Source organism: Chrysemys picta, chromosome 2 (genome assembly GCF_011386835.1).
Source record: "Chrysemys picta bellii isolate R12L10 chromosome 2, ASM1138683v2, whole genome shotgun sequence".
Classification (NCBI taxonomy): domain Eukaryota; kingdom Metazoa; phylum Chordata; order Testudines; family Emydidae; genus Chrysemys; species Chrysemys picta.
In genome coordinates this window covers 203,155,766-203,220,369 of record NC_088792.1, presented here as the reverse complement: position 1 = coordinate 203,220,369, position 64,604 = coordinate 203,155,766, and the positions used below count along the sequence as shown (strand labels likewise).

Genomic DNA, 64,604 nt, shown 5'->3' with positions numbered 1-64,604 from the left:
AAGGGAATCCACATCTTCCTGTACCTCAACAATTGGTTGCTGAAAGGTGGCTCCGGAGGGAAGGTTCTCATCCATGTTGACACAATTTTGCCTTTGCTCGACTGTCTGGGACTCATTTTAAACACCGTAAAGTCAACCTTGGCTCCCACTCAACAAATCAAGTTCATTGGGACCCTGTTAGATTCCATGAGGTTGAGGGCGTTTCTGCTGACGGACTACTTCCAGGCAATTCAACAGCTCTGCCTCGGTCTGCAGTCTCAGCCAACTACAACAACAATTTGCGAGTGTCGGAGCCTGTTGGGCCACAGGTCTGCTTGCACGCAGTTGGCCCAGTTTGCCAGGTGGCTTAGGATGGTTTACCTCCCTGCTCTGCATTCCCTGGACAGGTTGGTTCATCTTTCTCCACCAGTCCTGGATTCCCTGTGCTGGTGGGAGTCCCCACACAATGTGTGCCAAGGAATCCCTGTCACTCAACTCTCTCTGACCAAGTCAGTGGTTATCGATTCTTCCCTTCTGAGTTGGTGGGTGCATCTGGACTCCTTATGGGTGAAGGGCCTGTGGTTGGAACAGGAAACCTCACTCCATATCAACATGTTGGAACTTTAGGCCATCCACAATGCATGTTGTGTCTTCTGGGATCGCGTTAGACATTCAGTGGTTCACATACTCACCGATAATACAACCACTATGTATTATGTGAACAAGCATTCCAGGTTACTCTTTCTGGGCAATCAACCTGTGGCAATTTTGCATTGAAGAAGACATCACTCTGGTAGCAGTCCATTTTCTGGCAGTGCAAAATCATCTCGCGGACCATCTCAGCAGGGTTTTCTCCTTGAGCCACAACTGAAGGAGAGCATTCTCTGGGTCGTCTTCACAATATGGGGCATCCCTGTGATTGATCTGTTTGTGATGAGGGAAAACAAAGTATTGCCTATTCTGCTCTGGGGGGGCGAGAGACTCAGTCCAGGCTCCTTCTCCAACACCTTCCACTACAGCTGGCCATCAGCTCTTCTGTATGCTTTTCCCCCCATTTCGATCATTCTGCTGGTCATTCTCAACCTTAATGTGGATCAGGCCAAGATCATCCTTACTGAACCAGCATGACCAAGACAGTTTCTCAGACCTCCTTGCTCTGTTGGCTCAGCCTTCCATACTGCTTCCTCTCCATCCTAACCTGCTCACTCGGGACCATAGCCGCACCCTCCATCCTGCAGTCCGTTTCCTGCACCTTATGGTGTGGCTGTTACATGGCTGAATGAAGGGGAGGAACAGTGCTTGGCAGCTGTCCAACAAGTCTTACTCAGCAGTAGGAAGTCCCCAACTAGGACGGCCTACTTAATGAAGTGGAAGAGATTCTCTGTGTGGTCCTTGGCCCGCGGAACTCAGCCAACAGGTACTTCCATCCAGAACATCTTGGAGTACCTGTTATGTCTTCAGAAATCGGCCCTTGTGCTCAGTTTGTGAGAGTGCATTTGGCAGTGATATCAGTGTTCCATCTCCCAATTGAAGGGAAGTCAGTTTTTTCCAGTGCCACGGTGATGAGATTTCTGAAGGGGCTTCTTTGCTTACATCCTCCAGTCTCAGAACTGGTTCCCTTGTGCGACCTTAACACAGTTCTAGCGGCGCTGATGGGCTTTCCATTCAAGGCCCTTGCATCCTGTCTGCTGCCTCTCTTGTCTCAGAAAACCATCTTCCTGATAGCCATTACTTTGGCAAGAAGGGTGTGAGTTGCAGGCCTCATGGCTGAGCTGCCTTACACTCAGTTCTCCAAGGACAAGGTAACGCTGCGACCACACCCAAAGTTTTTATCCAAGGTGTTCTCTGTTTCATCTGAATCAGGCAGTGTATTTACCCGCATTTTTCCCTAAGCCGCACTCTTCCCCAGAAGAACAGCGCCTCCATACTCTGAATGTCAGGTGATGTCTAGCCTTTTATCTTGATAGGACTAAACCATTTTGTATTTCACCTCGCTGTTTGTGTTGTAGGCAGACTGCATGAAGGGGCAAGCAGTCTCTGCGCAGACTATTTCTAGATGGATAACATCCTGTATCAAGCGACAAAGAGTCCCGTGGCACCTTATAGACTAACAGACGTATTGGAGCATAAGCTTTCGTGGGTGAATACCCACTTTGTCAGATGCATGTAGTGGAAATTTCCAGAGGCAGGTATAAATATGCAGGCAAGAATCAGTCTAGAAATAATGAGGTTAGTTCAATCAGGGAGGATGAGGCCCTCTATTAGCAGTTGAGGTGTGAACACCAAGGGAAGAGAAACTGCTTTTGTAGTTGGCTAGCCTGTATCAAGGCTGTGTATGAGATAGCTTTGGCTACGCCTTCTCAGTGGATATGTGCCCACTCCATGAGAGTGCAAACAAAGTTGATAGAGTTCCTCAGTGACATTTCCATACTGGACATTTGCAGGGCGGCCACGTGGTCGTCCATATATACATTTACAGACCACTATGCTATTACAACATCTTTCGGAGCAGATGAAGGCCTCAGAAGGGCAATCCTGCGATCCCTATTGCACACAAAAGACTCCGAGCCCTGCCTCTGGATTGGGGTGCTACTCACAAGTCACCTAAGTGGAATGCACATCTCCATCTACTCAAAGAAGAAGAAACGGATAGTTACTGTAACTGTGGTTCCTTTGAGATGTGATGCAGGCGGTTATTCCATGACTCACCTTCTGTCCCCCCTGCATTGGCATCTCCTCCCAGGGGCTTTCAGTGCGAAGGAACTGAGGGGTTTGGAGTGACCCCACCTCATATAGCCAAGGGAGAGGCCACAGCCACGAGTGCTGCCCTTCTACGTAGGGATTTCCCTACCCCCTCCCGAATGCCTCCATCCCCCTCTAGTGGTCAACTAGTTACTGCAGTGTTGCCAATTTAATCGTTTCCCAACCTCCACTGTAAATTCAAACACCCTCTCTAATTTCAATTCCTGGGGAAGACAGCCTCTATGGGTACTGCTAGGCAAAAATCTCTGGCTCCAGCTTGCTGGGCACACACCTAACTGGAATACATGTCTGCATCACCTCTCGAAGAACCAGTTACAGTAAGTAACTGTTTCCTTCTTTTCTCCACTTACCTCCTTGGGAAAGTTCAACCAATATACTTCCTGAGGGTTGAAGCAGCCAGTAAAGTGTGGTTGCCTAATCCCTCAATATATGGATAGGTGCCAGAAATGTCTCTCCTGTCCCTTTCCATTAGAGCTGGTGTATGTACTTGGCTGAGGTGTTGATCTGTTGCACTCCTGTGGTTCAGTTCAGCAAGAGTCTGTATCCTCTGTTGGGGGAAGGAGACTAAACTAAAGCTGGGAATAACTGGGTTTAGCAAATCCAGTCACGGACAGGCCCTGTAAACAAAAAGAATCCCAGAAAACTAGGATGTACGGTCACCCAACTCGCATGACTATAGCTGCTTAACCTCAGGCTTTTGGTCTGACATTCGACCCCTTGGCACTGCCTCCAAATTCTCAACCCTTTCTGCTGTACCATAAACTGTGGCCCTTATGCCCTTCTCCCGGTGCGCCAGCTTCACTTCAAGATTATTTTCCTGATTAAAATGATTTTTCTCCTCAACCTGTGGAACTCCAAGGAAACCAGGTTCATTTAACTTGGAATTACATTGGAAAAGAGTGTCAATTTGTTAAAATTTCCCTAATTGTTTTATATCAAAAGCACCAGAATGAAAGGCTGGCCCTCTCTCAAATGTCTTTTCACAACTTGGAACGTAGTCGTTTCCATGCAGTTAAGCTGGAACCATCCACTGCCATAAGGAAGAAATGTTGCAACGCCAGGAAATATCAACCTAGGTACAGTCCCACTTGCTCCCCTCCCCCCTGACTGCTCCATCTCAGTGCTTCACAAATATTAGTGAATTTATACTCTTCACACCTCTATAAGGTGAGCGAAGGGGTGGTATCCTTGTGACAAAGATAGGGAAACAAAAGCACCGAGAGACTGACTTCTGCTAGGTCACACAATAATTTGTGGCAGAGCCAGGAACAGAATAGTGTGTCTGGGTCCCAGCCAGTGCCTTGACCATAGGATCAACCTTTCTTCTCTAAACGATTTTATAGCTATAAAGCTGTCTCATATACTGTTTGTATGTCTGTGCGTACATGTATGTTTACATACCACAAATGTGGCTGTGATTGTGGAGCCATGTGATAAATAGAGGAGCTGTGAGTACCGCACTGTTCTGAATTTTACCACACACATCTGACTGCTTCAATTTTCCTCTGTCCATCTTCCCCCCAGAGCTGCTGACATTTCAAACTTCTGAGCAACTTCAAGGTCACTAATTTTTTTTGGGAGCAATCTGCCGGAGAAATGGTTCCTCCTTTCTCACCAAAAGTGGAATTGTCTTTCCTGAAATATCTCCTCCCTAAGATTCTCTTCAGTTGTGGAAAGGTTTCAGGTCCAGTATGATCCTGCAGGGATAGAAACAGGAGCTGTAGGCCTCTGGAAAAGGAAGATTCCTAGCATTCCAATGTGGGACACAGCATCTGCTTTTACCTATGTACGATGCTGAGAGAGCAGACCTTAAAGTCAAGGTAGTTTAGGTACAGAAAACCTAATCAGATGATATTTGTAGCTCCCTCTGAGCCATATGTGTTTGGCAATTAAGGCACCTGGATTTATAGTCAGAATGAGGCAACAAAATGGTCCTAATAATTTTTTTCTTAAGTAATTGTAAAATAGTTTTTCTGTAACATGGTATATGCAGAATATATGATGGTCTGATGTAAAAATATTGGCATTGACTTGGTGTATTGTGGTATTGAGTGGTACTCATTTGGGATCACTCGCATAACTTGTGGCTTCAGCATTCATGAGTAAAGTGAGCATTCCTAATTTATGCTGATAAAACCTTTATACTATGCCATGGCGCATGTGTGTGTACATATACCTTTTTAAAGTTATCCATTTTATGACTTTTAAAAACCCATAGAAATGACTGATAAATTGTCTGCATGGACTGTCAGCTTAAGTGTTTCAGTACTTTGGAGAGGGAGCTGGAGAAGGGATTTCTTTTAGGTATTTTATAGAAGTTTGATTTAAGTGACCTGCCTAGCTTCACATAGGAACTTTGTGGTAGAGGCAGGGACAGAATCCAGTTCTCCAGGGCAGAATTCAACTGCCTTAACCACGAGACCATCCTTTCCCTTCTTAAAGTCCCCAGCCTCATTCACTACACATCTTTTAGTTTCTGCAAGAAATGAATCGGGGTCCTACAGGTCCTTCACTATAAAATCCTGATTCATTCCCAGAGCATGCTCCATCATGTGCACTGAATGAAGCAGGGGTCCTGTGGGGGAAAAATAGTTTGTGATTGTATAATTAAAGACTGTATCATAATGCACGCACACAAAGGCTCCGAATTAAGGATACACGAGCTTTTCACATAATTCATGGATCATCTTTAAATCTATAGCTAGATATTTAGCACCTATTTAATTATTTTTAAAAATAAATGTTTGTTATTCTCTTCATATTAAGCAATGAGCTCTGGTGTTTCTCTGTGTAGCATGGAGGAATGTTGGGGGGGAGGGGCTCACGGTCGGGCCTAGCCAGACCCCATGAGGGGGCAGGGAGGGAGCACCATCCAGCTTTACTTTGGCCCACCCCAGCTGCATCTGTGGCCCTTGTTCCGCTCCCGGCCCAGGCTGTGGTCCTTGCTCTTGGCCACTGGCCCCCAACCCCCGCTCTCAGCCGCTGGCACCCGATTTCCAGCCACAGCCCCCAGCCCGGCTGCAACTCTGTTCCTGGCCAGGGGGTGGGGCCCGCAGACACATTTTATTACTGGTGGTGGAGGAGGGGACACAAGAAGAAAAGTTAGGGGACCACTGGTGTAGTGTGTGGTGGTAGGACTTCATTAGAGAATTAACATAAGGCAAGATGTTACCACTAGATGGCAATATTTTCTTATGCCTAGCCACTATTTTCTTTGCGAGAGCTTAATTTCTTTCAGTGAGTTCTAAATTACCTAATGAACTCCTTAAAGATACTGGTATGAAGACATTACAAGATCAATTGATTAAATCTTTAAGATAACTTTAAAGTCGCAATACATGTGATAAAACTTTGGGGTCTGTATTTGATTTTTGAAGCAAAATAGTTGGTATGTGGAGTTTCATGGAACAGAGGTATCATGGTGGCTTATTAACACATTTACTTACTGGAAAATATGACTGACTCTAGTAATATATATTACTATGCAGTTAATCAAATGAAACTAATGCAAATTTACTGTTTTATTGCTTGCCTCCTATAGTCTCCAAAATATTAGTGCTTGTGGCTGAGAGGGAAAAAAAAATCTATTTGGGAATATGTTTAGGATTTTGAGAAATAAGTGAAATGTCTAGAGACATTTAATATATCCATTTTATTCTCTTTCTGGAATTTGTCTAACCTGTGATACATATGGCCTGATGCCATACCTCTTAGACAAATCTATTGAATTCCAGTCAGTTTGCTTATATAGAGCATCTCAAAGTGTAAATTTGTGCTGCCATTACTTAGCAAACCCTTCAAGATGAAAGCCTTTAATTTATTTAATGAAGAAAATATTCTCCTGTGCAGTTTTCGCTCTCATTTTCCAGTAGAAATTCTTTTAAATTGCAAAGACTTAACTAGAGCTGGGCAAAGTTTTTTCCACACTAATTTATTTTTGGGGGGTGGAGGAGATGCAGATTCAGTGACACCACAATGTTTCAGAAATTGGTCTTGCTTTTGCTCACTTGTTTCAACCGGAAAAAAATTCTGAAAAAAGCTTAATGTTTTGTTTCAGTGTTTGTGAAACATTTCATTTTTTTTGTTTGAAAGGACTTTTCGTTTCATTTTTGTTTTAACTTTATACAAAAAAAAAAAATTAAAAACATTAAAAAGTTGTCAAAATTGAAACAACACATTTTGTTTGATCCAAAATGAATTTCTACTTTTTAATTTGCCAAAATAATTTGAGCTCATAAATAGAGTTCATTTATGAAAATATTTTGTTTCTATTGAAACCACACACCCTTTGTACTGACACAGCTGTTCTGACTGGATGACTGTACAATCCTCTGAGGCCAACAGTATCATTCCTTGTTGTGTGCTTCCAGCATATATTTCAGTCCATTTTATCAAAAGAATCCAAAGAGTTTTAGTTTGAAACTTAAATAATGATACCTGTGTTCATCAGAACTCTTTCTAACCTCAGCTGAAGCAAAAATACTATTTACTAGATAATAAAATTGGTTTTTCTGCAGCTAAGTTATTAGATAAAGGGTTTCAGTCTAGCTTGGGTGTAATTTACCAAGAGACTTTTTATTCTTTACCGGTAGAAAGGAGACAAAACACAGCCATTACAGATAAGATACTGAGGAATTCTTAGTTCTTTTATTTCAATCAGTATTTTAACAAGTGCTCAAAAGTTCCCTGGCAGTTTAATCTGGAACACTAAATTGGGAAGAAAAATATTTTCTATAACTTTACAAAAATAAAATTATATTTTTTTAAAATCCTGGGCTTTAAGCTAATACACTCCAACATTGGCAAGGATGACGTTACATCTCAAAATATGGACTCCTGTCATGTTCTGACCTACAACAGCAGGCACAATGTGTAAACTGTAGTGAAACATACAAGGAGTCTTACTTCTGATCACTTTTTTTCCTTTGTTCCCTTTTGTGCTTTGAGAGAAGTTAGTTTTTAAAAATGATTTGCACAACAGCTTCTTTCTCTTGCTGGTTATATTCTGGGTTTTTTATTTCGGGTGCAATAACTTCTGGGCCGGAATGTAACAATGTTGCTACAGAACTCCAGTGTCAAGTTGCACGGTTGCGGAAAACCCCCCTGCTTTATCCTTTCACTTCTTAAAAACATTTGAACCTATATGATATAAATTACTCCATTCACAGGTCCTCCATTGCTGAGTCTTAACACCTTAGGCTGACAGGCTATGGAGCCATGTCACACAAACTATAGATTGAAATATATTTGTATTGTGCCATAGGTGTACGTGGTGCTATCCAACTTAAATGAGTTTGATGAAATTAAAGGATCAATAACTTGTGCAATTCTCAGCTAATGCATTTGCATATGTGACCTAACTGCATACATCTTGTAGAGAATAAAGACTGCATATTTTACTCGTAATTTTGAAGATTTGTTCCTATCTCAGCCATGTAATACTGAAGACAAGCAAACATTGAGCCTGAAACTCAACGTGACCCTGTGTAGGGGCTTCTGTACTGAAAGGAAGGGTGGGAGTGCTCTGTATTTGTGAAACCCCATTCCCTCTGATGAAATTTGCTCCATCTTTTCAAATTTTCTGCTGTTTCTCTGCTCTCTAAGTTGAAAGGAGGAAGACCTGATTTGACCCATGGATGATGTGTGTGCTGCTAGAATCCCTTCTTTACTTCGTACCTACTGCCACTTTACAATTCTTACTCTTCTTTAGCAGAGGGTTTTTTTTTTTTTTTTAAATGATTTGTGTTATGGCCCCAGCCCCTTCATTATTTTGTCCACTCCTAATAAAATGAAATTCAAGGCAGGAACATTGCACAGAGAGGGTATAAGGGGTAGTGAGTACAACAACATGGAGCAATCCACTAATACTTCTGCAACTTACATATACTGTGCATAGGGTTACCATATTTTAGTTTTAAAAAAGGAGGACACTCCACGGGGCCCCGGCCCCGCCCCAACTCCGCCCCTTCCCCAATGTCCCCACCCCAACTGTGCCCCCTCCCCTGAACGCTCCGCCCCCTCTCCTGCTTCCCGTGAATCAAATGTTTGCGGGAAGCCTGAAACAGGGAGGCAGCAGATAAGCTGGGGCTGGGGCGGGGTGCAGCGCGGCCCAGTCTGGCCCCCCTGGCCGAGCGGCTCCCTCCGGCGGCCGGCCGGCCCAGGCCAAGAGGCTCTGGCCCCGGCGTCTCCCGCTCAGCTCGGCTTGGGCCCTGGCCCCCAGCTGAGCGTCCCCATCCCCGGCCAGCACCCCCGGCCGAGCACCGCCGTCCCTGTCCCGGCCGAGCACCCCCATCCCCATCCCCAACCCGTCCCCGGCCAAGCACCGCCGGTGCCGTCCCCGTCCCGTCCTCGTCCCTGGCCCCGGCCCCCGGCCGAGCACCGCCGGCCCCGGCCCTTGGCCGAGCACCTCCAGCCCCCGGCCGAGCACCGCCGGCCCCGGCCCCGCACCGCCGGGCCCTCCCTCCCTATTTTCCCGGACATGTCCGACTTTTTGGGATTTCCTCCCGGACGGGGACTTGAGGCCCAAAAAGCCGGACATGTCCGGGAAAATCCGGACGTATGGTAACCCTAACTGTGCATACAAATGTTTTCTCTATCTGATTTTAAAGGGAGGGGGAAGGGGGTTATTGTAACTAGTTAGTAGATACAACGGGAGGCCTGAAGCAATTGCATACCTAATGTAACTGAATGAGAAAAATACTTACATCCCACTAAACCTTTGGTTGTTTTTACAAGTTAATTATATGTAAAAATAGCTTAAATTACTTTGAATGTTACTTAATTAGAGATAATTTTCCATTTAGCTTCTGACAGGAGGATAGTTTGTATATTTTTTTTCTTTTGTGTAAAACCTGTAAGATTGTATTTAGATAGATCCTTGTGGGGTTTCTTTATATGTACATATCTACAGCAGAGTCCTAAAGAATAAGACAAAAGCCATTATCACAGTATTAACACAATACTATACAGAGTGATTCCTGACAGTTAAATTCTGATGAGAAACTAAGTGCTAGGGGGGAAATGAACCACAACAGCAACATGGCAGAGCCAACTGAAGCAGGATCTTTAGGTTTACCCTAGTAGTTAAAAAAAGCCAAGTAAGTCTGCAGTCGTAAAGTGCAATTACGGTTGTGCAGTCACGTCAGGCCAGGGATCAGACTGGACGAAGTTCAAAGCAAAAACATCAAACGAGTGCCGTTGATGATTCAAGGAGGGGAAAAAAATAAGGAAAAGAACAACAGTTCTCAGGCATTCCAGTGCATCAAGAAAATAAATGTCCTTTTCTTTCTGAAAAGAAAAACTCTCAGTCATATGGAATCCTGGTTTTGTAGTCATGAAAAATAGTTTTTTCCTTTCAACTGAGAATGTTCCAATGTGACATAGTACAAATAAACAGCATCAGGGTAAGGACAAATACATTGGAGTCCTTTTCTGGTGCCCTGCTGCTATAGCGGCCTATTTTGTTCTCCTCTGGTGACTCTTCAGGTCTCGGTGCTGATGAAGCACACTGAACTAATGGCATCTGATAAGAAGTGGCTCTCTTCTCTGGTCTGTCTGGACTGGACCCATCACTAGGCCTCTGGCCGTTATACAGTAAGTAGCTACCTCTGGCATCCTGCTCCATTTTGAAGATTTCATACTCTGTGTGTGGTAGGCGAATCCCCAAAGCAACACAGCCATTAGTGTGAGTAACATCCTGTTGTACTCCAACTTGCCACGATCCCTCTGCTCCGCACTCATTCCCATTAAAGACATTCAGTAGAGAGGCTGTAGCTATATCCATGGGGGTGACTTTCATGTGATTTACTGCAAAGGAAGAAGAGAAAGCTAAATATCTCTGAGGGACAAAGCAAAAGTGAAGGCGACAGTCGTCTTATTAGCCCTGAATTCAGAGTTGCAACAAAGGGCTTGATTCTCCTCAGTTGGTTGGTTTCGATATAAAGATAGAGGAAGGAGGATATAATAAAACTTTACTCAGATTTTAATTAATATTAGTTCCACGGGCAAAATGAGAATTTTTAATATAGTCCACAAAGATAATGAGCTAACAAATTCCAAATACAAATCTCAAAGCTCAGAAAATGTAACAGTTTCACCTTCTCTCATAGACTATCCATACCATCATATGAATTACATCTTTAGGTCTGAATTATAGAGAGACCCTATCCCATGTCTTAAAAAATAACCGCAGTTTATAATTTCAAACATAAGTCTTACAACTTTCTTCAATTCTAACTATACTGACCAGATTTCAATGGAGTTTGTCACGTGAGTGTTGATTTTCATCAGCTCAATTGCAACAGACCTGAAGAAAAGCTGGGGTCGGAATGGGGTTAGGGGAACTTAAATGGCATTTGCACTAGGGATGAATTTGGCCCAGTATGTTACATAAAAAGAGAATTGAGGTTTTCAGTGGATTAGCATGACAAACTTTACCAAAAATAAAACAAAACCCTTCACAATCCTCCAGAAATGTAAATTCTGCAGCAGGACATTAGCAACGTATATGTGATTCAAGATATTTTTTAAAGCAAGATTTCTCAGAATTTTCACGTTGAGATTTTATAGCCGTTTATGTGTTTGGGTGGTCTCACGAGCCATATTATTTCCCAGGTGTTACACAAAAGAAAACTAACAGTTCATCCTCTTGCTTTTCTAGCGCTGGATTCTCATAGGTTCAGCAGCAGGTTGAACCAGACATTATAAATAAGCAACATGGGTGAAATGCTGGCCTTACTGAAGTTTTCACCCCAAGTAATTACTTCCAGGTAACCAACCATGGCTCTGTGTTGCTATTGTGAGCAGAGCCTCTGACAGACTGGAGCAACCCTTAGGCTCCTTTGGAAATTCTGTTCCAATCGGTTAGTTCCTCCAGTCAGGCTCTTTCCTAAATTGGAGACATAGGAGAATCTAAAAGGGCATTATGAGGCTTCTCAAATGTCATTTCAAGTTAGACCACATCTGGCTGTGAATCTTGCCAGATCTCAAGCTAAGCAGGACTGGTATAGTCAGTGCTTGGTGATGATTCCATAGGTGACATTGTCAATGCTGAACCAGTTTCCCAGAGGGATGCCAAGGGGGGGCGGGAATGTCTTTTGTCTTAAGATGCTAAAGCTACTGACCTCTTGTGGTGAAAGATTCTACAGTATTCTTTATAAGAGGAGAGTGCTTTCACCACATTTTTCTGACCAGTTGGATAACTGAATTCTGCCCATATGCTCCTGTAGTTTCAATTAGATATTCTTCACTTAGTGACTGAAGCTGTTTTGTAGTTTTGGTGTGCATTTAAAAGTTACTACATTTTGCCTCAGAAGTTGCTGCATTTCAGTGTGTATGTGAGAGATGTGACCCCTCTGCGTAGTTTGCATATCAGTTCGGGAAGTTCTTGACACTATACAAGTTTTGAATCATTATCACTGGCAACTTTCACCCAGCTATGAACAACCTATCTTCTTACTCAGTAACGGAACAAAACTGCGCAATGTAGCGGTCGTACCTTTGAACACAAACTCTGTTCCTCCCATCACTTTGGAAGAGTGCACTCCCCTGCTGTAGCGCCCCTTGGCATAGATGGTAAAGGTGGGGTGCTTACAGATGGGGTCAGAGTAGTGATAATAGTGACCTTCCCAGGTGTTGTTGTTATCGTGGAAGATGAAGTGCCTGGTGAGAAAGAGGACTTCAGGACGCACCTCACAGCGCTGGCTCACCCATTCTCCATGCAATCCAATAGTCAAATCGGCCTTTGGAGGTAAGATTGGAGGATGGTGCTCATCTGACCGGTAAATGATTCTACATGCTATACAGGTATGATCGTGATTCTGAAACAAAGTGGAGAAAAACCCTGTTAGACAATGAATTCTCCTCAATGAAGACCATGATGTGTGTGTCATGCTGAGGTGAAATCAACCTCACATCTAAGGATTTCAAGTGTTTGCCTCATTTTACTGCAGATTCTGTATGTCAGAGTGATATACCTGGAATATGGTGCACATAGTATATTGTGCAGCAGTGAGAGGGTTAAGATATTAATTTCTTCTCCTGGGTTTACTTTGAACAAATATTTTACTTCAGGTATGTATTGTTTCCTTCATTTGGAAGGGGAAAAAAACTTTGAATCTATAATGCTGGCAGAATGGCTAACTCAGATAAGTAGGTGCCTTAAAAACCCGCTCTTAATTTCATTAAAAAGAACACATTTGTTCAGCTCTGACTTTGTATTAATTACCTATTTTTAATGATTAACTTTGGATGCTGTGGATAAGTACATACATCCTCCTAACTTTAATTTGGCTAGCAGTCTGGAAAATTAATATCCTGCTATTTAAACTTTTGAAGATATTAGACTTTAGTGTAAAATATCAACGCAAAAATATTTCATTTCCAGTGGTGTCTGAAGGGACTCTGTCAATTTTCCTCTCAATGACATGCACGCAACTCCACTCACTTAAATGGAGTTGCACAGGTGTGTGTAAGCAAAGTTTGGCCCTAAACTTAAAAACAGAACATCAAATTTCTCCTGTGTGCTACTAATAAAACACCATCGATAATTAAACTGAGAGAATGTAATTTTCACAATTGATTTACTTCTTGCTTTTCACTCATTTTGGACAATCAGTCCCTATGGATAGAAGTTCCATGCTTGAATAGTAAGAGTATAGCTGCAGAAATATGCTACCAACCATGTGACCAGGATGGTGATTGTGATGGTGAAACGGAAAACACAATAATAATGGGGGATTTCAATTATCCCCGTATTGACTGGGTACATGTCACTTCAGGATGGGATGTAGAGAGAAAATGTTTAGACTCCATTAATGACTGTTTCTTGGAGCAGGTAGTCCTGGAACACTCAAGGGGAGAAGCAATTCTTGATTTAGTTCTAAGCAGAGCACAGGATCTGGTCCAAGAGCTGAATATAGCTGAACCATTTGCTAAGAGCAATCATAATGTAATTAAACTTAACATTCTTTTAGGGTAGGGTTACCATACGTCCGGATTTTCCCGGACATGTCTGGCTTTTTGGTTCTCAAATCCCTGTCCGGGGGGAATTGCCAAAAAGTCAGACATGTCCGGGAAAATAGGGAGGGGAGGGGTCATTGGGCTTAGGTCCGGGCTGGAGCCGCTAGGGCCAGAGCCGGAGCCGCTGGGGCCAGCGGCGCCGCTCGCTCTGCCAGGGCCGGGACTGGGCCGGAGCTGCTCGGCCGGAACCGCTCGGCCGGAACCGGGGCCCGAGCCGAGCCGGCCGGAGCCGCTGGGACCGGGGCTGCTCGGCCGCCGGCCGGCGCCGCTCACCCAGGGCCGGAGCCGGGGCCGGCGCCCCAGGACCCGAGCTGAGCCGGGCTGGAGACGCTGGGGCCAGAGCATCTTGGCCGGGGCCGGCTGCCGGAGGAAGCCGCTCGGCTCGGGGGGCCGGACTGGGCTGCACCTCCTCGCGCCCCCCTCCACCGCCCCAGCCCCAGCTTACCTGCTGCCTGTCTGCTTCAGAGGCGGGGAAGGAGCGGGGGGGGGGGGGGGGGGGCGAAGCATTTAGGGGAGGGGGCAGAGTTGGGGCGGGGACTTTGGGGAAGGGGCGGAGTTGGGGCGGGGGCAGGGCCCCGTGGAGTGTCCTCTTTTTGGACACTTAAAATATGGTAACCCTATTTTAGGGGGAAAAATACCAAAGAAACACACCACAGTAGCATTTAAGTACAAAAAGGGGAACTACACAAAAAAGAGGACACTAGTTACATGAAATTCAAAGGTAGAGCGACAAAAATGAAATGCCTGCAAGCTGCCTGGAAACTATTTAAAAACACCATAATAGAAGCTCAAATGATATAGATACCCCCAATACAAAACACTGTAAGAAGACCCAAAAACTGCTACCAGAGCTTAACAGCAGAATAAAAGAGGCAAAAAGGTATCCTTTAAAAATTGGAAATCAAATTCTGCTCATTCACTCTGGAGCATCTGGCACTGGCCACTGTCAGAGGACAGGATACTCCTACATGGACCATTGGTCTGTCCCAATATGGCCATTCTTATGATCTTATGGCCTACTATGCAGCGTTGTTGTGTTGGTCCCACACTATTAGAGAGACAAGGTGGGTGAGGTGATATCTATTATTGGACCACCTTCTACTGGTGAGAGAGACAGGCTTTTGAGCTAACACAGAGCTCTTCTTCAGACGTTGGGCCAATAAAAGATATTACCTCACCCATTTTGTCTCACTTACGGCCTAGTGTCGCTTTCTGGTTCTCGTATACTAGACAATGCTGCAGTCTTTGGGTTGACATGTTTACACTGAAACTATGTGTCTTCATTGTAATAAAAAAAAAAAAATCAAGAAAACATTTCTAATGGATATTTTAACTCCTACATTCTGGGCCAAGACTATCTGACATGTTATCATTTTTATAATACAAGCATGTAGTTCAGTATTGGCTATGTTTTAGTGCCATTAAAATCAGTGAGAGGTATACAATTGATTTCAATGGGAACACGCTTTGGCTTGTTTATCTGGCACAGTTTCACAGTCTAAATGGGCCTGACTTTGCAAGGTGTGAAGCATCTCCATTGACTCCCACTGAAGATGAGGGCACTCAGCAAGATTCAGCCCTGTATGGACATGTGGGTTGTGATTCTGAGCTGTGGCCCCACCAGGAGCAGCACCGAACTCAGCCCAGGATGTAGGGAGAGGGCTAGGGTGACCTTAAGCCATTGGTGCCCTCCCAATCCTGGCCTGCTCCGCTCCAGGACTCCCAGTGTAATTTAGACAGGGGGCCAGTGTCAGTTATGGCAGCTGCTCCAGCTGCCTAGCAGTTGCAGCTATCCCCAGAATCTCCATTGTGCTGTGACCTTAAGGCTGTCTTCCTCATGGAGAATTCCCACCCCACCCCTTAAGCCAGCTCCCAGGGTTTGAGAGCTTTTTTTGCACTTCTCTGGCCCTTTTACCTGACATGAAGGGGGGCTAGAGCTGGGTGTGGTTTAGCATTATAAATATGCTGTTGGAGGCCTTCCACAGAAAGTAAAATGAGTGTGTGTGTATATGTGGGGGGGAGGGGGAGTCTCAGTTCTCTTTCTAATGGAGAAGTGTTGACACAATGACCAAACCATTACACATCAGGTGCATTTTGGTATGGGATGCAGTTTGTTGGGTGTGCAGTAACTAAACGAACATGCAGAATGAACCTTCTCTTGATGTCAGACTTCAATTTCCAAGGCTCCCAGTCCTCTAACATTGGAAATGAAAACTATAAAGACTTTTATGTAGTTTCTAGCACTAATTGTTTGTGACTTCGCAAAGTTTTAGGGTTTGGGGTTTTTTTTTGGCAAGAGAGGGCAGTTTAGTTTGCTTTCAAAGTGCAGATTACTCAGCTGCAAGAGAAACTGTTTCTCCTTTGCTAAGCAAACTTTGAACCACAGTTTATTGAAGTATTAGGAAACATTCTTTTAGTTAACATGAATTATGTCTATAAATAATTAAATTATGCAGAATAACTAGAGCGCTGTTAGATAAAAGCAAAATTTTCTGCTCTAGCACCTGTTGTGTATTTGCTGCATTCTGTTTGTTTACATAGATCATCTTCGGATCTGATGGCAATATTTCTATAAAGGGCTGCTGAAGTACAGAATGTTGTGGTAGGTACTTTACACTAGATTGAAAAAGCTTCTGTAGTTAGAAGGAAAGGTACAGAACACACAGTCTTGTGCCTTTCTCCCCTTTCATGGAATATGCCCGTATAAATACAGAAAAATGCCACTGCGTAATTTCACTGATCCAGTGGCGCTAATAGAGATTTGCATGACTGTAACTGAGAACCGAACTTGGTCCTGAATATTTAGCTTACATGAACATTAAAAAAGCACCAATAATATATGAGGATTGTGAAAGTGTGGCTTTTTCTGAGGCTTGAGAGTTCCATCTGGAGTTTGTTGGTCCAATGGTTTGGTGGCTAGCCTAGGACGCTGGAGACCAGAGGTCAATTCCTGGCTATGCCACAGGCTGCCTGTATGACCTTGAGCCAAAACAAAAAAAAACAACCAGACTCCTGTTTCCCTATCTACAAAATGTGCATTCTCTGCCAAGCACTGATGTAGTCAGAGTAAATACATTGAAGACTGAGCACTGCCCAGATACTATGGTAATAGAGGCAATGGAAGGCCTATCTAAGAAAGACTGGAAGTTAACTGGCTTTGTGAGCCAGTCTAAGTTAAAAGAAATAGAAGGGCAGTGAGCAGCTCTCCACCTCTCATTTGACAACCTTGCTAGTAGTTTCAGCAGAGGAACTCGGGATTGAAGGGAGATGAAGACTGAACTGCACTCTTCCCCATTCATGGCCGAGGCATATCGGCAAGGGAGAATGGAGTAAACTGCAGTGCAGCTACTTGAGATGTGCAGTGAGTTTCTAAGTTGTCAGTCCAACACCTTTCACAAGTACTGATTCGTTTATTTAAAAAAATTATTAGCCCATGAGCAAATCTGAACCATAAATCTTCAGCAGAAAACTTTCTGATTTACTTGAAGACGACAGATGAGTTTCATAAATCCCAAGCAAGCCTGCAGATAAGACCTGGTAAGTTTTTTATGGTACAACAGAGGGAGGAGGAAACAAAAGTTTCATCAGATTTTGTTTTAGGGTTTGTTCATGAGCAGGGCTATAATATAAAGTTTCTAATCTTTCTTTTTACTTATGCTGGCAGCCTTCTAGTGGGAGCTCTGCTGAAGCCAGTGCTCCTTTGTGATCCAGACTATTCCTTCCAATCCCCTATAAACCCCTTTCAGCTTCATTATCGCTTTGACTGAAAATTGTTTTAAGAGAGCTATGAACTTTTTAATAGCAAGTGTATGCTTAGACATTGTTCCAAAATCCCTGAAAATGTAGCTTTTGTCCAATTAATGGAAGAAAGATATTTAGTTTTTGTTCTAAAGTGAATGGATCTGATTAGGGAGTGATTTATTTTTGAGGGTGGCTTTTTCTTTTTCAATGTTGCTTTCATGCGTGAGACCTTTCTTTTCTAGGCCAACTACTTTTGGCTTTAAATCACACTGCTTAAGGCCTTGTAAAATCATTCCCTTTCCATATGTCTTTAGCAAGGGCAATAGGATCTAGTTTCTAAACCCAGACATTTAAAGAAAACCTTAAACAGAGGCAAAAAGCATTTGACGGCTGCTATTCTCCAAGCACAACTAAAATTATTTCTAATAAAAAAACTCACTTGAGCATAAAATAAGCTCAAGTGCTTTAAAATGAAGTGTGGATAAGATGGATAGAGCCTTACTTTTTTGTAAAGCAAGAGCTATGTGTGAACAAGTATTTCAAACAATGGGATCTATCTAGAAGAAACAGCCTCTACAGTAGCTGCTGCCAAATGAAAACTCTACAAGCGTCCCAAGCTATGGAGCTATAGGGGCTTTTTCTTATTCTGCAGAGGGCTTTTCTTGTGTTAATAGCTGCATAATGCTGACTCCATGGTTGCCCAAATCTTCTCCGTTCCTGGTGACTCTTCTGAGTTTGACTGTAAACTCAGCCAGTCAGGCCATGTAGACTAAGGCTGGTTCCCTAGCTGACAGCTCTGTTCAGGAGTTCAGGGTAGGATGACCAGACAGCAAATGTGAAAAATCAGGATGGGGTTGGGGTGGGGGGGTAATAGGAGCCTGTATAAGAAAAAGACCCAAAAATCAGGACTGTCCCTATAAAATCAGGACATCTGGTCACCCTAGATCAGAGACAAAAGAGGATCCCAGTGATTTGAAGATCACCACCACCACTTTTCATTATTCTCTGCTGTTGCTTCCGCTGAAAGGGTGATCGGGTCAGGGAGCCCTTGTCTTCACCTGGGGGAAGCCCCATTAAAACAGCAGTAGGAGTGCGGTTCTTTAGCCTTTTTCAAGTCCCCTTGTGATTGGGAATTCAGAAATACAATCCTTCCCAATACATTTTATTTTTCTTACAAATCCTTTAGCTGCCAGGGGCTTGTTGTTCTCAGAGCTGGTCACAATGGTTACACGAGGGTTAGAGACACTCCATCAGGGAGATGGCTGTTTTCTGCACACCTGAGTGATGGTAAAATGTGTCAAAAATAAAGCCTAATGTTATCTCCTTGGAGGGTATTTGCCTGGTCTGAACTGAACACCTTCATACTTCACTCCTACTTTACAAAATTAAAAGCCCTTTAAGCCCTTTTCAGAAAAGCAGCATTACATTTCTTTAAAGGAGAGAGGCAGCTGGAATTCAAGTGGAATCCAACAGTCCGGTCCTACTTTTTAAATCAATGAGCTACATTGTGCAGATGGTAAGCACGTTATTACTGATGATGTTTATTACAGTAGTGTCTAGTGACCAGCCAAGAACAATGACTTGATCCTGAGAACTACATCTCAGACAATGGTGATGGGGGTGCCATAAAAAAAGTAGTTATTTTTAGGTGATCAACCAATGCGCTCTCTATTGTATTGATCAAAATGAGCCTAATCATGAGATAGCATAGGGGGGGGGGGGGATGGAACTAAACACTTCAATTTTTTTAAAATAAACTTTTTCAAAACAAAGTTTTTTTGGGGAAAACGGTTGCTTCTTTTGACAAAAAAATTTAAGTGAAAAAACAAACATTTTCAGTGTTTGGTTTCTCACTGAAAAATTAAAATATTTCCATGAAAATTCAGGGAAAAAAATCTTTTTTTGTTCCTTTTGAATATTTGGACAGAACAAGTTTACCATTTCCTGATCTGCTTTACTCATGCTCCTAATAGGAGTTTACACCTTTCAGGAGGGGGCACATTAAGAGGACAGAAGCATGTGTGGTGCAGATAATGGTGTGTCATGTAGCTCTCAAAGTCCCATCCTGAATCTAGCACTTTATTACAGGAGAGTCTGAATCAGGAGTAAGTACGTGACTCCAGCTGTTTAGGGCTGATTTGAGCTAAGGAGAGGTAAGACTGATGGTATGTCTACGCTGCAATTAAAAACCCACGGCTGGCCTGTGCCAGCTGACTCAGGCTGGCAGGGCCCAGGCTAGGGGGCTGTTTAATTGTGGTGTGGATGTTTGGGCTCAGGCTGGAACCCAGGCTCTAGGACCCTGAGTCACCTGGCACAGGCCAGTCACAGGTGTCTAATTGCAGTGTAGACATACCCTGAGAATTCTGAGGCAGGGGGACCCACAGCTATGAACACTCGTTTTCTGAGTAGCACTTCTTTAGAGCTTGTCAATCCCTTATAAATTTATACTACTCCTGTCAGGGTTCCCTCTCCACTCTGAACTCTAGGGTACAGATGTGGGGACCCGCATGAAAGACCCCCTAGGTTCATCTCTACCAGCTTAGGTTAAAAACTTCCCCAAGGCACAAATTCTTCCTTGTCCTTGGAACGGTATTGCCACCACCAAGTGAGTTAGACAAAGATTTAGGAAAAGGACCACTTGGAGTTCCTGTTTCCCCAAAATATCCCCGCAAACCCTTTCACCCTCTTTCCTGGGGAGGCTTGAGAGAAAACAAGGTGAGCACAGACCAGCCCCTTGGGTTTTTACGACACTAAAAACCAATCAGGTTCTTAAAAGCAGAACTTTATTATAAAGAAAAAGTAAAAGAAGCACCTCTGCAAATTCAGGATGGAAGGTAATTTTACAGGGTAATCAGATTCAAAACAGAGGATTCCTCTCTAGGCAAAAACTTTAAAGTTACCAAAAAAAAAAAAAAAAAAAAAAAAGAACAAACTTCCCTCTCAGCTAGGGACAATTCACAAGTTAAAACAAAAGATAATCTAACGCATTTCCTTGCTATTACTTACAATTTGTAATCTTAGATGTTTAGTTCAGGTATGGCTTTAGGAGATGTATTTTCACTGTCCTGGTTCCTTGCTGTCCCGGAGAGAACACACACAGAGAGCACAAAACAAAAACCTTCCCCCACTGATTTGAAAGTATCTTCTCCCCTCATTGGTCCTTTTGGTCATGTGCCAACCAGGTTATTTGACCTTCTTAACCCTTTACAGGTAAAGGAGGGATTTTAAATAAAAGCAGGAGCCTAGTGCAAAGACAGTCCATTTCCATTGACTTGAAAAGGGGTTTGGGAAGTAATTCCTCCCTTCACACATGCTAAAGCTGCATGCAACTCCCCTGCCCTCTTCCTCTGGAGCCACCAAATGGTGAACATACCCTTTTTAAATGATAAGCCCAGTAAGATATTCACAAGCATATACTCTGCCTCAAAAAAAACCAATCAACCAACCAACCAAAAAAAACCCAAAAACAAACACCACGCAAATATCCTTTCTTCTCCTGCTTGCCTGCCTTTGAACTCTTCCTTATCATACTCTCTCCTTTCCAGTGACACCAATGAAAAACAAAAACCCAACCCAGAAACTCTTGGCAGAGCGATTGCTTCTTTCTGTAATGCCTCACTTGGGGCCCCAATGCTTTTAACTTTCACTTTTTATTTAAGCTCAGCTCACTAGGGATATACTTAATGCTTCTGGTTTAAGTTCCCTCCACTCTACCATTGTGGTTTAAGCCAGCTTACCAGCTCTCTTCCTATGCTGCTGTCACCACTATCTTGCTCAATTAGAATAACTCACATACTTCATGCACTGTGAAGTCACTTACTTTTTTATAAAAATACTGGGCTTCATAAAATTATATAAAAACAAAAATGATTCCTAACATGTCCTGATCCTACTGCCATCCACTCCCTTATCTACTCCAGCACCTTTCATGCAAAAGGTTGCTTCAAAAGAGCCAGATCTTTTGCAGATGTAAATTCATTCCATTAGTCAATGGAGCAACACTGATTCACAGCAGCTGAGGCTGTGACCCAAGAAGTGGGTCCTGTTTAGATAGTGTCTCAGAAAACTCAATAACAGGCAGTTATTTAGTTAGAAATGTCAGAGTTGTGAATCAAGTAACTGAAATCAGCTGGATGAAAATATGGCCGGGGGGGCAAGGTAGGAGGGAAGAGAAAAATAAAATATACTCTTACCAATAATCCAGCAAAAATCCACAAAGCTAGTCTGCCGAGGCAGAGCTGGCTAACAGCAGAAAGGGCATGTCAGGTCACAACTATTACTATAAACACTTCTAAGCAACTCATCACCTGAGAATCTAGGTGGCAGATCCTAGATCTAGCAACTAAAAAGTCCCAAGATGGAAACAAAAATAACCTAAAAAAAAAAAAAAAATCTTTTGAGCCATTAAATGCAGAGGGAGGCTAAAAATGTCTTAAAATAAATGCAAAAAGCTGGACTTCATCTCATGTTGCCAAGTAGCTCAGGCCACATAAAGGACACTTTCAAGGCTATGCCGTGTTGTTGTAGCTATGTCAGTCCCAGGATATTTTAGTGAGACAAGGTGGGTGAGGTAATATCTTTTATTGGACCAACTTCTGTGGGTGAGAGAAAGCTTACCTCACCCACCTTGTCACTTTCATGGATACTCAGTACAATTTCTCACTCCACTCCTCCACCCTCAAAGATAATTCCAGACCAAGACAACTCTTTAATGAACTCCACCACAAAAGTGGTAACTTGTACGGTTGTCATGACCTCATATGTGGCCAAGGTGGCCAACATAGAAGGCTGATTGCTGGTCATTGAGAAGTATGATTGAAGCAGTTGTAGCTCAGGCTGCCAAATGGGATGAACTTACTCATAAGGACAACAGAAGATTTAAAACTTTTAATTAAAAGTCATGAAACAAATGAAAAATGTTTCATACTGTTGGGGAAAAAAAAAAAAATCTAATCCTGCTGCAACACTGCCAGGTTTTTTGGGGAATTCAGAGCAGGCAGAAGGGTGGGAAGCAGTGAAATTTGTCCACATATGAATACCACAAATTTTAGGGCATTGTATGTGTCAAATGCTCCCAGGAGCAGAAAGGCAGGGAAGGAAGCTGAAGGCACTATAATTGCACCATTGTCTGATATAAATGATTTTAACTGAATTTCACAACCCCACATAAAATCAAAATAAAGTATGAAAGTCTTAAATTGTTGTTCTTCCTGAATTTAAATCCCACCATCCACAGCAAAAGATGAAACGAGACCCAAACAGCTTTTTCCTCAGAGGAACATGCCTGCATCTGTCATCTATCCAGCTACATTGATGCTAATTTATAGTGACAAATCATATATATTTTCGGAAGCAACAAACCATATATATTTTGGGAAGCAGAAGCAACAAACAAGGTCCTGGAAAAAGTGATGCAAGTGATTGAACTTGAACTTGATTGAACTTGAAGACTCTGCATGAAGAACTGCAAGAATAAAGCTGCCTTAAAATGTTAGTTATGCTTTTACAATTGTACAATAGAACTAATAATTAAATCCACAAAGACAAAATAAAGCACATTTTTTAAGTCTTCAAGTTTTATACAAGAGCAAAAGTCACTTCACCTTAGCCTTTCTTTAACATTGGCTTTTCTATGAAGAGAAAGTATAGTGTGTTACTTTAAAAGTAAGAAGAACTTTTAAAAGTAGCACATCCTTTGTTACATTATACCCAGTAGATTTGTAATATGAAAATAAACCTCAGCTAAATGATTGGTTAATATATTTCTAAAGATAATCCCATACATCCTATTATTCATAATTGTCTTGAAATCACTGGGTTTTTAAATAATAGTTTTCTTCTGCTTTTTCCTTTCCCCCACTCTATTTCTTTAAGCAACTGTCTTATGCAAATACAAAGATATGAAACCCCTCCATTTCCCACCGCATCTAGAATAGACCTTTGCATGTTTTAGTAGTAGTATTTATGGTTTGGCCAATCAAAAAAATATTGTCCTCAGACAATTATTTCTTGGCTGAGGTAATATTTTACACATATCACCTTCTATCTGAGGTATTTAACACACTTTATAGAAGTTTATTAATTTATCCTTGAAATTATCCTGGGTACTAGGCAAATAAGTAGTGGTTTCATTTTACAGATGAAGAAACTCAGAGATTAAAGACCAAATTTTCAAAATGTGTCCACTAATTTTAGACACCTCTGGTTTTGGATGCTCAGTTAAAATCTGATTTTCCAGATGTCTGAGTACCCAGAACTCCACCCACAGTCAATGGTACTTGCAAGTGCTAAGCTCTTCTGAAAATCACCCCTCCCCCCAAAAAAATTTGCAAGAGAGAAGACACTTAGTATATGGTTTTGAATGGGAATGTTTATCATTAAAATTGAATGTCTCAAATATTTGATCACACAAAAAAGTGGTAAATAAGGGTATTCAAACATTTTTCGGTTTTGATGACCTTACAAACAATTTTGTCCTAACACTAATAGCTACCACGATGTCAGTAGAATAACCTGTTAACATAATCCTCACTCTGATCTTTGTAGCCTGACAGAATAAAGAGAAAGAGGCACCTGGAGTTCAATGTATTCAGTAAACAATATTTTAGGGCAAATTATATGTGCAAGCTGGGTGCCAGTATGATTTCCATGCATATTCCCTCCATTTTTAGGACATATGCATCTTTTCTAAATAGAGCTCTTATTCTTTCACTAAGAGCAGGTTGAGCTCCACACCTGTTCTTGATTTCTCAGACCATTAGGAGCCTTATATCTCACATCACCTCTGCAAACCATGTAATTTCTATGGCTAATGAGAAAGAATCCCTGAGGTCACTCTTGACCTTAGATCTTCCATATGACACAACACAACATATTGCTACCATTACACCGCTAAGGTCGCTCCAACCTTCTTTCTGTCTCTCTCAGTTCTCAGCTATTATTTAAAAGGCTGAATTTGCAAGGTGCAGGGCACCTTTCTGAACTCCAAATGACTTCAACAAAAGCTGAAGATGCTCAGCAACTTTCAGAATCAGATCTGAATTTATTATCTTCAGCTCTGTCAGCATATTGACCCAACACTGATAAATTCTTAATGTACAATGTTTTAAAGGAAGAATTTGTGTAGGATATGCTCTTAGATAAGAGAATTTGTAAGGCCTTAAGAGATTACAAGTTAGATCTTTTCTTAAAGCTCCCCAATTTCATATGTACACTTGAGTTAAGATATGGGCATTTGTGAATTTACTTAGATTAGTAGCTTGGCTTAAAGCTGTCTGGTTTTTGGACAGCCCCTTTGATTTGCCATCTTGTGGCTAAATCACTGCAGGAATTTGGAAAAGGCCCAATTCTATTTGTTTAAAGTCTGATCATGCGGCTTTAGCATTTCTAACTGATCCAGCAGCCATTTGCTTTTAATTACCATTTGCTTCAACTGCACAAGTAATGAATGTGATGGCTATCACATCCAACTTTTAGGGTATGTAAATTTACGAGTTGGGTGGAGTTATCATCTTCATGGTGGCCTAATTATAATTTTAATGCAGACAGTGAATCTTCTTAAAAACTAATTTTAGACAAGTCTTTATATATTTAAAAAAAAAAAGGGGGGGGGGGGGAAAATGAAACAAGCCATATATGAAAGATTCCACACAACACACCTGATTCTGTTCAATGGCTATTTCCTCACCTCCCCAGTCTTGCTGCATGACTATAGAAAGCTTAAAAAAACAAGTTGATTTAATGTTTCTATTTATTTAAGGTGTCCAGTTTCCAGAGGAGTCTCTGACTAGTGGTTTTAAACTCAATTTAGCATTTAAACTCATTTTCAGCTGGGTCCCTGTGGACCAGCAATTAGAAAAGGAAAGAAGTTCAAAGAAGAAGGGTTATAACCTTTCAATGGTATGTGTGTGTGGTCTTTAAAAAACGCATCTTCTGTTACCATTCTTCCTACATTCAAAAAACCTGCAGCCCAGGGCCAGGTTAACAGCCCGCTGGTACAGAAGACTTCATGGGTAGATACACATCAAAACCCAGCAGCCTTTTATGATGGCTAATACTAATATACATGTTTTTTCCTACTAACTATCATAATGAAAGTTTATTGTCTCAATGCCCAAATTTCCCATAAAAAAAAGTCGCAAGAATCTGAAAAAGATGCACAAAACTAAAAGTATCTAAAGAATCTTCATTTTTCAGGCCTTGTATAGGTTCTATTAATTGTTTTGTTACAGTTACGCTTACTGGCTCCAACTAAGATTGGGACCCCACTGGGTTAGGTACTGTACAGGCACATAGTGGGAGACATTTCCTACCCTGAAGAGCTTTCAGTCCAAACAGGCAATATAGACACAGGATGGAGGAGAGGCAGAGGTGAGGTGACTTCGGTCCAGTGACAGAACAGAGAATAAAGCCAGATCTCCTAAACTACACTGTTTTTTTATTACCCAGTACTTGCATCTGTCTGCACTTTTAGGTACCTTGAGAATACTCTGAATTAGCTTGCCCTCCGTGTAGTAATGTCGTTCTCTGTTGTCAGTGATACATATATGAATGATGTTCCAATGTCATTAATTCAGCCTTAGGAGTTGGACCAGGGGTGGGCAAACTACGGCCTGTGGGCTGGATCCGGCCCGTCAGGGCTTTGGATCCGGCCCACGGAATTGCCCCCCCGCCCCCGTGGTGCCGCGGGCCCCGCACCACTCCCAGAAGTGGTCGGCACCATGTCCCTGCGGCCCCTGGGGATGGGGTGGGGGTAGAGGGTTTTGTGTGCTGCCCTTGTCTGCAGGCACCGCCCCCCGCAGCTCCTATTGGCCGGGAACTGGGAACCATGGCCAATGGGAGCTTCGGGGAAGGTACCCGCAAGCGAGGGCAGCGTGCAAAGCCCTCTATCCCTCCCTCCTCCCCCAGGGGCCACAGGGACATGGTGCTGGCTGCTTCTGGGAGTGGCACAGGGCCTGTTTTAGCCCCGTTGTGTGCTGCTGCCGCCCCGGAGCCACTTCAGGCCCAAGCCTGCACCCTGAACCCCTCCTGCATCCCAACCCCCTGCCGCACCCTTCCTGCACCCCAACCCCTTGCCCTGAGCCCACTCGTACATCCTGCACCCCAACCTCTTGCCCTGAGCCCCTTCTGGCACACTGCACCCCCTCACACCTACACCCCAACCTCCTGCCTCAGCCCTACATTCATGGCCCTTCATGTGATTTCCCCACCCAGATGTGGCTTTTGGGCCAAAAAGTTAGCTCACCCCTGACTTGGACTCTGCCTATATGCTGACAGATAAGCTTATGTTTGGATGCACTGAGCTCCCAGAATATTGATCTTTCAAGTTATTTTTCTTCTTCTACCAGTTCTGGTAAAATCTAGGACCAAAATCTGCCTGGAATCCATACAGTAGACTCCCATTGATTTCAATGGGAGTGTGCACATGCCTCTGAAGGCAGAATTTGGCCCATCAAAGTATATAAACTTCTTATACATGATGAGACAGATTGACTAGCCCTTTCCTGCCACAACCTGGTCACGAGCCCAGATGAAAATTGTCGGATTCTACAAAAAAGGCTTATGTTTGTCCTGGTCTACAATACATAGGCATGATCCACTCAAAGCAAAACAGTGCATTTTGTATTGTGGTCTGAGACAAACCCCGGGAGTGAAGAATGATGGGGGTTACATTCTTCTAGCTATTCTCAATATTGGTGTGGTTTCTGGGCTTCTGGCAAATTTCCAGGGTGGCCTGACATTAGTTACTCTGCTTTAAATATTTTGGGATATCGATAAAGTCTTCTAGCTTGTCCATTATATTTCTTCGGCTTACATTTTATACAATGATATGTGGAACAGTGTATAAATATTGTTTTCAGTAAAACTTTACTAGACCCAGCTTGTGCTGATGATATGTTAATAGTCAGACTTCACATGGCAGGAAGATGGGTCTAAGAGACAGGCTTGTTTTGCAAGATTTATTCGTCTTAACTAGAGCATTGCATTTTAAGAGGTGAGCAGTCTAGCAATGCCATTGCAACACAGACGCCAGGCAGCTGAATGGTGACGAGAGGTGACAGTAGAACTTACAAAATCCTAGTTTCTGTATAGCCAGCTGAGCAGTAAAGCCGACCATTCTAACATTGAACCTCTATTAAAGTTCTCTAAAATTAAGTGCAGACATTTTTACCATGTCATGTAATGGTCAATATCAGGATAACCAGGTTTGGTGGGACTGTCCCAGAGTCTTAGCTGGTTGTACTGAAATCAGAGTTTTGTCTCCATTCCAACTGTTCTGAAAAACACCTACAAAATTTGCTAGTATAGCTACAACATTCATCAGTGTACTTTTGTATTTAAGGATCCCTTTCAAAGAATAATTTTAAACAAATAAATTTAAACAAAGATCCTCACTCCAAAATAAGTAAAGAGAAAACAAATCAAAAATAGAATGTTATTTATTTTAGTCAAGCAAATGAAATAGAAAAATTAAAATTGTTCTGAACTCAGGTGTTTTGATTACGGGTGTGTGTATGTCTGCTCTGGCTAGAATCTATTTTGGGAAGATGTAGGGTTTAAAAAGTAAATGAAAAGTTGTTCCAGGCCCACTTGAGGTGAGCTGATAAGATGACAATCTAGAGATGTCATACTGTTGGAATTCCAGTGAGGGAGAGGACAGAAGCAACTCTGGGAAGGTGGAAGGGTTATGTGAATGAATGGGAACCCAAACCCACTCTCCCCAAATTGCTCTCTTCCCTGGTTGTGTCTCCTCTCACACTCAGCATGTTGTGGTCCATTTTTGTAACAGTTATAGTGAAAAGTTAAAAATTGTGATAACCCATTAACTGGAAATGATCCAAAAATCAGTCTCTTTGTGGAAGTTATTAATGGCAACTGAAGTCTCAAATGTGGTTCCAATCATAGGTGCTGACTCTGTGGGTGCTCAGCTGTTTGGCAGCCCCCTGATTAACTGATCAGGGCATCACTAAGCAGCTGATTAAAGGCTGGGGGAGAAGTTAGGGGAGGGCAGAGAGCAGCGAGCAGGCGGGGAGGGGATGGAGCAGCAACGGAAAGGGGTGGAGAAAGGGTGGGGCCTCGAGGGAGCGGGTGGAGCACCTCCAGGGAAAAGAAGAAACTCAGCGCCTATGGTTCCAGTTGCTACATTTCTTTGAGAGGTCATCAGAAAAGATGGACAGACTCACTGCAAATGTACACCACTGCACACTCCCCTCTTTGATTTTTTTTTAAACTCACTCTGGTTTGATCAGCTCACACTGAAGCAGAGGGCAGACTGAAAATGGAATCCTAAAATGGAATTATAGCCTCAGATTCAAAATGTCCCTGTTTTTCATTTCAAATAATGTATGCATCTGAGTCTGGATCCATGATCTGCACAGTCTACCAATTGTTCCCTCCTTCATGCTGCCCCTCTTATGTCCTTACCCTCCAATTCCCTCTTTCTTGGCTGATGGACTTCCATATGCTCACACAATTTTATTTCCCTCTTCACTACTGCTGCCTTTTCACCACCTTCCACCCTCTGCTTCTACCTCTTCCTTCTCTCTACCAATTTCTGCCTCAAATCTCGAATCTTCTCTCCTTTTTGATGCTGACTTTCAGTCTTTGTCCATTTCTATAACAGTTCTCATCTCCCCATTCTGGTAATCGGTTCTAACGCAGAGTGGCGCTCTCTTCCTGCTCAAGCAGCCCATCCTCCTATTGACCCAAACTTATAATGCACTTAATGCAATTTCATAATCCACAAATGAGATATTACTCCCATGAATTATCACTTAAAATTGATTGAATTGCATTGTCTGTAACCCTGCAATCCATCTCTGACTCTAGAATAATGGGGGGAGGAGGGGGTTAGGTTATGATACAACTGTTAATTCAGAAAAGATTCCGAATTTGGTTTGCTTCTTTTGTCAAAAAATAAAGTGAATGTACCTTCGCATTTTGAAGAGGAGGCTGGTAACTAGAAGGCCGATAGTACATCCTCTGAGTAGCATCAGTATGGATGTCTCCGAGAAATAGCTCCTCCACTAGGTGATCTAAATTATGATGTAGATACTGCTTCTCTACTCGGATCAGTTGAAGTTCATGCATGGCAAAATTAAGAGCTCTGGTGCATTCACAGCCATTCTCTTCTCTCCACAAATTGTAGCTCACATCCTGCTCCCAGGGATTGTTGTCTGGTACAAATCCAGGACATGTACGGTTCACCAACTCACTTAGTTTTTCGGCTACTGCTTCACTGTGGCAGATGATCTGAATGTTATGCAACTGGTAATCTGCTTCAGTTCCCCCTCGGATGATCCAGGATGCTTGACGAAGACGAATTTTACCACGGATAACTAAGGTGTAAGTAGGGTTTGTGCAGCGGTTACCACCGTAATAAAACTGGTAGGCCTTGAATGTGTTGTTGTTGTAGAATCTATAGGATCTTGTGATAAACTCTGGGCCTGATCTAACTTCACAGCTGTAGGAGGATTGAAAATGATATAAAACAAAATTTTAGAGAGATATACCACACTATCATGCTACAATTAATAAGATGGTCAAATTCTTATAGTGTGCACTAGTATATTAGCACTGCATTAGTACTGTAGAAACCTCTCAAATGCATTATCTTTTTATACCACTCAACTACCTGTGATACCTACATAGCCACCATGACTGTAGTATCTGAGCTCCTCACAGTCTTTAATGTATTTATCCTCCCAATGCCCCCCATGAGTAGGACCCTACCAAATTCATGGCCATGAGAAATGTCATGAACCATGAAATCTGGTCTTCCCCCTTGAAATCTGGTCTTGTGTGCTTTTACTCTATACTATAGAAATTTCATGGGGAAGACCGGAGTTTCTCACATTGGGGGTCCTGACCCAAAAGGGAGTTGCAGGGGGTCACAAGGCTATTTTACAGGGGTTGCAGTATTGCCACCCTTATTTCTGTGCTGCCTTCAGAGCTCGGTGGCCAGGGAGTGGCAGCTGTTGACCAGATACCCAGCTCTGAAGGCAGCACCCTGCCATACCATACCATGCCACCCTTATTTCTGTGCTGCTGCCTTAAGAGCTGGGTGGCCAGAGAGTATCAGCTGCTGAATGATGGCCCAACTCTGCAGGTAGCAGAGTAGAAATAGTAAGGGTGGAAATACAATAGCATGCCATCCTTACTTCTGTGCTGCTGCTGGTGGCGGCTCTGCCTTTAGAACTGGGCTCCCAGCCAGCAGCCGCTGCTCTCCAGCTCTGAAGGCAGCGTTGCTGTCAGCAGCAGCGCAGAAGTAAGGGTAGCAGTGCTGCAACACTCCCTACAATAACCTTGGGACCTCCACCCCCCCAAACTCCTTTTTGGGTTAGGACCCCTACAATTACAACACCGTGAAACTGCAGATTTAAATAGCTGAAATCATGAAATGTATTCTTTTAAAAATCCTATGACTGTGAAATTGAACAAAATGGACTGTGAATTTGGTAGGGCCATACCCATGAAGTAAGGAAGGACTATCACCTTCATTTTACAGATGGAGAACTCAGGCACAGAGGCAATTAAATGAATTGCCCAAAGTAACAAAGAAAGTCTGTGACTGAGGAGGGAACTGAACTTGGGTTTTCCCAAGTCCCAGGTTCCTACGTTAATAATCTCTGGGCAGCCCTTCCTCTTCCTCCTCTTTTATCACTTGCACAACTGGAATAATAAGCTCTTATGTTCTTTCTTTAGCTAACACTGCTTTGGAAGGAAAAAAAAAAAGTGTAGTTGTGTATAGTTGCTCCTAGGAAAAATTTACCCACAATCTGTCATTTTATCATTTATATTTTCTCTCTCGGGTTACATGATTTTTAAATATGAAGCTTAATTTGAACCATACTGGTTTGAATGTCTAATCTTGTTTATATTTTCGGTTTTGTCTCAGGAGTGTCATGAAAAGCAGTTCTTCCTCATAGGAAGTGGCTGCAAAATAAATAAATATTTCCTTTTTAAAAAAATAGTGAATTTAGAGGAAGGACAAGAGCACTGAAATATGAAGCATCTTAACTGACCACAGAACAGGTACAGTATTGGTAGCAGCTGTTCAAACTTCCTAAACACTTAGTGTAAATTTATATATGAACAGCCATCAGATGGTAATGCTTTTTGGCCACCTGAATGCATGACCTATAGGTGAGGGGCTAAGTTGTTAATCTTGGGGAAGATTTTCAAAGGCACAAATGGGGCTAGGCTCCCAGCTCACAATGAAAGTCAAACTCTCCTTTGTGCCTTTGAAAAAAATCTCTCCCTTGGGTGTCATCCAGGCTGCTTAAAATAAATACTTTTTGAAAATAGTAAATTTAATAAAAATTATAAGCTCAGAAGGTTATACTTTTCAGGTCAATTTTCAATTTATTTTTCATTTAGTGTGTTGAGAACTTATTCTTTACACAGACATATTGCTATGATCATATAGAGAAAAAACTACATTAGAAGAATGTTGTTTAGGTTTCAAAGTCAAGCAGCTGAAAATTAGTAAGTACCAGAATTTAGGTTGCCCGTGCAAACCTTGATTTGTCACCCTTGTGCGTACGTGTGATGATACAGGCTTCAGTTACATGATCACATACTGCCTTTTTTCACAAGATCCCTGAAAAGTGCTAGGTAACCTAAATAGAGGGATTGCTCCCCTTATTATAAGATAATAGTTTTAGGGTTACAGGGCCTAGTCTAAAGTCCACTGAAATAAACGGAAAAACTCCCATTGACTTTAATGGGCTTTGTTCTTCATAGATTCCAATGTAGAATCATGGAATTGGAAGGGACCTCAGGAGGTCATCTAGTCTAACCCCTTGCTCAAAGCAGGACCAATCCCCAGACAGATTTTTGCCCCAGATCCCTAAATAGCCCCCTCAAGGATTGAACTTACAACCCTGGGTTTAGCAGGCCAATGCTCAAACCGCTGAGCTATCCCTGATGAGGACCTCCCTTTTTTGGTGTATACCTATACATGTGTGTGGAAAATGTATTCTTTGATCAGTGATTTAAGTGGTTCCACTCTACTAATAAGAAAGTGTAGGCAAAAAACTATTAAGGAACTCTTGCTGCACATTTCACAGGAGAGCATTAAATCCCCATCCAAAAGGGTTTCATTAACAAAATAATTTACTGACTTATTTATTAGACTAAAGGTCACACAACTTTTCCATTAAGAAAGTGTATTAGCTACTGTGAACTTGCTGTAGCTTTGGGTTTGTTATAAAACAGTAAATATAAGGTACAGTAACTGAAAGTTACAATAGTAATAGAAGCAAAGTTTGCAGCTTGTCTGTTTGAACCCGTTGTGGCTTATCTGCTTAGGATAGTCAGAAAAGATTCTATCTTTATCCTGCAATTGCTCCACACGCAGAGCTCCCACTGAAATCTATAGGAGTTTTCAGGAATAATTACAGGCCAAATCCAGCAGTCCTTACTCAGGAACCACTTTCCCTGAGTTCTGTTGTAGCTTTGTCTGAGTAAGGATTACAGGATTGGGCCTCATAAACATCTTAAAACCCTCAAAACAGCCTAAGAAAATCATTTAAAATAGGTTGATGAATATTACAGCTGAGACACTGGAAATGAAATCTCACTCTGACTGAATGTCATGATGTACAGATAAGCACATGCACATGCTTGGGCTAATGAAATAAAGTTTCTTAATTTAATTTGCTAATGAAATTTGTTCATGCAAAAGCTCTTAAAAATAAGGATCCATTCATTAGAAGTCTTGTAATACAATGTAATATTCATAAGCAGGTTTTAACAATATTTTGTTTTCTAAATCAAAAAAAGTTAAAAAATATTGCATTCCTTACTATTTAAAAATGAAGACTGCAAAATGGTATATAACAAGGTAGCTTTACAGCATGCTATTCTCTTGTACAACTAAAATATCTGTCATTCTAAGTATGTATGACAAATGCTTTAAAAACATTTGTAGATATTTCCCCCCCAGGTCACTCAAGTGTCTTTTTTTGTTATCCTTACCCAGTAGAGACCCAATGCCCTTCAATGGTGGGAGGCATTTGCACAGTGATTCGGGCTCCATTGTGAAGATGTTTCAGCATGTGATGACACTGTGATTCCTTAAAAGACCTCCATGCACTCTTCTCTAAAGATCGAGGGTGGGATCTGCTGTCTGGATGAAGAAGGGCAGAACCCTCTCCCAGCCCTGGGAAATAAAAGTGTAAGTTACTAGGGGATTCTGGCAAGGATGACTGATAGACACACAGTAAAGCAGGTTGAGTAACAGTGCTAACACATCACTCACGTGGCAATATTATGTGCTTAGGGAAAGAATTGATTATATTACTTGTTCCATGTGAAAAAAAGAAAAGAAAAAAACTATATTATTGGGAAATGTCTCTTTCTGCCAACAAATTACAAATCCTCTGACTAGATTTCTCTAATGTTGTGAAATGAGAACAGGATCAGAACCAAAACTCTGGATTCAAATACCTCTGAAGTGTGGATCTGGATTTGAACTTCACAACTGGTTCTTAAGTCTGTCTGTAACTGGACAACCCCAAAACCTGGACCCAAGCACCTCTGTAACTGTGGGAAAGCTGGATCCAGATGCGGATGTGATCTTTGTGGCTTGGGCCCACCTCTAATTTGAATGCTTCTATAATAACCTTGCAAATAAAGGCCACCTTTTAAAGTCAAAGGAAAACAGATATTCAAAGCACAGCCTCTGTACACAGGAAGCCTCTGTGATGAATGAGGTGGTCAATTAAAGGCGGATTCTGCTATTTTTATTTTCAGGGAAAAAGGAATTTCAAAAGCTAATTTTATCTCTAGCTCTCAGTAATTTTGGTTTCTAGTAATGCATACATAGGAAACTCACCAGCAATCTTTCTACACAAAATTAATCAAACAAAATGAATATGTAGTGTAAGAAAGAATGCTTCTTGCACTCCTTTAGGCTGCATGCTATATAAGGTGTAGGAAAATATGGATCAAGAAAAAAGCACATCTAGGATTAACAAGTGAACAAATACAAATCTTAAATTACTGATTAGAAGACAGCCACTGTTTTATTAAAATGACTACCCATTACTGGTTTAACAGCTATGCAGATGAACCACAGTTGAAAACTACTATGTGAAGATAGGAAATATGTAATTAATAATTCAGCGGCACTTGCAATTTCTCTATTGAATTTATAATAAATTAGACATTGCTCAGCATTGGGCTGTTAGCATTTTATACCTTAACTTTCCCATACTGGGTCAAAGCACAGTCTCATCTATTGGTTCTGCATATGGACAAGTTACATATCTCACTGCTCCAATCATCTCATCTAACGAGCACAGGAACAGGAACACAATGGAAGCTCCAGAGAGCGAGGAATAGATGTGGGAAACACACACATACAATATAACAGTGTGGTATAAATGTAGTCACACTACTAGGATGTTCTGTGGCCTCTAAGTTATGTGGTGGGAATAAAAGCCACCTACTGGACCCTTATCTTGCCCACTTAGATGTATCTTGTAATGTGTGTATTATGGGGTGAGGCAGTGCAATATTTAATGAGCACTGCCTCCCACACCTTGAATAAGTGTCTCTGTGCTTGCACCTTTCTGCATCTTTGTACGTGTTATCATACATAAGTACCCGGATGTGGGATCATACTTCCCTCTTTATATCACCTTAAGATCAGATACAACATTTGTCATACATTGTTCCCTTTTGGCTCTCCATCCCAGCCTTTGCCACATCAGTAAATGGCCTGGTAAACAACCATGCCACTGCCTTTACACATCTGTCCTTCCTGGATATAACCCAAGTGTGCTTGTTCCCGTTCCTGGATGCTGTCAGAGGCTTGAAAGAGTATGGACATGGGTAGGATACAAGACCCCCTTTGCACACCATTTATCTCCTTGTATGCTTTTCTAAAAACAGGGGGAAGTTTTGCAGCAGTATGTTTTCCCTCTCCTCCACCTTCTGCAGTGAGAATCCCCAGGCTGTTAAGGATACTCTGAAGGTAATGACACATTCTAAATAAACAACAAAAAATCCACTTGGTGCATTTTCATTAAGGAAAAAGGGATCCATGATTCAAATCGCATAAAGAGCAAACGTGTTGATGAAATATATTATTTAGATCTGGACAAATTGGAGAAATGGGCTGAGGTAAACAGGATGAAGTTTAACAAAGACAAATGCAAAGTGCTCCACCTAGGAAGGGAAAATCAGTTTCACACATATAGAATGGGAAGAGACTGTCTAGGAAGGAGTATGGCAGAAAGGGATCTAGGGGTTATAGTGGACCACAAACTAAATATGAGTCAGTGTGATGCTGTTGCAAAAAAAAAAAAGCAAACATGATTCTGGGATGTATTAACAGGTGTGTTGTGAGCAAGACACGAGAAGTCATTCTTCCGCTCTACTCTGCTCTGGTTAGGCCTCAGCTGGAGTATTGTGTCCAGTTCTGGGCACCGCATTTTAAAAAAGATGTGGAGAAATTGGAGCGGGTCCAGAGAAGAGCAACAAGAATGATTAAAGGTCTTGAGAACATGACCTATGAAGGAAGGCTGAAAGAATTGGGTTTGTTTAGTTTGGAAAAGAGAAGACTGAGAGGGGACACGATAGCAGTTTTCAGGTATTTAAAAGGGTGTCATAAGGAGGAGGGAGAAAACTTGTTCACCTTAGCCTCTAAGGATAGAACCAGAAGCAATGGGTTTAAACTGCAGCAAGGGAGGTCTAGGTTGGACATTAGGAAAAAGTTCCTAACTGTCAGGGTGGTTAAACACTGGAATAAATTGCCTAGGGAGGTTGTGGAATCTCCCTCTCTGGAGATATTTAAGAGTAGGTTAGATAAATGTCTATCAGGGATTGTCTAGATGGTATTTGGTCCTGCCATGCGGGCAGGGGACTGGACTCGATGACCTCTCGAGGTCCCTTCCAGTCCTAGAATCTATGAATCTATGAATTTATTTATTCAGCTTTGACATTGTCCTTAATGAAAGGAGTGGGTTTTCATAAGGGATTTAAAAGAAGAGAGAATTGCAGCATGGCACACTGGGATAGGCAAGTAATTATTTGCTTTGAATTATTCCTAATTTACAAGGGAAAAAACACATGATTGCTGGATTTTAGGATTACTTTGGTGTATTAAGGTACGTTGCAGCACAACATGTAAAATAGTCATTTAAAACCCTTTTTAGGCAAAGCACTTAAGGATGTGTTCAGCTTTAAGCAGTAAGTAGTCCCATTAACTTCATAGTATTCCTTTGGTTGATATAAAATGGAAAGATGTTGGCAGCCTCACAGTTAACTGTGCTTTTGTGAAATGGAAAAATGTGGAAGTTAATTTAAAAGACCACTTTTAAATAACATTGGAGACCAAACATAATTGCTGTATACTTAGAGCTTTGGCTTTCATTGAAAGGGATCCAAACGTGCTACTTTCTACAACAGAGGCAAATAAGGGGGTTTCACAATCGATACATATGTCTGTGGCAAGATAGCTAAGGAAATGATAAACAATGAAAGGAGCATGTAAGTAATTTAGACTCGAGATTTGACTTGCCTTAAACTTATTATAAATTAGGAAATATCTTCTGGATCTGATAGGTCTCTTTTTAATAAATAAATAAAATTACCTATCTATTCTGGAGATATTTGAAAGATTTCAAACAAAATCCACACTTCAAATATGGCAAGTTTTTATGGCATTATTTACACAAAAATAATACCATAAAAACTTCTTTTGACTTTGTTGTTTCAGTTATCTAATGAACACTATTCACAAAGATGGCATCACCCATCATGCTGGTGCTTAAACAAGACAGTAAGTCAAAAAGTAAAATAAGAAAGCCATAATAATTGCAGCTCCATGAGAAACACAAAAAAAGAAAAAATAATCAGTGTTTTCTAGATGAAGAAAGGAAAACAAGTATAGGGAAAGAAGCTATTTTCAAGTTCTTAAGCCGTCAATTGAGAGAGAGTAAAATAAGATTTTTTAAAGTATTAAGCTGTTGGCAGTGTATTCAGTTGGATAACAGTATTAGAATACTTTTTCTTATCAGCCTTTGGACTTATGAGCAATTTTGCAGAAAGTCTTCAATTATTACATATTCAATTTCAGTTTTCAGTGAAGTAATGTTAATAAGCTATATTTGCAATAAAAATAGGGAAGTGGTAGATGTGGTGGTCTTAACTTTAGTAAGGGTTTTGATATGGTCTCGCATGACCGTCTCATAAACAAATTAGGGAAATAGAATTTAGATGGAGCTACTATAAGGTGAGTGCATAACTGGTGAAAACAGTTCCCAGAGAGTAGTTATCAGTGGTTCACAGTCAAGCTGGAAGGGGATATCAAGTGGGGTCCTGCAGGGATCAGTTCTTGATTCAGTTCTGTTCAATATCTTTATCAATGATTTAGATAATGGCATAGAGAGTACACTTATAAAGTTTGCAGATGATACCAAGCTGGGAGAGGTTGCAAGTGCTATGGAGGATAGGATTAAAATTCAAAATGATCTGGACAAACTGGAGAAATGGTCTTAAGTAAATAGGATGAAATTCAATAAGGACAAATGCAAAGTACTCCACTTAGGAAGGAACAATCAGCTGCACACATACAAAACTGGAAATGAGTGCCTAGGAAGGAGTACTGCAGAAAGGGATCTGGGAGTCATAGTGGATCACAAGCTAAATAGAAGTCAAAAGTGTAATACTGTCACAAAAAAAGAAAACATCATTCTAGGATGTATTAGCAGGAGTGTTGTAAGCAAGACACAAGTAGTACTTCTTCTGCTCTACTCAGCGCTGGTTAGGCCTCAACTGGAGTGTTGTGTCCAGTTCTGGGTGCCACATTTCAAGAAAGATGTGGACAAACTGGAGAAAATCCAGAGAAGAGCAACAAAAATGATTAAAGGTCTAGAAAACATGACCTATAGAGAAGATTGAAAAAACTGGGTTTGTTTAGTCTGGAGAAGAGAAGATTGAGAGGGGACATGTAATGGTTTTCAAGTATATAGAAGGTTGTTACAAGGAGGGGGGAGAAAAATTATTCTCCTTAACCTCTGAGGATAGGACAAGCTGCAATTTCAGCCCATTGCTTCAAGGACGGTTTAGGTTGGACATTAGGAAAAACTTCCTGTCCAGAATAAACTGCCTAAGGAGGTTGTGGAATGGAGATTTTTAAGAGCAGGTTAGACAAACACCTGTCAGGGATGGTCTAGATAACACTTAGTCCTGCCATGAGCGCAGGAGACTGGACTAGATGACCTCTTGAGTCTCTTCAAGTCCTACAATTTTATGATTCTATAACAAGAGTTTGGCTCAAACTCAAAGGATCTAGATCTGAATTCATAGACCAAATTCTACTCAATCAGTTAAACAGCTATGGATTTAAATCAGTGTAACTGACAGCAAAGTTTGGCCAATATATCTATAATGAGCTCTATCAAAACTTTGGCTTCAAACACTTGGAGTTTCAAAATTGAGACCCAGAATTTCTCAAGTTCTGCATGTTCAGATTTCAAATGTGGCCTATTAGAGAGTTAAACTGGAACAGCAAACAAGATTCAAACCTAAATCTGGATTGGCATGTCTGATAACTGGGAAGTTTCTAATTTACATCAATTGAGACACATAGGGCTAAACTGTTTCTTCATTCACGCCAGTGTAAATCCAGTGTAGCTTCCTTTTATAGCCTGTTCGCACACAACCAACCTCATGTGGAAGCCCAAGTGCTATATTATCTGTGAGCATTATATCCTTGGAGGGAATCACTTTTAATACTAGTATTTTATTTCTGCAGTAAACTATTTTCAAGTTGGAACTTGTCTAAAAATCTTTCAAACAGATGAAAAATAATTGACTAGATTAAGTATTTAGCTTTACTTATCTAGTCAATCGCCCTGCACAATATACATTAGAGTACAGCTATCTCTTGATGTGGGAAAGTGCTAGATAACCTCTATGACAGCTTTTTAATTGCAGTGCAAACTTGTGTAATTACAATGGAAACTATAACATCCCACTGCCAAACAAATGCGTCTGTGTTTACTTACCATGTTTTTCTCCACTATTCTTTTTTATACTTCAAAGGGCCCTTACAGGATTGGGACATAAATTAGACATACCATAACAAGGGATTACAAACAAAGGATTGGGGGCAGAGAAGGTTGAAGTTTACAACTGTAAAAGATAACAAGATTTGCTTTTGTTTCATATGTACCTATTACTTTTCTTGTGTGCGTACATAGTTTTTAGATATACGTCTGCAAACAGACCTGTAGTTTAAAGGAGGGAAATGCCCAGCTTATAATGGTGAAGTTATTGAACAGAGATACAAGAAAAGGATTTTAAGATGTAACAATTAGAAACTCTGTCAAGGCGAACTGGCCCAGAATTAGATCTTCTGTTATTTTATGGCACAAATCCTGATGTCCTTACTCAACGCCCAGTACCGAAGTAGTCTGAGAATCTCTTAGGGGAGGCTGAACAACTTCAAAACCAAGTGAAATCAGTTCACTCAGCACCTGGGAGAGTTAGTGCTTACTCTTTCAAAACACCTGTTTCAGTAAACAATTGAGTAGTGACGGTAAGAACTTGAGGCCCCTATAACTTTTCATACAGGTAATCTACTGAAATTCTTTGACTTTAATTTTTAAGTAGATGCGTTTGTGTTCTCTTCTTTAAAACAGAAGAAGTGTCCTCAGATCTGTATTCCTCATGAGCCACTTCACAACAAAGTCGGTATGCATGGTGGAGGAATGAATGGATTTGGTAAGGAGAAAAGTTTACAGCTTTTTAGGGTTATGCTTTCAAGGCGTTATAAAATACTGTATAAAAATTAATTTAAATATCATGATAAATTCCTTGACAGTGCCCTTTAATGTCACTTATTAAGCACCATTTACCAAAAGGGTCATAGGCGCGGTACATTTAAAAAATAAAATTAAAAAAAATAAAATAAAAATAGCAATCAAACCTGAGTCCAATGGCTCAACTATAAATTCCCACCAGTGTACGAGAGAGGAGGATAATTGTGGGTTCAAATAGTTTTCACATTCTTCTGTTTCATATAAAATGTTTTAAGCTGTTTTATAAAATAATGAGCTCTGTAATGTAGAATTAAATTTTGTACTACAATGGACCACCATTACTGAATGAAGAAAAAGCGGTGGCAAGTGTGTATTTCTGTGAACCATTGAGGGTTCAAGTCTGCCTCCACTAAAGTAAATGGGAGCTTAGCTATTGACTTCCAGGAGGGAAAATTGGACCCTAAATACAACACAATACATAAAGTAGAGGGACTTTGCCCTTTTTCAAGCAAGCATAACGTTCTATACCACAGACATCTACACACATCTATTCTATACCATAGGTGCTGGAACTAGGGAGTGCTGCCACACCCCCTGGCTTGAAGTGGTTGCCTTTATATACAGTAACTCCTCACTTAACGTTGTAGTTATGTTCCTGAAAAATGTGACTTTAAGTGAAACGATGCTAAGCGAATCCAATTTCCCCATAAGATTTAATGTAAATGATGAGATTAGGTTCCAGGGAAATTTTTTTCACTAGACCAAAGACTAATTATATATACATATACATATATACACACACACACACACACACACACACACTATAAGTTTTAAACAAACAATTTAATACTGGTACACAGTGATGATGATTGTGACGCTTGGTTGAGGTGGAGGAGTCAGAGGGTGGGATATTTTCCAGGGAATGCCTTACTGCTAAACGATGAACTAGCATTTGGCTGAGCCCTCAAGGGTTAACTCATTGTTAATATAGCCTCACTCTACAAGGCAACAGGCATGGAGGGAGGGGAGAGCATAGCAGACAGAGACAGAGACACATGTGTGTGTGTGTGTGTGTGTGTGTGTGTGTGTGTGTGTGTGTGTGTGTGTGAGAGAGAGATGCACATTTCCCCTTTAAGTAGCTGACCCCAGTCTTAAGTACACTGCCTTGTTAATTAGATCAGCTTGCTGAGACAGCAGCTGCTGCCTGGAAGCTCCCTCCGTCCTGAACCCTGTTGTGTGTCCCCCCTGCTCTATGGAAATGGGGTAAGCGGGGTGCAGGAGCAGGGGGGAGGGGACACCTGACATTAGCCCTCCACTTCCCCCCTCCCTCCATACAGAAGTCTCTGGGAGCAGCTCCAAGGCAGAGGGCAGGAGCAGCACATTGCAGTGGGGGGAGGGACAGCTGAATGCCAGCAATTGCTAGCCTGCTGGGCAGCTGCAGCACAGGGAACTTAGGGGAGCTGATGGGGGGCTGCCAGTCCACCCTGATTCCAAGCCCGCACCAGCTAGCTCCAATGGGCCGCTCTTCCTGCAAGCAGTGGACAAAGCAAGCGGCTGCCAAAGGACGTTAGAAGGGAGCATTGCACAACTTTAAATGAGCATGTTCCCTAATTGATCAGCAACGTAACAATGAAACAACGTTAACCAGGACAACTTTTAAGTGAGGAGTTATTGTACAGGGTTTACAGTTCGGTTAAATGGCTCTCAGCACCCCCCACTATAAAAATTGTTCTAGCACCACTGTTCTGTATTACATACAGAGTAGGGAAAAATTCAACCACTAAACTTATTGGAGTTCGAGTAAATACTGTAGGACAGGATCCTATACCAAAGTAATCATGCAATCTATGCATAGGAAGCATACACTACAAATGTAACTACTGTACAAAAGTTGCATTAATAACAAAATATTAGTCGTCTTGAATACCTGAAAATTTTCTTTCTCCGTCATTTTCATTTTATTTTTCAGTTTACAGACACAATATCACTAATTCAAAATATTCTATGTATATATACACATAGCACAAAATCCAGCTCTGTTGCACCAGTGTAAAGTTATCATAAATCCACTGAAAGTCAATAGAGTTACTTTGGATTTACATTTTATTTTAACTGAAAGTGGAATTCAGCCCACGCTGCTTATTTTTATCTTTCTCTCTTCATCTACCTCCATGCTTGATATAGTAAGCACTGAACAGAGGGAACTCCCTTTCTGATTTGTCCTCTCCTAAATCCTAACTGAATTCAATTATTTTACTAAGGGGAACATACATCCCACAGCTCACACCCATGCCTTGCCCATCTACATGTATATGGGACATATTTTCTTATAAATTTCATTGTATTTTAATGAATGAGGCAAGAAAGGAAATAAAATACTTCTATCCAACCAATTTCAGTGACACTATTGGAGCATTTCAATTATGTATTAATGTATTTAGTTTTGCATAAACAATGAATTCTGCCATGAAAAGTCTAACAGTCCTGACTGAATAAACTTCATTAAAACTGAATATTTTAGTGGGGGATGTTCTCATATAAGGAACCAATTATTATTTTAAAGTTAATACATTACTATAACAATCACATTCAGAAACACTCTATGGTAATTTCCTCACATTTGTAACATAAATTAGTCATTTGCAAAACAAATTAGCCATTTTGTTTTGAATCCATTTTTTAGCTCTGATTAATCAGGTTTTCTGGAGCTGAATGTTTGCAGCATTTGACATCTGAAACTTTTGTGGCTTTTCATATAAGCAAAGAAATACTGATAATGGACAACTTCCAGCTGCAAACCTCTTTTGACATTCTACAGGTTCCATTTTGACTAATGAGTACAAGTTTTTCATAATGTTAACTCAACAATATTACGAGTTATGTTGCAATGAAAATATGAGCTTGAGTTTTGTACTGCATTTACATAGTTTTACTTCCATTAAATTAACAAACAGCACTTTGAATTAAAAGGGGATAAGCAAAAGCTTTAATTCTTATTTACACACAAACACACACACACACACACACACACACACACACACACACACTTAATTCACTCTTGGATTTCCAAGCGCAATCCAGTTGACTGGGAGATAGTCATGTGATCTAAAAGACCTTTGAAAAAAGCCCCAGGGTGGTGCAAAACCTTTATAATGTTTAGAGATTATAATCAAACATAGAATGGGCAAAACCTAGATTAGGCTAAACTACATCTTTGGACATTGTATCCCACTGTTTGTTCCTATCTCAGCCCAAGGGGGCAATAGTTTTCCACAATAAATCTTCACTTCAGTCCCTATGTTACTGATATGTATATGTTCACAAACAAGTTTTCAAGTTATTTCTTTCTAAGCAGTATTTGATAGGTATATTTCCTTCTATTTTTTCCCCATCTTCAGTTATGTATCACAGATGATTTTCCTGTTTCATTTTCTTTTGGCAGCTGCTGTTTTTATCTGATCATTGGCCTGATTGGTTTCCCATTTGATGGAAAAAAATATACGATTTTCCTGTTTCGTCTTCTTTTGGCAGCTGTTATTTTGATCTGATCATTGGCCTTGATTTGTTTCTCTTTTCAGCCAAAGTTTAAAACTGCTCTGTAATTCCAAGCAGATGAGGCTGGCAGTCAACCCTATAATTATAACTTCTCTCTTTACTCTCTAACTTCAAACCTTCTATTTTGACTTTTAGATTCTCAGATCACAGAGTTTTAAGGTACACCTTGGCGTCCAGGCAGGTCTGGCTCAACTAGACTTGTTTACATAGTCTATATAAGTTTTGGAGGTGAGCTGTGGGAGGTGAGCAAATGCTCTCTCTATAAAAACAAAAACACACAAATTTATTGAGTCTGTTTAGCTTAAAACTCTACAAACATAAAGACAGACAATCCCCACTCCAAAACAGGCAATTTTAAGAAGCACTTTAAAGTTCTGACTCCGGTCCCCTATTCTAAGGTTGGATCCAGTGGGGTGCCCAGTTTTAGTATACTTGAAAGAGGCACCTACTTTTAAAAGTAGATTTTAGGACCCGAGGAAGTTTATTGAAGAAGGCTGGATGCTGCAGAATACTTCAGTATTAGGTACAGTCCTCAAAATGCTGATGTAACTGAGTAGGTTGAGACACTCTGAGAAGAATATCTCACCAAACTTTTCAAACATGGGTGCATAAAGGGAGGCCTGTAAATAGGTATTTAGGCACCTAATTAAATAGCCTAATTTTCACTGGTGCTGAGCACCACAGTTTCAATTTTCTTAAAAGGTATTTGAGGGTGCTCAACACTTCTGAAAATTGGATGCCTAAATGTGGCTTTATGCATCCAGCTTTGACAACTTAAGTGGTCCATCTTAAACTTATCACTTAAAATTAAGTGTGCTCCCACCACAACGCTGTTTTGGAAGACTTTAACACTAATGATATGTTTAGGCGGTGTCAATGCAGAAGTGGGCATATTTTAAATTAACAGGTCCAAAGAGCCTTAGTGTTCTAAATCAAATTATTAGGAGCACTAAACCCAGTACTAACATATTCTGTTATCCAAGCTTTCTCAATACATCTCTCAATAAATACTCCCAAGTCCAAAGAACGGCTCTTAGGAAAAGCCTGCAGGTGAAATCCTGTTGAACCTCATAGCAAAGCTCTGGTTGAATTCATTAGGGGTAGGATTTTACACAGAGCCTCTTAAAGCCGCATTGGATTGAGCCCCCAGATGGGATGCAGTGCCAGAGCTGGTACAGACGTAGATTTTAAATTAACATAATGAACAAGAACTTCATAGGCAACTGGTGGGGCACCTTCCATGTCATCCTGTTTGTAGAAGTTTGTCAATGTTTTATTAAGAAAGATTCTTAGCAATGAGGGTTTAATAAAAGTAAATTAAATCATGGTATGCTTTGATGTTATATATCAATATACTTCCTCTCTAACAAACAAGAAAACGTAATCATGTGGCCCAACTATCCACTTCCAAGAAAGGCGGGCATAAACATGCATGAAACTTTTCCCCATATGAGCCTAGCTTGGTCCTTCAGAACCTCCTACAATTTTTGGCCACATCAAGAGTCACCCAAAGGCTCTGGAACGCTCTTGAGACCGACCACAATTTAGGTTTTGGTTAAAAAAGAAAGAAAGAACTCTCAGGACATAGTTTGGAAATCCTACAGGGGGTGGGGAAGGGAGAAAGCTCTTCTGAGAGTTGATCTTGGAAACGAATCACACAACTCCCCTCCCTGGAAAACGCCACCGTATTAAACTCCTGTATTGACGCCAGCAGCACAATGCTGCACCGCCTCCCCTCCCTTGCAGCCATCCTGGGAGAAGGCAACGGAGCCTTTAATAGTCTTGTAATAGACATTAACCCCAAGGGGGATCTCCCCTCGGGCACTCACCATGCAGGAGCAGGGCTGGGAACAGGTATCTAACCAGGTTGCAACAGGGAAGGGACATTTCCAGCTCTCCACCGCCTCCTCCTCCTCTCGCCTTATTTCCTCTCCTTCCACGTCTTCTCGGGCTCCCTCCAGTTCCCAGTAATCCGGCCTTGGGGGCTGGTGGGTGCAGCGAATGGTCCCGTCTTCAGCGCGGACCTGACAGCCGGGCAGGCAGGAGAGGCGCCGCGCGGGGCCAGCAGCGGCTCGGAAGGAGGCGAGCTGGGGGCACTAGCCCAGGCAGAAGGTGCCGCCGGATCCTCCAGCCGGGGGAGCGCTCCCGCCACTCCGCCAAGCCCCCGCCGCCCGCCCGCGCTCATGGGGGGACGGTGGGTCCCATCGCTGGGCACCGCGGGGCGGACGTGCTCCCTCCCGGGGAGGTGCAGCGCGCTCCGGCTGTCACGCCTGCGGGAGCCTCTCTGCCCGGCGTCCGCTGGCTCCCGGGCGCCCCTGTCCGTCCCCGGCAACTTGTCTGCTCGCTCGGCAGCGGCAGCCGCAGCGGCTCCTCTTCATATCCCCCTTCCCGCGGCGGGGGCGGGGCCAGGCCGCGGGGGCTCCGGGCTGCCAGAAACCAGACACCCGGGCACAAGAGGAGATCAGAGGGCGCGAGGCCGCGGGCTCCCAGCCCCGCCCGCTTCTGGCGGCTGCCCCGTCAGCCCACCCTCGCCCTTGTGGGGCGGGCTACCGAGCCGCGGCCACCTCGCCAGTCTGTCCCCCTAGCCTAGCCCCTTCCCGTGCAGCGATCAGCGTGTGCCCCTCCTGCCTCCCAGCCTCGTCTCACCGCCATCCGGATCCTGGCAAGGGGGGCACACAAGGAACTAGGGGAGCAGTGGCAGAGGAGCGGGAGTGATGCTCAGCTGGGGTCGCCCTGCCCCTGGCAATCCAGGCCTGGAACCACCCATAGGTGCTGGAACCAGGGGTGCTTCGGGTGCTGCCGCACCCCCTGGCTTGAAGCAGTTCCATCATATACAGGGTTTGCAGTTTGGTTCAATGGCTCTCAGCATGCCCACTATACAAATTGTTCCTGCACCCCTGGAACCACTATGGGAAATAGTAGGGGAAATTATTCGCCAGTTACAAATAACATTGTATTTGTAAATAATGTGTGGGGCAAATGGGATCTAACCATCTGTAAAGTTAGAAAAACAACCGGGAATAGTTATTCATCAGTTGGCTGGGAAAATCAAAATCAGCCAAACTATTGGCAAATACTGTTCGACCAGCTGTACTGGAAAGGAATGAGTCTTGCCAGCAGTGTTTCACTTTACTGTATATAAATAACATTTTCAGACAGGTATAAAAATACAGATAGGTCTGAACTGCAAGGGTGTCTAAGACATAAATTGATTAAAATAAAAAAACAAAGTATATACTTTTGCCTGAAAGGCCTTAGGCAACATACACATGAGGGAACTGTTAGAAATCCCAGTGTAAATTAGGCGTCTTTTAACTAAAAAGAAACGTCTAAGCTCCCTTCTTTGGAGTTCCATTCTGCTGTTTGCATTCCTCCATGTCTGTTGTTGATTAGTTTTGCTTTGAGTCTAGCTTTAGGCCCCAGTCATGCAAACACTTATGCATGTGCTTAACTTTATGCATGTGAAATCAGTGGAACTACTCAGGGGCTTAAGGCTAAGTACATGCATGTTTTCAGGATCCAGGGCCTTATTTTGTAATAGCCACTGGCCAGAAACTTCCTCTTTTCATTTTTCCTTGTGTTCAGTTCCTGCACCTCATTGCCAGTAATGTGTGACAAATTGGAGAGAGTTCTGGGGAGAGCAACATAACTAGTTAGAGTTCTGTATAGATGAACTAAGTAACAATTAGCACTTTCATAGTACTTGATATATTCAAAGGGATGTACAGAAATTAATTAGCTAATCCTTCCAAGACCCTCATGAGATATGTATAAGTATTAATATGCCCATTTCTAGCATGCGGGGTGGGGAACTGAGGCAGACCCTAACAGAGAGTCAAGATTAGAACTCAGGAGTTTCTGATTCTCAATCCTTGCTCATTCCTTTACACAAGTGTTTCCCAAACTGTGGACCGTGGTTTGCAGAGCACTTACTGGAGATGTACTGATCAGATGGTGTTGGCTGTCCTCCATAGTGCCTGCTAAGTGAGATAAAATGAAGAGCAACACTTGTTTTTGTTTGTTTTTAAACAGGCGAACATGCTTCTCACATTAAAGACAGTTAAAAATATACAAATATGTACCCAGTGTAACTTTTCAACATTCAATTAATTGTTGTAGTAGCCACAAAGGGATGCTTCACAATCCTGTAGGGGAAAAGAGAGAATTTTTGGCCTGATATCTCATTTATGTTGCAGTACACACTATGAATGTGTTTGGAAACCCTGCTTTACACCATGCTACCTTATGAGGAAAGACAAAAAGAACTAAATATGTGTAGTTTGCCAAAACAATAAGTGAGGAGGGACAGAAGTCTGCAAATATTTAAAGACTGTAAACGAGGAGAGAAACAATTCAGGATAACAGAACAGACCACAGAGTAACTAGAAATACTGGAATTAAATGAAGAAAGAAGAAAATTAGGGTGAATATCCAGAAAACTTTTCTGAAGGTGCTATCTGTTTGATTGGGGAAATGGTGGACATACTACTACTGCTAGCAACAATCCTACCTTGGTAGGAAGAGGTACCAATAGTTCTCTTTCCTCTGTAGATTTGTGATTGATTTAATGGATAACTTCAGTGAGTGAGGAAGGATCAAATAAACAATGAAAAGGCAATGTTTATTTAAATATAGTAAAATCATCTTCATTTATGGTTTCTGAGGACCCGACACCCAACAGAGCAGGTGTAACCCCAACAATGACCTGCTAAACCCAGGGTTGTGAGTTCAATCCTTAAGGGGGCCACTTAGGGATCTGGGGCAAAATCAGTACTTGGTCCTGCTAGTGAAGGCAGGGGGCTGGACTCGATGACCTTTCAAGGTCCCTTCCAGTTCTAGGAGATAGGATAGGACTGTCCTTCTGAGCAACGAGGTACTGCACTGCGGACAAAGAGATAGTATAAGTACAAAAGAAGGACGGTGTGCATAAAACACAATGTACAACTGTCGAACATGGTGACAAGATTATTAAGGACAGGTTGCACAGGTTAGGAGTAAGCCATATTGTAAGAGTCATACACCTTTGGCACAGATACAGATTGTGGTAGAATGCAGTGTGTGGGAGAAGGCTCTGCTAGTATAAATTACCTACTCCTGCCACTTAATGAATGCATGTCACTTCAGAGCCCAATGAGGCTCCTTACTGTTGCTGCCTTGTCTCATCCAGCATATTACCACATCTTAAAGAAGCAATAAGTCACAAGACAAAACATCCTGGGGCTGGAATGTGAAAGATAGACTTGACTCAGTCATTACAACAGAAGTGAAGGACTAGCAATCATGGAGTGTAACAGATAAAATTCCCCCAATGAGAAGATTCAATCAAGCTATACCCACTTAAAAATCAAATGAAAACTAGTGAATAGATAAAATCATCAGTAGGTAACCAGTTCACCCAGTAAGTTAACAGTGTCTTCTGGGAATTAGTTATTAATGATACTGCCACGGAGGTCATGTGTACTTATGTAAAAAATTTAAAAGGAACAGCAATGGCTTTATTACTGCATTGAACAACTCTGTGAATTAGGCTCCATTTGTGATTTACTATCAATGCAGTTTCAGATGTGGTAATGAAATAAAATGAAATCAGTACCTAATGAGCTTAGACATTACAGAACTTTCCAAAAACAACACAGATTGTATTTTGTCTTTTATGTGTGATGCAGGGTCTGGGAGGGAGTTTGGTGCAGGAGGGGGCTCTGGCCTGAGACAGGCAGTTGGGGTGCGGGAGGAGGTGTGAGGTGCAGGCTCTGGCTGGGAGGCGCTTACCACAGGTGATTCCCGGCCGGCGGCACAACAGGCCTGCATGCCGTGGCCCCATGCCACTCCTGGAAGCGGCTGCGGCCGGCAGCTGCTGGCATGTCTCTGTGTGTCCCTTGGTGATAGGGGAGCAGTGAATCTCCATGCGCTGCCCACACCTGCAAGCACCACCCCTGCAGCTCCCATTGTCCGGTTTCTGGTTCCCTGATGCAGGATATATGCCTAAACACATATGTAATGTAATCTTCTTGAAATCCAGCTCTTGGTTGTGTTTCTTATAAATAGCATGGGATCAGAAACATTTAAAAAAGGAAGTAAGGAGGTCAGCTGAAGTTTGAGTATGCCAGCAGCCATTTTGAATAATAATTTTGCAGGGGATGCATTTTAGGGCTGGAGCTCTGTGTGCAAAAGAATTAAGGTGAGGAAAAAGCCAACTGATTGGACTTGTAGTGTGACTCTTCAAAGAACTAAGCATATCAGCATCACACTTGTCAAGCTAAAGTTCAGGCTAGCTGGCTGGCAGCCAATGCCAATCTCACCATGAGGGGTATTTAAAAAAAAACATATTGGAAGAGAAAGGAAGATTGGGAGAATATAGACACTGTAGTTTTTTTGGGAAGGATAGGACATTAGTCTTGAGCTCAGTAATGCTCTGCCAATGCCATATACTGTACTATGATCTGCTAATGGCTAATTACATTTTTTTTAAAGAAAAATACTGTTTTGAATAACAAATGTAGTTTGAAAAGAGCAAGATTTATTAGAAGGAGACCTGAGCCAATAGTTTCTGACAAATAATTTATCTATAATATTTCTGTTTGTGAATTGGCCATGAAAAGATTGTCAAATTCTTGAATTTATTCATTACTTGAAATTAGTTTTGAATTTTTTCAGTTAATAATTCTTAATCTGCAGATTATTCATAAAGAATTCATAATGAGTATCTAAAACTTACACTGTGTTTTCTGATTGGATTCTTTAGGTGACTAAACAACACAGTTGAATTACAAATCTTACAATTAAATATATCATTCCAAGTTGGCTTTTAATGACTATGGGCCTGATCCAAAGCCCATTAAAATCGGCATGAGTCTTTCCTTTGACTTCAGTGGGTTTTGGATCAGGCTTTAGCTGAACATTCACCCTTAAATTCACTTTGCACTAGGATTTTTGTGAATCAAACTTCAGCACTCAAATGTTTGCAGAAAGTGAACACAAAAGAGTTGTGAACACAGTCAAATTGAAATTGTTTTGAATTTGAATGAATATTTATGGAAAAGTTTTCCTACGATTTGTTTAATTCTATTTAGAATGCTCAAAACAAGTCTAGGTTCTGTCTGATACATAGAAAAATGCATTGTATTACATCTTGCTTTGGCTATTTGAGGGGGAAATTACACAGTTTTACAGTGTAGAACAAGTACAATTGCTTTAGTTCTCCATACAAATGTGGCTGAAAAGCTACAGTGTATCTACAGTGTAGCAGGGTTTCTCAGCCAAAAGTGACTGACAAACCCTTGGGTAACATTCTCTAGCTGTCAGGTGCACAAACCTACACAAAATATTTCTATTACCACTGTTTCTCTTTCAGCTATTTGCAAACCCACTAGGGACTTGATTTTGCACCCAGTGAATTCAATGGAGTTTTATGATTATTTTAATAAGAGCAAAATCTGGCCTTAGCTGAGTTTTAAGTCACCAAATATACCACACAAGTTAATACTATCTTTTCCTGCTTACGGATCTTACTGACTGTGTCCTGGGTCTGTGAGGTGGTACAGGTGACCACATGAGCTATTCTTGCTCCCCTTTGCTTGTTAACCACTATTCTGAAAAAGCATGATTTAACATTGAGCTTTAAGTTTTGTAAGCCACAGTACACACACACTCTGAAACACTGCTACTTAGCAACAATTTTGGTACACAAATCACCAGGTATGGAAAATATAGATTCAACCAAGGTTAGGATGCAAGTTCTGATTTTTACCATTGGACAATCACATCCCAGCTTCTCCTGCTGGAGGAGAGAGTGAGAAGCAGTGTTGGAAAATAGTTTTTCAGACCTTGCAGGGGTCTTGGGACTATGAAAATGAGAAGGAAGAAAGACTATAAATCAATAAGAGGAAAAGAGAAGACTCCTGCAGAATTAAAAAACAATCCTGGCCAAAAAACCAAACCAAAGCCAAAAGCTCCCTCTCCCCCACATCTTCATTTGTTTCTAGTACACCTCTACCCTGATATAATGCTGTCCTCGGAAGCCAAAAAATCTTACTGCGTTATAGGTGAAACCGCGTTATATCAAACTTGCTCTGATCCGCCGGAGCACGCAGCCCCGTCCCTCCAGAGCGCTGTTTTACCGCATTATATCCAAATTCGTGTTATATCGGGTTGCGTTATATCGGGGTAGAGGTGTATTTAAAATGTTCCTATGGTTGTTCAGAGTTGAAGTGAAACCTCTTTGTTTGAAATCACTTAACCTTGGGCCCTGACAATTTGCAGGGTACTGCCACTGCAAGTAAAGCTCTAAAGCTCTGATTCAGCTCCTAGTGAACTCAATGGAGGTCTTTCCATTGACTGCAATGAGAGCTGGATCAGGCCCTACTTGAGGTTGTTAGGAATGCCAGGTGGATCAGATGGTGCGTGTTGTGTGCTAACAGCAATAAGCTGGAAGCAAGGAAAACTGAGACCAAAAGTATCTTCTAATCCATTATGTGCAGCAGTCATTTTAACCATCTCCAATGTTACCGCTGATTTCATATATTCATTAATTCATTTATTCATTTATGGTAGTCAAATATTATGAAGACGAGTGTGGTAAAAATGCCTATAAAGGTATTGGTTCCATCATCTTCTACTGGTTTTACATTGGTTTTCTGATGTTGTGACCAAAAATACAAAGCAAAAATTGAAAATGGGTCTCAGTCTGGGAAAAACTGCTGTGCATATAACTTATATTTCTGCAGAATTATGCAACTGGAGAAATGGCTGTTTCCATTACTGAAGACAAAGAAAGCTTCTGGAACAATTTAAACACATATGCAGCGCTGTTCACACTCAAGCTGTTGTCCTAGCCAAGTTCCATTCCAGGACATTCCATCAGCATAAATCCCTCTGCAATTTCAACTGGACATAGTATTGTCATCCATCTGGTGAGCAGTAGCAGGCCTTATAGGTTGTTTTCCCGTTGAAGGAAAAATCAGTGACACAGTGTCTGGGTATTTTTTTAGTGTAGCTTGTTTTGTCTGCACACATATGCAAGTCCATGAACCAAATATCCTATTTCAAGGACTATGGTTCACCATCCAAGTCACTACCATTTCTGAGCACCTCAGAGTCTTTAACACATTTATCCTCACACCATCTCTGTGAGGTAGGAAAGTACAGACCTGAGGAACAGCAAGACTAAGGCCAGGTCTACACTACACACTTAAATTGGTATAATTATGTTGCTCGGGGGTGTGAAAAATCCACCTTCCACCCAGTGTAGACAGCGCTATGTCGATGGGAGAGCTTCTCCCGTCAACATAGCTCCTGCCTCTCAGGGAGGTGGATTAACTATGCTGACAGGAGAGCTTCTCCCTTGCAGTGTTGCCCATGAAGACAAGCCCTAAGTGTATGTCTACACTGTAATCACAGGGTGCTCTTGATGTAGACACACGCAAGCTAGCTTTAATCTATCTAGCTCAGTTACCACGCAGCAGGCAAGCTGACCGAGTAATTACCCAGGGTTCTGGGTGGGTTTGTACAGTCCACAGTATTGTGTACTAGCTGGCATGAAACTAACTTTGGTATGTCTACATGAGCTTACAAACCCTAAGCGACTTGACAAAGGAAGTCTTTAGCACAACAGAGAAATGAACAGAAGTCTCTGAAGTCCTAGACTAGTGCCCCTAACCATTGGACCATCATTCCTACCATCTGTCAGTTACCAAACTTCCAAGAACTCTGATGTACACTTGTTCACCTGTCCCTAGCAGAGTGTTTGTGGTCGATATTACTTATTTTTATACCTGGTTGGAAAAAAATGGATGAAACCATTTTCCAGCAGAAAATGCTGTTCTGTCAACATTGAAACACTTTTTGAAATCATGTCAATTTCACCAAAATGTTTAGGAAAAAAATGAGGGGAAAAAGTTCTGACTATGTCAAAACATTTCAACATTTTTGGAATGAAACATTTAGGTTTTCTGTTTAGAAATGACTTTTTGTTTCAAAATATGTACATTTTCTCTATTATATATTATACTCCATTTTTGCGTAAAAAAGTAAAAATTGAAACATTTTGATTTTGTTGCACCAAAACATTTCAATTGACCCAAAATGATTTACAAAAATTCTCTAGTGGAGAACTTTTAAATTTTTGGGTGTCATTCTGAAACAGAATGAAAACAAATGTCAAAATCTCAAAATGCTTCACAAAGCCAAATTTCCATCCTCCATGCAGCTCTGCTCATTATCTTTCTTCTGGTTGGTCAAACTCTGCAGCACATTATTTTGCACAGCGCGTGGCAATTTGAACCTTCTTATGTCAGCAAGACCCCTTGTGCTATAGAAAAGAGCGACTCCTTAGATGCAAGGAGCGTTACTTCCACTCTCCCCAGGAGTTAGCCAGAAGAGGGCTACATTCCATCAGGGGATCTCTGAAGCAGACCCTGCAGTGGAGTCTGCAGTAAGAAAGTGCTGAATCAGCACATCCCAGCCCAGTTGTAGGGCTGTGTTGGCCTCCTGTGGGTCCCTTTTGTAGACAAGAAGCTGTAGGTGTTTTCTACCATTGCATGTTCATGCACAAATCAATTTTCTCAAATATTTTCCCATAAGGAAATCATGGCTAAACACCACATCATCTATTTCAGAAAAAGAAAACATCCTTGGCAGCCTGGACATACACTGGTCAAGGAGTGAGACACAGGTCTTCACCCAAGAGAGGCAACAGTTGAGGAGCTGGAAGCCTGGGAGTGGGTACCTTTGCTGAACCACTGAGGGGAAAAACAGATGCAGTTGCCCTGACCTGTAAGAGGGAGTGCACCCACACATAAAAAGGCATTACAGTAAAAGCTTTGTTATCCGGCATGTTGTAGGAATGGGGGGGTGCCAGTAAGTAAAAAATTCCAATTAACTAAGCGGGAGGGAGTTTGGGTGTGGGAGGGGGCTCAGGGCTGGGGATTGGAATGCGGAAGGGGGTGCATGGCATGGGGTCTGGGAGGAAGTTTGGGTGTGGGAGGGGGCTCGGGGCAGGGCATTGGGGTGTGGGAGGGGGCTTGGGGTGCTGGCTCTGGGTGGTACTCATCTCGGGTGGTTCCCCGCAAACGGCGACATGTCCCTGCTTCTCCAAGGTGGAGGCATGGCCAGGCATCTCTGCGTGCTGCCCCCGCTCAGCCCCAAGAACATAAATGTAAGCACAGAAAAGAAAAATGGCCAGCTTAATCCTAGGGGCCAGGTCTTGCTTATCTCTCTCTCTATTCCTATGCTTGGTACAAGAACAGGTGGTTGCAGGAGCAGCAAAGGTGGTTTCAAGTTACTTCTGTGCTTCCTGAATTCAGGGTGGTCTGGGGACCTGTCTGGTCCCTGACATAAAACCTCAGGTATTGTCTGCAGTGTTATTGTAGCCTGTTAGTCCCAGAAAATCCTTCCTCAGAACACCATCCTTCCCCCCATGAATGTCACTTCCCTACACCCAACATCCCTCACAATGATGGCATTGCTGCCTTCCTCAGATATCTACAAGACAATGGACAATCCCCAGAGAGCCAACCCAAACTCATCCCTTTCATCCTCACCCATAACAATTTTACATTCAACAACAAACACTGTCCAAACTATGGGAACAGCCATGGGTACTAGGATGGCTCCCCAATATGCCAATCTCTTCCTGGGCCACCTTGAGGAAGAATTTCTGGACAAATCACTACAAAATCAATGATATACTTGAGAGACATAGATTATATTTTCATCCTCTGGACAGAGGGGAGCTTGGCTGCCAGTGGGTGCAGAGCACCCACCAATTTTTCCCCGTGGGTGCTCCAGCCCTGAGCACCCATGGGGTTGGTGCCTATGTCTACAGCCAGGCACTCAGATACCACAGAATGTGCTCGGAGAAGAAAGTCCAGGATACATACCGTAACACACTTAAAACTGCCTTCACCAAGCAAGGATACTCCACCAGAGAAGTAGATTGCATCATGGAATGGGACACCTGAATACCCCAAGAAAACCTGTTTCAATACAGAAATAAAATCCTTTCTGACTGCACATTGTCACCTACTACCCCATACTAGAACTCATATGGGGTATCATTAAATAATTACAACCAAGACTTGATGCAGACTAGACCCTGAATGAAATCCTTCCTGAACCCCCTCTTTTGGCCATCAAACAACCCCCCACCTCTCCAAGCTCATCATCAGAAGTAAGCTCCTCACAGACCAAGACATAACATCTCAAAGCCGCACCAGACCCACAGACAAACCTGCAGACATATTTCCACTGCTACAATGATCAACATACCCCACAACACATCTTACAAGATACACGGGTCCTACATATGCCTATCACAAAATGTGGTGTACCTCACCCAGTGCACTCAATGCCCCAATAACAACTATTTGGATGAAATGACAGAATCACTATGCTCTCAGATGAACTCACACAGAAAAATGATAAAAGACAAAAGTACCCTATCACCTATCACAAAGCAATCATTCTATAGCTGACCTGTCAGTTCACATCTTCAAAGTAAACCTGCACAACACCTTCAAAAGGCAGGCCTGGAGGCTTAAATTCATAACTATGTTAGACACTAAACATCATGAACTGAATAGACACATTGGGTGTATGAATTATTGCAACAATCTATAACCCACTCTCCCCCACCCCAGATTTTGTTTTCTCCTCTCCCCTCCCCACCCCGTGACTAGAAAGGTGTTAATGGCCCACTTCACCTTGAATGTTCCCTTGAAATATGTGTTAACAACTTATGTTAAACAATCTGTTCCACCTTATATTTAGCTGTGACACACTGAGTACATTTCCCAGACTTGAGGAAGAGCTCTGGGTAAGCCCCCATCCTTGTCTCCTCACCAACAGAAGTCGGTCCAATAAAAGATATTACCTCACCCACCCTGTCTCTCATAAAGCATCAGGCTCAGTTTAATTCACACTCCCCACAAAACGTACTCTGACAGTTGAGAATAGCTGGATCACAACGCACTCTGGCCATGACCTCTCCCTCCACCTCTTTGCCTGCAATATATCCCTACAATGGGGGCTTCTCAGTGGTGACGTAGAGTTGTTTCATGGCCACTGTGCCAAGCAGGGAAACCCCCTAGACCACCAGATATTCCCTGGGACCCAGTTCAGCCTGCTATATGGCCTTTTATGTTGTGTGGCAGGTGCATGGAGAATTAGGCCCCACGTCTTCCCCTGATGCAAATTTTTGGATAGAAGGGACAACCTTACATTCACACGTACATTAAAATACATAGAGTACAATATATGAAGAAAGCTGTTCTACTTTTTCGTCTGTTGTGGGAAGGATTAATGGTGAGGTAGAAAGTATAAGGGACGTGACCTGCCAGCTTCATGAAGTTTAAGGATCCATGAGAAATCCCAGGTTTTGGGTCATCCCCATGAAAAGGTAGTCCCTCTATGTGCCCTCCTGGCCTCACCACACGCAGGAGCATGGACAGCTGGATGGCTCTACTGCTACAGGTTCCTCTGTCATGGTAGTGAATTACCTTTCCCTCTGACAGTGGGAGTGGAAACCACCCACTGGAAGCAAAAATTTACACAGCATTTTGTTGTGTAGATGAGAGAAAGTTTGCATAGGAGCATGCAACTCAGAGTGGGTGCTCCACAGTTTACCCTCTTCTGGCTAGCTGCCCTCTATCCAAAACATGTGTATTCTGAATCATGCATCGATTCTGTGGTGACGCAGTTGCCCCATGGGAGATTTTAATGGCCTAACCTCTCCATTCCGATCTCTGGCTCAATTTCCACCTCTCTTTGCTACCCTTTATGATCTGCAGTGGTGGGGAACATATGGCCCTTTATGGTTACCAAAGCATCTGGGCACAAATGATCTATTAGCACTTCCATAGTATTGTATGGATTCCCTAAAGTGTGTGTGTGATACTTTACTCTGGAAAGACTAATAGAAAAAAAATAGAGAAATAATTGATCAAGGACACGTATCACACATGGGACCTCAAAGTAACATTGACCTTTTTACCGCTCTTTTCTCTATCAAACACGCACACACACAGAGCCTAGACAAATATTTGTTTGGATACTCTCAGCAGCTACAATTATAGCCATTCTTGTGTGTGGCTTATCACTGGCAGATGCATGGGTGATCTGAAAACTATCATGTTACTAAAAATATCCATTGCAGCCTATTGCGTTGTTAGGAAACCTTTTCTCAATATGTTTGATAAAGAACAAGTACATTTGGTAGTAATTTGTCTCAACTAAGGAGTCTACACAGAAAGTCTTAGAACCACAAGAACATGTGGCTGACTTTGTGCAATATTTTTATCTACCAAAATAGAGTTCCATATAGGTTTCCACTATTGTCAATGAAAAGAAGATGCAGACTGCTGATTGTTTTCACATTATGAAATGGGCCATTTTATTTTATTTACTCTTACAGATTTGGAAGGAGTGGTGTCAGAGTGTCAGAGTTAACAGTGTTGGATTGTTTTTGTAGTTCTGCGGTAACATGAACGCTGACCCTCTTACTCTAACTATGCTGTATTCCTAGTATTTTGCAATATGACTGGAGGATATAAAACACTTACATATTTTGACAAAACATAGAATTTATTCTTTCTCTCTTGAAATCAAGAACTCTAAAAAATGCATGCTAGCAGTTTGCATGCTTCTGTGGTCACCAGCGGCGGCTCCAGGCACCAGCGCAGCAAGCACGTGCCTGGGGTGGCAAGCCGCGGGGGGCAGTTTGCCAGTCCCTGTGAGGGTGGCAGTCAGGCTGCCTTCAGCGGCATGCCTGCGGGAGGTCCCCCGGTTTCGGCGGCAATTCGGCGGTGGGGACGCCGAAGGCGCGGGACCGTCGGACCTCCCGCAGGCATGCCGCCGAATCGGTGTGACCAGGGGACCGCCCGCAGGTGCGCTGCCGAAAGCCACCTGACTGCCGTGCTTGGGGTGGCAAAAAACATAGTCGCCCCGGTGGTCACACATTACCAATATATCATCATTCTTCTTTTTCTGTTTACAGGAACTGAGTTTGTTACTATCCTCGTGCTCCCCAAATCCTGTCTTCAGTGCAGGTTCTGGGTGCCCAAAGAATGTAGGATTGGATTCTTTATAGCCATGCAATTCTTATTCATTTATGAAGTATACTCTGTGTAAGTACTGCATATGATTTAGGATGTGCCATCCATGGTAGCTCATGTCTCAGGAATGGAGGTGCGCAATTCTTAAACAAATGGTCATAATTCTCCTGTCAGGTCAGGTATGGATGATAAACTCACTTCTTACTTCCTTTACTCACTCCTTCAGGTTCCATGCACACCTCTTTCATTAATTAAATTGATTAAGGTTTCTTCCAGGTTTATGGTCCAATCCTGTTTTATTGTAGTCAATAGGAGTTTTACCATTCCATTGGCTTCAATAGAAGCAGGATTGTGTCCATAGCTGGTAAAAAACCATCTGGTGGCTCTTTATGAATATGAATGCAAACAACTTAAATAAATGGTGAGAAATAGGTAAATTTGCATATTGAAACTTGCATCGCATAAATATGCCTGGACTCCCATCCTCACCAGCATATGGTTAATATTCTTGAAGGCAAAATGCAAAGAATACATTAAATTCTATTTCTTTGAAGATGAGCTGCCCAATTCACCCCTGGCTTCACTTCAGTGGAGTTACACCCCCTTATGCCAGTGATTACTTTGGTCTGGAGCATTTTCTTGTGAGAGTCCAAGATGTCTGTCTTTCCCACATCAATACAATCTAATGGTCACATCAAACAGCTGAGACTTGGGACTCCCAGTTTCCACTACCAGCTTCATCATCAGCTGGTATAACTTTGGGTGACTCCCTTAATCCTGCTAGGCCTGAGTTTAATCAGTATAATGGAGGCATAAAACCTCACGGGGGGCTTAACTTTTATAAAACACTTTCAGAACCTCAGCTGAAAGGTATTACTTATGTAGGAGTTAAAATTACATCAAATGAAAGTAACATTTTGGAGGTAAAATAATGGGATAACAAACACAAAAAAGGGAGATTTATTTTCTGTCTGAAGCTGTTGTAGAAACTTTTGAGCTGGTATAATTTATTGGAACAGCAAAGAAATATTCTTGATTTTATCTGCAACAAGAAGAGGTTCCAGAAAGATGAATTTAATCTGGAGCAGCTGCAGAGACGAGCTACTAGGATGATCAGGGGAATGAAGAGTCTATTTTATGAGGGGAGACTTTGTTTGTTTAGGCTAGCAAAAAAGAAGGCTGAGAGGGGATATGATATGATTGCTGTCTATAAATACATTAGGGGATAAACACCAGGAAGGGTGAAGAGCTATTTAAGATAAAGGACAATGTTAGCACAAGAAAAAATGGATATAATCTGGTCATGAACAAATTCAGACTGGAAATTACAAGAAGGGTTCTAACCATCAGATAGATGAGGTTCTTGAACAACTTCCCAATAGGAGTTGTGGGGGCAAACAACTTACTTAGTTTCATGAGAGAGCTGGACAAATCTATGTGTGCGATTGTATGATGGGGTTGCTTGTGTTAGAGGAGGTTAGGACTTAGCAGACCTGGGTCTCACTTCCAGTTTACATCTTGTGTGCCTATGGGCTCATTCTTCAGGGTTTCAGCCAGCCACCTGCAGAGGTGGTGTATCCTCCGGGGGGACAGAACAGCTCACTGGGGCCTGATCCAAAGCCCATTGAAGGCGGTAGGCATCTTGCCATTGACTTCAGTGAGCTTTGGATGAGATCCTTGGAGGAGTGCAGAGAAGCTCCATCATACTCGAGGGTTCGAAGCTGCATTTTAAAATACGTAGATTAATAGATTTTAAGACCAGAAGGCCCTTGTGATAATCTAGTCTAGTGGTTCTCAATCTTTTTCATACCATCACCCCATGTTACAAAAACACATTTTTTGGGGGGGGGGGGGACCCCTTCCACTGTTCATTCATAAAGAATGAAGTGTGGTCATGATTCCAGACTGAAAACCCATGATCTAGCCTGACCTCTTGCATAACCAGGCCATATAATTCTATCCCAGTAATTCCTGCATTTTGTCCAGTGACTTGTGGCTGAACTTGCCAAAGCCATGGATTAGCCATGGATTAGTCTAAAGTAGCTGGACAGAACAGAGAAAATTAAAAAGAAATAAACATGTAATTAAAAAAGTAGTAAAAAACTGTTTCATCAAATTGACACAATGATGTAATGCTCTTAGCGATATGATAACAATGAAAGCTTTTCGAGATGTGCTGGCAAGTAAAGTTTGATAAGGATATTTATAGAGACATATTTATCTGCTGACGAAGGACACAGGGTAAATGGTTACAGCTGAAGAATACCTAGTTTTGTTTTGTTTGAGTTTATAATGCTGGTTAGATTATATTTTCGTGTGTTTTTACACTGACATGCTATGCACATGAAGAACAGAAATATTAAATATACTTATATCTATATGTGTATCAGAGCCAAATCCTTTTATTTCAAACTGTAGATTGTGTCACAAGATTACACAGCATGATTTTGTAAAAGTAAAATAAAACATCTGTTTGGAAATACCATGCACAGTAAGAAATTGTTACAGACTGTATCTGCATTTAATGAACTTTAGATGCACTAGTGTTTTAATTATTTCAACTCAAATGATGGCCTCACAAACATTCATAAACCAGAGGTTGAAAGAAATATTGAATTAGTGAGTGTTTGTCATGATCTTCTGTAGTTAAGACTGCATAATGATTTCCATAAGAACCCCCTGTTTTCACTTGCTTATGACTTTCTGAAATGTTTTGGGCTGAAAATTTTCAGGCTTTGTCCCTGCCTGAATGTGAATTTTGTTTTTTCAAAGTTTGATTAAAAATGGTTGGGCCATTTTTGAATACGAGGAGAGTAGAAAAAGGTTTACCTTTCTTTTAAGACATTACATTCTTGTGACCCTTTCGTCATGTGGCCCTACAGCTGTAGCAACTTGGGGTTGAAAACTGAAACATGTCATGGAAATAGCCCTTATTGAGAAGCAGCATCTTTCCTAGTTCCAGAAAAAATGGGTTTGATTTAACAGTTACCGACCTTTAAAAATCACATATTGAAACTGTGGAAGAGATGACTCAATCCGGGCATCCAAAATCAGGGGATACTTTTTAAAACCATAGAATAAATGATTTGTCCAAAGTCACATAATCAGCTGGAGACAGATCTGGGAAATGGAACCTAGATTTCCGATGTCAATGTCCACGAGACTTCATTGCCTCTCAGAAAAATGGATTCAAGACTCTGCTCAGTCAATGCTTTCTGTTAAGTAGAAGCTACTCATTTATGTCCACCTTTGTCAAGCGCTGCATGATCTACAAATGAAAAGCACCCAGTAAAAGCAAAGTATTAGGCCCATTTGTAGAAACAAGCTTTAATAACTTGCCTGGTCAGCACTAATGAATAGTGGGTTAGGACTACCTCTGTGAATGCTGGATTGCTCCACACCAGTCTCCAACCAATTCTCCAATTAATAGGCAGTAGGTTTAAAACAAACAAAAGGAAGTATTTCTTCACACAACGCACAGTCAACTGTGGAACTCTTTGCCAGAGGATATTGTGAAGGCCAAGACTATAATAGGGTTCAAAAAAGAACTAGATAAGTTCATGGAGAGTAAGTCCATCAGTTGCTATTAGTCAGGCTGGGTAGGGATGGTGTCCCTAGCCTCTGTTTGCCAGAAGCTGGGAATGAGTGACAGGGAATGGATCGCTTGACGATTACCTGTTCTGTTCATTCCCTCTGGGGCACCTGGCATTGGCCACTGTCGTTGGTCTGACCCAGCATGGTTGTTCTTACATACTGAGGCCCCAGTCCTGTAGGTCCATGTATCAGCATAATTTTACTCACTTTATATATTTTTAACTTTAATTGGACTATGTACTCATGTAGGTGAAGTTACTTGTATGCACCATTATTTTAAGCACTGAGACAAACCGCATGATCCAGGTCTTTCCATTAACTTCGGTTGGTGTTGAATGGGGGTCCTTAATGAATAAGTGTGCCACATTTCTTTTCAGAGGTAGTTTAATACCATAACTCAGTATTCCTCAAATTGAAAGTCTAAATTTCTGAACACTATAGACTGGGAGGGATTGCAACTGCTTTGGAGGATAGGGTCATAATTCAAAATGATCTGGAGAAATGATCTGAGGTGAACAGGATGAAGTTTAACAAAAACAAATGCAAAGTGCTCCACTTAGGAAGGAACAATCAGTTTCACAAATACAGAATGGGAAGAGACTGTCTAGGAAGGAGTATGGCAGAAAGGGATCTAGGGGTTATAGTGGACCACAAGCTAAATATGAGTCAACTGTGTGATGCTGTTGCAAAAAAAGCAAACATGATTCTGGGATGCATTAACAGGTGTGTTGTGAGCAAGACACGAGAAGTCATTCTTCCGCTTTACTCTGCGCTGGTTAGGCCTCAACTGGAGTATTGTGTCCAATTCTGGGCACTGCATTTCAAGAAAGATGTGGAGAAACTGGAGAGGGTCCAGAGAAGAGCAACAGGAATGATTAAAGGTCTTGAGAACATGACCTATGAAGGAAGGCTGAAAGAATTGGGTTTGTTTAGTTTGGAAAAGAGAAGACTGAGAGGGGACATGATAGCAGTTTTCAGGTATCTAAAAGGGTGTCATAAGGAGGAGGGAGAAAACTTGTTCACCTTAACCTCTAAGGATAGAACAAGAAGCAATGGGCTTAAACTGCAGCAAGGGAGGTTTAGGTTGGACATTAGGAAAAAGTTCCTAACTGTCAGGGTGGTTAAACACTGGAATAAATTGCCTAGGGAGGTTGTGGAATCTCCATCTCTGGAAATATTTAAGAGTAGGTTAGATAAATGTCTATCAGGGATGGTCTAGACCAGGGGTCGGCAGCGTTTGGCACGCGGCTCGTCTGGTGGGCGCCCTGGCGGGCTTGGCCAGTTTGTTTGCCTGCTGGCGCGGCGGGTTCGGCCGATCGTGGCCCCCGCTCGCCGCGGTTTGCCGTCCTGGGCCAATGGGGACGGCGAGAAGCAGTGCGGGCGAGGGATGTGCTGGCCGCGGCTTCCCGCCACCCCCATTGGCCTGGGACGGCGAACCGCGGCGAGTGGTGGCCGCGGTCGGCCGAGCCTGCTGCGTCGGCAGATGGATGGACTGGCCTGGCTCGCCAGGGTGCTTGCCTGGCGAGCCGCGTGCCAGGCGTTGCTGACCCCTGGTCTAGACAGTATTTGGTCCTGCCACAAGGGCAGGGGACTGGACTCGATGACCTCTTGAGGTCCCTTCCAGTCCTAGAATCTGTGAATCTGTGAATCTGTGAAAACCACAGCACATTAAGCGGTATATACATTTTTTTGCAGACCTCTCTTTGAACAGCTGAAACAACTGAGGTTTGAAATCTGAAATTTGGCATGGAAGCAGTGCATGGACTTATTTCAGAGGAAATTGGCATAACAAAGGCATAACATAACATTGGCCTGTGTCAATGGCATAACAAAGGACCTGTCTGTAGCAGAGCTAGGAATGAACCCTGGTCTCCTGATCCCCGTCCTGTACTTTAATCATCTGTCCATTCTATTTGCTGTTTTCTTGAGGTCAGTGCCCCCAGGAAGGCATACTTCTGTAAATATCCATCATTTCCAGAGATGTCACTCATTTTAGTCCTAAAGTTATCTATGAGCTTCACAAATCTGAGATCCCCTCTCTATTTTTGTGAAAATTCTTGACATCAGAAATGAAGCTGAGGTTATAGAACTGGTTATTTACAACACAAGAATGACTCCTATAGCATTT

General features: G+C 42.0%; 1 protein-coding gene across 1 annotated transcript; it reads right to left on the bottom strand.

The window, feature by feature from the left end:
* Positions 1–9,606: 9,606 nt before the first annotated feature.
* APCDD1 (APC down-regulated 1) lies at positions 9,607–46,185 on the bottom strand. Its single transcript, XM_005282659.5, has 5 exons — positions 45,665–46,185; positions 33,484–33,667; positions 29,434–29,965; positions 12,239–12,560; positions 9,607–10,548 (listed from the first exon to the last, which is right to left on the bottom strand). The coding sequence occupies exons 1-5, from the start codon at positions 45,720–45,722 to the stop codon at positions 10,097–10,099; spliced, it is 1,548 nt and encodes a 515-aa protein (XP_005282716.1). The 5' UTR covers positions 45,723–46,185; the 3' UTR covers positions 9,607–10,096.
* Positions 46,186–64,604: the final 18,419 nt, after the last annotated feature.

What these genes read in the sequence shown, in the direction of transcription:
- APCDD1 (XM_005282659.5), bottom strand. Translation starts at nt 45,722, where the DNA reads ATGTCCCTTCCCTGTTGCAACCTGGTTAGATACCTGTTCCCAGCCCTG. An exon ending in CTCCTCTTCAAAATGCGAAG is followed by an intron (nt 12,561 to 29,433) that starts GTACATTCACTT and finishes ACTTTGTTTCAG; the next exon opens with AATCACGATCATACCTGTAT. An exon ending in AACAGAGTTTGTGTTCAAAG is followed by an intron (nt 10,549 to 12,238) that starts GTACGACCGCTA and finishes CTTCCTTTGCAG; the next exon opens with TAAATCACATGAAAGTCACC.